The 72,089-nt window shown below is 47.5% G+C and overlaps 1 protein-coding gene across 1 annotated transcript; it reads left to right on the top strand.

Moving 5' to 3' along the window:
• The first annotated feature begins 21,869 nt into the window (after positions 1–21,869).
• LOC142582850 (uncharacterized) lies at positions 21,870–57,263 on the top strand. The gene is made up of 3 exons (XM_075692967.1): positions 21,870–22,015; positions 41,964–42,187; positions 57,046–57,263. Exons 1-3 carry the CDS (start codon positions 21,870–21,872, stop codon positions 57,099–57,101), a joined length of 426 nt encoding a protein of 141 aa, XP_075549082.1. The 3' UTR covers positions 57,102–57,263.
• Positions 57,264–72,089: the final 14,826 nt, after the last annotated feature.

Genomic DNA, 72,089 nt, shown 5'->3' with positions numbered 1-72,089 from the left:
TCGCACGAAATGTTAACGCAATACTGGATTTGGAAATTAAAAATAAAGGAGGCTGAACAGACCGCAAAGTCAAGTCAATCGGCAAAGTGCAAACATGAGGCATGCGGAAGGTGGCAAGAGAAAAACGAGGGGGGAGGCGTGCCGGGCCGCGTATTTACAACTACTAGTAGGTACAGCGGGGCGTGGCACTTGCGGAGACACCGGAAGTTTGCGCGCATGCGCGAGTAAGAGCCGGTGCGAGAGAGGAAATGTGGGGACTTTTCCTCCTTGAATATATGACTCTGCCTAGGCACTACGGAGGAGTTTCTTAGCGCGTGTTGTATGCGCTTGTCCCTATAGGCGTGCCGGCAGAAGTCGCGGAGCGCGGTAGTGCTGAACTTAGCGTCGCAAGTTGGCGGCTGGATGTAATTATATTTATTCAATCGTGTTTTGTACCAATTGAAAGAACGTGCCATTATTTCGCATTATTGGCGGCGCCTCCAGGACACCAAAGTGGCGACGTGGACACCAAAGCTGGAACCCGGATTGGTCTGTGGGTTGGGGCTCGTCGAGACCTGCGCGTTCCAGGAGTGTATAAGATCGGCTGTCTGCTATCGCGGACAGCCTATTTTTTATGCGGACACCCCCTGGCACTCTTCGGCCTCCGCGGCCCCAACCCTAGGGCCGCCCTGCTTCCAGCTTTGATCCCCCTGCTACCTCTTGGGTGCCCTTGAGATCCTGCGCCGCCTGGTTTATTATAACCTCAGGTGCTTTCCTGTGGCCTCCGTTTGACGGTTAAATGTGCCCACATGGAGCAGTGCTAGTAAAAAATGCAATCTATCGTCGCGACGAAAAAAGCGACCCACGACTTATACAACACCAGTCAGAACATTGCCCCTTCAGACACAGCGATCACCAAATGGGGCGTCCGTGTCCACTGCTTCACCACGCGGCAGCCAGCGGCGGAGCGTAAACAAACTCGACCGCACTCTGCAATGCCGGCATGTGTAGGGGACAAACGCATACAACACGCGCTAAGAAACCTCCTCCGTAGTACCTACCCGCCGTGGTTGCTCAGTGGCTATGGTGTTGGGCTGCTGAGCACGAGGTCGCGGGATCGAATCCCGGCCACGGCGGCCGCATTTCGATGGGGGCGAAATGCGAAAACACCCGTGTACTTAGATTTAGGTGCACGTTAAAGATCCCCAGGTGGTCGAAATTTCCGGAGTCCTCCACTACGGCGTGCCTCATAATCAGAAAATGGTTTTGGCACGTAAAACCCCATAATTTCCTCCGTAGTACCTAGGCAGAGTTACATATTCAAGGAGCAAAAGCCCCCAGATTTTCTCTCTCACGCCCGCTTTTACTCGCACCTGCGCAGAAACGTCGAGCGCCGCGAGAGACGCCACGCCGCACTGGACTTACTAGCAATTGTAAAAATGCTGCCGGGCCTCTGAAAAGAAAGCTTCCGACACAAGCGATTTACTCAAAGCCGCGATTTCACTGGCAGGCTGGAAATGGACGTACCACTGTTCAGTGGTTCCCGAAAAGGCTGCGAAGCGAGTGTGTGTCAACGTGTATACGCGCGCAAGAGTGCTCACGTGTTCGTGCGCGCGTGCGTGTTGTTCAAAAGCGATTGGATGTTGTATGGTTTGGAGGGCCGCCGTTCTGGGAGGCACCTATACGAACTCGTAAATCTCCGGCGCCCAACGCTGCTCGTAATCTTCTTCAAGCGTTATGGCCTCGCGCTTAGCGACTTTGACAGACCACGAGCGGTGCAGAGTCGCGCGAACTACGCAAGTGTCTCGTGGAACTATAAATCCGACATTGTGGCGCCCCTTTTGCAAACAAAGTAGACGCAGCACGTTGGGCGACTATGGAAACGACAGTTGGCCCATACAAAGGGCACTTCAAAAGGGGGTCCTCATTTATATGTATGTATGCAGAAGACTCGAACTGCTTGTTGTGACAGCCGACCAAGTAGCAGACAGGCACGGTGCACTTCCTAGGTTCATGGCTTAGCCAGGTGTAAACCTGTAAGTCCTTCCGTTAGTCGTTTTGTTAGCCGGCAGTTACTCGTACGGAGTTGTAACGACAGCCTATATATATATATATATATATATATATATATATATATATATATATATATATATATATATATATATATATATATATATATATATATATATATATATATATATGTTTTGCGGTCAAGTTGCAAGTGACAACTGTCGCAACCGATTGCAAAGGGGGCTTTCAACTAACGGCAAAGGGGGATTCGTCACTTGTAGTTCCTGCTGTTCTCGTTTATAAACGTCCTTCTTTTGCTCTTGAGCTCCTATTTCCTCCTTCCCTTTTCCCTCGCCGCGCTCAGCCGTCCTCCCACTATATATAGGGTTGCGGACGACAGCGCTTTTCCCTCTTTAAAACGACGCGTCCGGTCGACGTCATCGTTGCTCCCTTCTGGTAGCTGGCGCGGTTTTGACGCCGTTAACTGAGAGCGAAACCAAATGAAATTGCGAGGTTTGACGTCCTATATGAGGCAACGCACGGGCTATGAGGGAGGCCGTTGGTAAGGGCTCCGGATTAATTTAGGCCACCTCCATGACTTTTTCTTAACGTTCGTGTATAAATATAAGTATACGCGAGCTTTATCTTCTCTTTCTTTCTTTCCCTGTTTTCTTTTTCTTTGGTTGCATTCTACTTTCATCGGAATGTGGCATCTGCTGTCGGGAGTGGAACCTGCTACCATGATGCTCATGACAGAAGCAGAACGAGGTAACCGTGAGCAACCATGTGGGTTTATTTGAGATAATAATAATAATAATAATAATAATAATAATAATAATAATAATAATAATAATAATAATAATAATAATAATAATAATAATAATAATAATTAACAGGGCCCTGGAACCACCGTAAGGTCTGAGTGCTGGCGCACGCATACATGAAAAAAATATAAAGAAGGAAACGGTAGAGGAATATAAGCAAAAAATTTAAAAAATCTATTTTGAAAAGCAGAGTGTACATATAACAAGGCGCAAGGGGAATGCAAAAGAAAAGGAGGATAATTAACGGCAGTTGAACTATTCGTGAAACTATGAAACAACAACGCAAACCTCGGAAAAGAACAATGAGAGCGAGTTATGAAAAACATCGAGATCATGAAAATAAGCGGTATAAATATTCAGTATTCTGTGGACGGTTAAGTGTTGGTGATGGGAAGGAACGTGTAAAGGTGATCTTGCGCGGAATACGAAACATGATACAACTGAAGAGTTCGGAGCAGATAAGGATACCGTGAAGGAGTGAAACGAAACAGAAGGTTAGCGCGATTACGTCGGCAGCGAAGTAAGGGCAATGACTATACACAACAGTGTTAGAACAAAATCAAGCGTCCGCGTTAGCAAAGCGGTGATGAAATATGCTTAGAAACTTTTTCTGAGCTCTGATCCATAATGTCGCTGTTAGATCTAGAGACGCCATTCCACGCAGGCGACCGACGCATGTCTTCGACGCAGGAAGACAGATTGTCGGGTACAACTTGCGCAACGGTGTAGAAGAATTGAATCCCCTCGATAGTCTGCAAATAGAGCCCAGAGAGCGCATGCGGCGCATTGCAACACGTTTAATGTGAGCAGAAAAGTATAATGTTGTATCAAAAAGTACACCGATATCATTGATGTCACTTACATTACATAATTGTACAGAATCTACAGAATAAGAAAAAGAAACGCTTGCTGTTTTCTGAGTGGATGTCATGACTTTCGTCTTAGCAGTATTCAAGGCAAGGTCTTTGTATCACTTATGAAAACGTGTATTCAGAATTCCGAATAGCGGATAGAACATGGTTAATCAATAAAAATTAAAAAAAAGGAGTGGTCCTCCTCCTCCTCCTCCTCCTCCTCCTCCTCCTACTACTACTACTACTACTACTACTACTACTACTACTACTACTACTACTACTACTAGTAATAATAATAATAATAATAATTGAAAGTCGCAGTTTCGCTCAAGAGGCGAAACATTGATTGCGGTAGCAAACTATTAGACAGCTATACGAAGTAAGGTTAGTCGTTTTGTCAGCTGCGTAAGCTGCTGTGAACATACATCGGGCTCTTCCCTATGTGTATCTTCTGACCCAAGCGCCACAGTTTCTTTGATCGCCGTCGCGACTTGCAAAGCACGCGCGCTCTCCTACTGCATTCGGCGTAAGCTCCTACCTGAAAATGTGAGGCTTCTATTCGGAGGCTTTAACCCCTCAGTCGGTCATGGAAACCGGATTTGCAAAATTCTCAAGTCCGAATGGTCCAGGCAGGCTCCCCTCTACCGAATTCACCTAGAAGCCCAACTGCACAGCTTGATGCGAGAAGATAGAACGAAGCGGGCCTTCAGGGATTTTAATTATCTCGCTAACCACACGACCGAATTCCTTTGGCAGAGTACCCTGTCCCACCTACGTGGCCAGCCTCATCCAAAGAAGAGAAAACAGGGCCCTGGGAGCACAATTTTCACCGAAGGAAACGTCACGCTACCGGAGGACGACAAAAACTGTCTCGCTTTAGGGCCGAAGTTTGCCTTGAAGCCGCAGACCACCTCTCCGGAAAAGCTTTCCCTGGTGCGAAAAGTGTACAGTTTGGCTCCCGTGAGTGAAATGGATCGGTGCGTTTCAAGTGGCGTGGACGTTCTTCTACGGGACCAGTATGACTCCGATCGCACCGCAATTATATTATTTGAAGACGAACGCCTATAGTGCATACTCCCATCGGACAAAGAAGGCGGCTTTGCCGTCTTTCCACGCGTGAGACATACAAGGTGAAGGCGTTGGAAGCCTTAAATTCTGTATTTCATTGTCACCATAATGTATCGCTCAGTAAGTTGAAATGTGAAGCGACGAAGCTGTGCGAAAAAATGAACCTGTCTAAATTAGGTAGGGACATTAGAAATAGCAAAGTGCGCACTCTCGAGGTCTTCTTCAGCGCCAAGACCCACAAAGATAACTGCCCTTTAAAGGGAAGCTGAAAGGTTTTCCAGAAAAAATGAGTTAACATCTGTACATAATGGTTTTCAACCCTCCGAATTCGAATATCGTATCGAAATTGAGCGAAAGAAAGCGCAAATATATTTTATTTCGACGAAAAGTGCAGCAGCGGACACGCCCAGCTCGCGCGTCTCGTTTCCGCCTGTGATTGGTCGGTGCGCCTCGTGACGTCAACTCTGCCGCTGCCGACCGCTGCCGCTACACATGAAGCGCGGTGCCAGGTAGTTTGGTGCTGTTTTTCTGAGACGGTAATGGAAAATTTAGAGAGACTGCGTTTTTCTGAGGAGTTCGACGTTACTCCCTACATGTACAAGCCGATAGCGAAGAGCCGGCCTCTCGAAGAAGCAAACGATGCTGGTGCGAGCAGTGCTTTCGACGCGAACGAAAGCAAAGTCTTGGGGTCTCCTCGTGTTGGAAATGCTCTTTGGTGAGTATGTTTTTTGGAAAGCGATCTAGTGATCTCGCCGATCTTTCGCCGATCTAGTGAGCTCGTTTCCGGTCAAACAACTGTAGTGTTGTGTTCCTGCATGCCTCCTCGTGGAACGTAAGCGGGGATGCGATCGTCGGCATTTGTGCGCTGTCCAAAGCTGTCGGCAATCTACAAAGACGGTTTAAACGCGTGAAAAGCTTCCCGTACGTGTAGTGACCTTCATCTGTTGACTACCACTCACGTTGACTACCACTCACGTTAATTACCACTCACGTTGACTACCACGCACGTTGACTACCACTCTACATACACGCAGACGCACCAACAAAGGAATGCAGGGTCGATCGAAGCAGATTACGATGGCACGCACGCAGAAACAAGCGCGGTCAGGCACGGTCGCGGACGCTGCGAAGGAACGAAGCAGAGTTGACGTCACAACACCGCGGTTTCCGGTCTCCGCTCCGCTCGCTCACTCAAAGGGGGGCGGAGCTACAGCGCAATTTCAACCGACGATTACGTCGCTCCTAATTGAAAAAAAACCCCCAAATTTTACCTACATGGTTTATAAGCGTCTTATTGAATTCGACAGACTCTTCAGCTTCCCTTTAAGTGTAATTGTGTCGGAGCGCAATACGTGGCAGAAGTGTTTAGCTGCGTTTCTGTTAGAAAGGCTGAAGCTTCCAACAGTAGACGACCCTTACCTGGTAAAGGATTCTGCACAAGTAGTTGAATACTTGTAGAGGCAGCCAGTAACAGAATTAAAGGCCTTTTCTGTAGATCTGAAAGATCTATATTATAGCATGCCAAAAGCAGAATTGCTTCAGTGCATCCAGGAAAGCATTGACAGTTTCGGCTCCCTGGCTTTTCAGAACGAAGCTGGTATTCCGGAAGACACATTCTTGGCTATGCTAGAACTTTACCTGGCTTCCACCTATGTTGAATGGGACAGTCGTTTGTACGTGCAAAAGAGCGGCGTTTGCATAGGTTCGTGGTTAGCTCCGATCCTGAATGACTTATTTTTAGCTCGTGCTGGCAGAACCATTTCTAGCAGTCTCAAGGGTAATGGCGTATTCAAAGTTTTTAGATTCGTTGCCGACTTCCTAATTTTCGTAGATAAGAATTACAGTGACGCCAACTTGGTCATTAGTCAAACATTGACAACCTTCAGGAAGATTTTATCTCTCATTGAAGTGACCCACGAACTTTCGGTAGATTCCTCCATCAGGTTTTTAGATCTTAGATTGTTTTTAGCAAGTAACCACGTCGGTTGGCAGTATGAACCTCAGGCTAGTAAACCTCTGCTACCTTTTAGTTCGTTTCACTCTAAGCTAGTTAAACGCAGCATTGCTAAATGTACCTGCTGAATGTTTTAAGAAGTCGTGTCCACATCGAGCAGCGGCGAGTTTTCTTAAGCAGATTGACCGACTGGAAGAGGCAGGCTACCCGCAACCTGTTTTAGTTTCCGTTGCGGAAACAATCCTCAAGAAGTTGCGAACTTGCCAACCAGACCCGGAGTCACCCCGCGAAAAAGAATAGGTAGCTGTCGTACCCTACATACACCGCATGTCGCATAACTTGAAAAAGATTGCAAAGCGAGCCAACGTAAATGTCGTGTTTTTTTCCCCGTGCAAGCTCTCTAAGCTATGCAGAATGACTAACCCTCGTTCCCGCAAGGCACCGGCCTGTGTCACAAAACACGATAACAAATACGTAGAATGTCAGGCAGGAGTCGTTTATGAGATTCCTTTAGATTGTGGTAGAATGTACGTGGGCCAAACAGAGCAGTGCCTGAATGACAGGCTGAGGCAACACGATAACAAAGTCAACAATGGGAAGGAGGGCCACCTGGCAATTCATTGCAGAAATTGCAAATGTAAGCCAAACTTCCACGCCTGCGCTTTGGTTGCCAGAAGCCATTACACATGGGTTCGATTAATAATTGAGGCCATAAAGGATCATTGTAGCAGGTGATAAGTGCGTAAGCGTTGCATCAATATCCCTATCACGCAAAGAACTGCTTTACCTGGACGCGAATGCGCCCTGAGAAACTGTGATTGCGCTCCTAGTATAAATCAGTGGCGTTTTTTTCCTGATTAAATATTGTTGGAAGTGGGGCCCCGCGTGTCTGTCCTTTCTTCGTCTACCGCCGTTTTAGCGCCTTCACTTCAGATCCTGCTGTGAACATTCGCTTACTTACTAAATTAACAAGCACGTTGTCACGCGCACACAGGGAAACGCGAACACGTCTCACTCGATGAGCGCGAACACTCGCCGTCAGAACGCTGGCGCGACGAACAACAGCAGCGGCGAGTGAATTGCTCTTCGTGCTGCCTCTCGCTTCACGGCGCGCAAGAACACAGCGCACACGAAGTCATCGGCTATCTGGGGTCGCCTGGCCTTCGACCCCACCGCAGATTACGGCGAAGTTAGGGCGCACCCAGCCGCGCCGCATCAGGAGTGGAAGCGGACGTGCTCGCTAAACTGCTCCCTCTTTTCGGATGGCCCACAAATGCAAACGACACTCGAATCACAGCGGCGAGCGCAGTCGCCGGTCGTCGAATCTGGCCTCGCGGGTTGCGACTCCGTCCGGTATTCACGCATGCATCGCCGCACATTCCATAGTGATCGCTGGTGCTCGCGCACATACGAGAATGTATAACACTATAATGTATAACGATGTACAAATGAAGAATGTATAACATATAACACTACTAGGCGGTTTTGATATCTTATTCGCTATAGAACTAACGACAACATTTAAGAACTTTCGGACACAGTCTCTTGCGCCGAACGACAGTTTGATAAACCGTTCACAAAACAGTCACTGGCCAGTAAACGAGGCAATGAACAACAACAACAACAACAACAACAACAACAACAACAACAACAACAACAACAACAACAACAACAACAACAACAACAACAACAACAACAACAACAACAACAACAACAACAACAACAACAACAACAACAACAGTTCATCTTGGACCGCATCGCGTCCTTGTGTATGCGTTCGGAACTCTGTGCGCGTGAGGGCCGGGACTGAGTACAATGAAGGGTGCAACCTGTCCTCGTCTTTTGTCTCCGTGTGTTCCAGTGTGTCTAGGAGTATATGTGGACTATTCTATCTATATGTTTACGCTCTTATCTAATACCGCTCTGGATTTCCCGGATCTGGGATGGTGCTTCTGATTTTACAATATTTTTCTTCTGAATATTACTATTGCGTGATAAAGAGAATTCCGTCACCACTATAGGTGACTTATAACAATAGCGCTTGTTGTTTGAACGACTTTCATAACGATGTAGAGTATTTTAGGCGCTGTGTAGTCGGCATCTACTCGATGTGCTTTGTATACCATTTAATTACAACGAAAGGAGGGGGAGATAACTTTATTTGCTTGCCCTGCGAGTTGGTGGGGAGGGCCAAAGGCCCCGCCTAGGTGACGGCCAGGAGTTTGTGGGTCCTGGCGGCATCCTCGGCCCGCTGAACGGCCCATAGCTGATCCTCGAGGGCGGGGCTGAGCAACGCGGCTTCCCAGCGCGTGAGAAGGCTGTTGCTAGAGGCCGCGTTCTCGTTATTGTTATGTATCCCTCGGCATTCCCATAATATATGCTCCAAAGCGGCTCTGAATTCACACGTGTTGCATTTGTCCGTTTTATATATATCCGGATATATGATGTGCGAGAGCGCAGGATTCGGATACGTAGTTTAACTGCCGCCATGCGACAGACTGCTTTTTTGTCAATTTTGGGTGAGGTCGCGGGAATATGCCCCTCGGTAACCTATAGTGTTTCGTAATGTCATTATATGTTGTCATTCTGTCCTCCCACTCCCACTCATTTACTGCACCGTCACGTCCGGAGGGTGTCGGGGCGTCACTTGCGACTGCGGCTCGGTCCGTAAGCCCTCGAACCGCGTCGTGTGCCGCCTCGTTGTTGCCGTCCTCCGCGAGGGTGTGAGCGGGTGTCCAGGTGATGTATATCTTTCTTTTGTAATTTTAGCCTCCTGCAAGAAGAATGCGTAGTGCCTCCGGGGAGACTCGGCCGTTGGCAAAGTTTCTTATTGCCGTCTGAGAGTCGCTGACTATCACGGTTGCGTTAGTCTGAGCTACTGCGAGTGCTACGGCTACTTCTCCCGCTGTCTCGTTACTCGTGGTGCGTATTGTCGCGCACGTCCTACGCTGTTTCTCGCTATCAATTACGGCTGCCGTAAACCCCCGTCTGCGACTGGATCGAGCCCCGTCTACGAAGACCGCGTCCTTATCGCTGCCGAATTTCTTCTGTATCTGCTTCGCTCTGTTCTCTCGTCTGTCCTTATTGTGTTCTGGGTGCATGCATGTTCTTTGGTATAGGGGGGTATTACCATTGTTTCCTTCGTCTCTCTCTGGATGTCCACCTTGACACCGTGCTGTGCGTGGTAACCTATGTTTAGTCTCTCTAGGATGTGTCTGCCTGCTCTAGTCTTAGAGAGGCATTCATATTGTGCCGTACATTGCACTTCAACGAACTGGTCTATCGTGTTGTGCAGGCCTAATTGCAGCAACTTGTCCGTGCTGGTACTGATCGGTAGCCCTATGGCTACTTTGTATATTTTCCGAATGAGGCATTCTAGTTTGATCTTTTCCGTGACCTGCCATTTTAATTACGGCGCTACGTATACTATTCTACTTATTACGAAGGCCTGCATTAACCTGATCGTGTTTTCCTCTCTCATCCCGCTATGTTTGTTTGCTATCCTCCTGATTAGCCTCATGATTTGCGTTACAGTTCCTTCCAGTCTTCTGAGGGTTTTTCCGTTGTTGCCCTTGGCTTCGATGAGGAGCCCAGATTGGTTTCCCATCGGCCGTCTTTAACTGTATCTCATCTCTACGGGTGAGATCTTCCCTGTAGTTGTCTGGTTTGAAACCTCTGCGAAAGCACGAAATGATAGGCAGTGAGATCATTAAACACCGGGATTGACTTATTTCGGAAAAGTAAAGCCTTCGTATTTCTTCTTTTTCTGTGTAGTGTTAAGATGCTTTCTTACTACCGCTACTAACATAAACGGGGTGATCATTCTTAAGCTTCGCGGAATTAAAAAAAGTCATCCATTGGGCCAGGTAGCATAATTTTTGTCCTCGAGCTGGATTATTGGAAGAGTCGGACATTCCATATTGCAATTTACGAATTGACGTACGAAGACGTAGCCACTTGGAATGAATTTCCAGGGTGGCGCCAGTTTCGAGATATTATTCCCCATTGTGTGGGATGAAACACGTGAGCGTTACAGATACTTTTGTGCTTCAATGCATAAAAAAGCGTTTTGTAAAAAAAAGTAAGTGGAAAAACAGTGCATATTTATAGCGAGCTTGAGGGTGCATATCTCCAAACTGGTGTCATTCTGCAAATTCATTCTAAGTGGATAGGCCTTGCAAACTCACCGGCTACAATTCGTTAATTGTCATGCGTGCCGTAAAGTAAATAAGTAAGAAGTCAATTAATGTATTTCTGATAATTAGTTAAAAGGGTGTTTCAATTTCTCGTGCAAGTTACGCCCCCGTCTCTGAATAATCCAGATCAAGGACTAGAATTATGTTATCTGCAACAGGCAATTTTTTGTTAATTCCGTAAAACCCAAAAATGATCATCCCGTGTAGTATTGCCACACCCACGCAACTATACTAAAGCGACTACTTTAAGCAACTTACTGAGTATAACCCATCAAAGCATGTTGTGTAAAAAGATAAAAATAAAATAAAATGTTTTTATTTCTACTATTATTACTACTACAATTACTGCTATTATTAGAATGTGCTATTTAAATGTTCATCATATCTTACTGTATTAACTGCCGTCGGCTCGCAATCAAGGAGCATCTGGCTTTTGCGCGCGGAAAGATCAAGTTACCTCGCTTGTTTAACGCTCGACATGGTCCGTGCCAACGTCTCATGATGGCGATACACCAGCACTTTCTGGAAATTTTCTGTATACACACCAGACAGAGAGCGACAATAAATACATCTTACCGGCGAAAATCCCATAAATATATGTGCAAAAATAGCTAGTGTGATAGAGCGCCGCCACTATGGAGACTGATATTAATGGCAAACCAGTGTCGTCAAACTTGGCAACAAAGCCGCAAGTAAGTCGCATTTGGAAAGCACATTTAGCGCCAGCGAACAAGGACAGAAGGGAGACGACACTATAGCCCACTGTGGTGTCGTCTCAGTTTTTCGCGTCATTTGGCCATGCGCTGATTGCAACACCAGCGCGCCAAGAAAAGTGAGCTCGGGACACTGAACATCGGCTCGTGAGCCGTGTGTTGCGCAGCCCTGCTTTAAACACGTGATATACTTGTCGTTGAAACCACGGTGCTAGTTAGAAGGCCATTATCTTCGTACGTTTTTTGACGAGATACTGTAGGTAGACTAGCGATAACGTAACCGGGACACAGAACTTTAAGTCTTTCTGGTTATTAAAAGTCAAGATTATTGTATTTATATGTTTCAACTTAATGTCTCATCTTTAAGGACAAAGAGAACGGCTATTAAAAAGGAATGGGGAGGGGGCGATTTCTTTAAATAGTCCAAACAATTTACCGAACACAAAAGGGGTGCAACCTGCGATGCCATATTTTTGCTTACAGCAAGGTAGCCTGAGATTTCTGTCATGAATACGCTGAAGCTATTTTTCGCTTTGGCACGCCACGTGCGTTCATACACGAACAGAACATGCTTGAGGAGCACGCAGAAATGGAGGGAAGAATAATCCGCCTTTTTAATTTTCCTGTGCTGCTCTCTGCCGCACGCCGCTGGAAACGTTTTAGAAGGGTGCCGGGGCTTTCGCCGGTTGATTTGTGTACCTGCGCCGACGTTGAGTGCGCGTCAGTTTTGCGTTTCGTGGAACGTTAGTCATTATTAATGGCTTCTCCGGGGAAGAATGTCGTTCCTGGAAGCCATGAAGCATGCAATGACTACTGGGTGAGCAGGCCTGAGTGCGCTTTTGTGCAAACAGTGCGGCCGATAAAGGCATGCCGAGTTCCCTTTGCCGACACGGCTGCCTTGGAGTTTGTTGTCGCTGATTTCTGCACTGGGAGCTCGCGTTTTGTATTCTTTCTTTTTAAACATTATTTTGACATTTCGCGTATTCAAGAAGTCTTCGAGCGCAGCCTTCCACGCCGGCTTTATCAAAGCGGTGTATTTGTTTACATCGACATCTACAGATGCAGGTCGTTGTTAGCGTCAAATATTGTGGAAAAGGTGCATCGCTGATATGAAATAATATAAAAAACGCAGCAATACATACATATCTGCGCTTATGTGCCGTGTTGTTCCACCCCGACATGAGCCGATATGAGTGGCCGAACGACTTAAACAACGGCCAATGTGATCCAGATAACATATTACGGGCTGTTAATTTATTTCTGATTCTCGCTTTTCTTTAACTCCATCATAGTTAGAGTTTGCGCTGCCATAAAGCATTATTAAAGAAAACTGTGCTCGCATAAGTGCTCATTTATAGGCCGTGTTGCTCATTCGGGAAAACGCGGATTCCATCACTGACACCGTTGGTATAACTGAGCGAGACGGTTGTTTACACTGCTGTGTACCGAATGCGCCGTCTCTTATTTCCCGTTTGACGCAGATGTAAACAGGGCATCTCTGGAATTGAGAAATGTGTCGGCATGACCACACCTACAGACCCACCCATCTGCGTATATATATAGCGAATGCGACCGGCAGCCTACGGGTGTGGTATAACGTACAAATGTTGGCACAGCTCTGTGTCGCCACTTGTCGCTTATTGTGTACGCGCCGTGCGAAGTGAAGCGTAGTTGATTACAAATCGCTAAGGCCACAACGGAACTATAAAAGCAGTTTCCTTCGTCCTTACTGTTTACTTTTCAGTTCGGGTCCGCCGGTAGCGGTTGCACGATCTAGAGGGCGCCATGCTTAACCTTAATCGCTGAATAGGATCAACATTGGCTCAAACTTCATGTGCACAGCTTGAGAGAGTTGAAGCTTGTACATTTCAACTTGGTAGGCGTGTTTGACTCATTTTGAGCGCTATTAATTGTATATGCAAGCGAAGACGCTGTCGCTATCGCGTTGTCTGTTCGATTGCCGATCGCGTGGGGTTCGGTAGAACGATGGTCGGCACGCAGATTTTGTCGATGCCGTAGACAAGAAAGCCCGTCGCGGTATGTCCAACTCACGCTAGTCGGTTGCGTCGTTGTCGAACTGGTATGATAAAATGGTTTCAGTGGCGCACAATAGTTGGTCAATCCTTGGCGCGAGCCTTTTGTCGGTCTCGTATCGACCCAGTGTTACCGCGCCTTAAACGAGTGCGTGAGGTGAGGCACGCATGCGCTGCCATCACCAGCAAGTGAGTGCCGACTCTGCAAGAATACTTCGTCAGCAACGTGATGTTTTTAAGTGTCGCCCAAGTGTAATGCACAGGTCTTACAGCGAAGCTGTTTATGACTAGGTTCTGGCGGATCTCGTCTCCGTGGACATAGACCAACAATTTTTCATACGTGGGCCGATCCCGAAGATAGTGCAATGCCATGCTGACCCACGGCGGAGCTGAAGCAAGCGTTAAGCATTACCCATACTTGGCACGTGGACCGATGCCGAATATGGTGAAATGCCGGGCCGACCTGCGGCGGAGGTGAAGCAGGCGTTAAGCACTCCCCCTACGTGGGCCGATCCCGAACGTAGTGCAACACCGAGCCGACCCGTGGCGAAGGTGTAATTCGCCATTAAGGGGCTCACATTCACAGCTTCTCTGGTCATCCTTCTTCACAGAGTGGAATGGCACTAAAGTTTTTCGTTAAGTTCGCTAGCCATCAATGATAGGCGGCAACTACCTGGCTCACGGTGCAGTCCGGACAACTTGGACGAAGCCCTGGCCGCTTTCTGTTTCAAAGTGGAGTTGTAGTCTTACGCTACGCATGTTTTTGGGCACCGCACCGACGTCGAGATAACAGTGGAGGTTCAACGCGCTACCCGGCACGAGTGTTTGCAGCAGCGCGCGTCCGAGCGCTTATTTATTTTTTTTTTCGGGGGACTTTCCAGTGCGCGGCTACGCGCGCGACCCTTCCAAAACGTTTCGCGACTAATCCGCTATGGCAGGGCGCATGCGCCGTCGCACAACGAAAAAGGCGGAATGCTATACCTTCCTTCCGAAGCCACTGTGCGACTACGTTTTGTCCTTTCTTTGGGGTAGCATTTGAGAACAGCGCTATGTTGCGAAAGGCGCGCACCACGCACGCACGCGCCGGACCGCGTGAACTCCTGCGCGCTTCGCAAGTGCTCATCAGCGCCCATCTGTCAGTGCGCAGGTGCTTTCCACGAACAGAGCACTCTCCGCACGGCGTGCTGCGGTGCGTGACTGCGCTGGGGCACACACCTCAAGTCCTACTAATTCTACACGCAGTCTCCCGCTACTGTGCGCCCACATTTGTTCGAAGAGGCGCATATTATTTTGTTTCTTCTCTTGAGCCATGTGCTCAATTTGCTCTACCTCATTCTTGTCTATTCACTGCATCCATTCTTCTACGGTCATTTGAGATAAGAGAAAAGCTCGGGTTTTCTCAGTTGCTTCTACGGCGTCTGTGAAACTTTTACTTTCGCCTCGCCACAATGCTTTTCGAGAAAATTACTACATTGAAGTTTGTCGTGGCTTACAAGAGATTGAGAGAGTGGCGAGGCCTGGTATGTAAGGAAAACAGCTTTCGCGGCATACTTCGATCGCTCCGCGCCGCTGACTCTTTTCGCGTCAGCTTGACCCGCTGTAAACACAAAGAGAAAAGAATGCGGGCACGCTTGCTCACACAGCCGCCCCCTCCCCTTCGCTCCCCTACACACGTCCCCCCTTCTTCACAACGCCCTTTCTTTTCACGGAAACAAAAGCGGCCGCTCATGGTTTTGATGTGACCATTCACTTTGGATGCATTTCTTCTGGTGAAAGGGCAATGTTCATAATGGAGGGAACGAAAAAAACCGGGCTGCGCAGACACAAGTGGGGCTTCGCGTTGAAGTTACTTATAGGCATTTACAATATACGTTTGTTAAATAGCAAGTGCAAGGATACCTTATCCCGCGGTGATGAGATCAGAGTACAACAGCGCGACCGTTGAAGAGTACAAAACGGAACAGACAAGGTCAAGTGGTTGTCCTTGTCTGTTTTTTTGGTATTGTCCATGTCAAAAAGTCGCGCTGTTATACTTTGAATCATGCAGAACCGACTAGCCCAGTCTTTGACGACGAGACCGACATCGTCCAAAGGCATGAAAAGAAAGCATGGAGCGCACGATGTTTATCGGGAACGATGTACAATACGTCGAGTTGCATCGTGATTAGAGTTTTACATTAAGGAACGCAAGAGGCCTGCCGGTTCGCTTGCATACGCAAGCCGCTTGCGTTCTCAAAACGACACGCGTGCCGAACACGTGGCAGTAACGTTTATCTGTTAAATGGCATAATGCATTTAAGCTAACTCTCGCCATCCCTTTCAACAACAACAACAACAACAACAACAACAACAACAACAACAACAACAACAACAACAACAACAACAACAACAACAACAACAACAACAACAACAACAACAACAACAACAACAACAACAACAACGTCAAACTGCATTATTGTGCACTTTATGGTTAGTGAGCTGCTCTCATTAGTGTTTTCGGTACAGCCACATGAAGACACATTGACCGACGCCATTACAGCCAATGTATATACAAGCTTCTTCAGATGGGGCAGTCTTGAGTACCCAGTAGAAAGATGAGTCAGGAAAGTAGGGACACCTTGCTGTGCGCATAGCGTAGGCTTTGCAGACACGACACACCAGCTTGGTAAGCAATCCGCTTCAACCAAGGCAAACCTATGCACTTGTTTTCTTCTGTTTCAGGAGCTGTTCAAACATTTTCTTTAGGGTTTGGGTTTCGCGCCTTGACCAATGCGGGAGCGAGGTAATTGCCTCGACCACAAAACAAACAAACAAACAAAAAGAAGAAAAAAAACGCGGACGTGAGTTGTATTCGGTCGCGAAAAAAGAAACAAAGAAAAAAAGTCAATGATCACTTCGGCTACTGACGGTAAAGCATAGTGTCAAAGAACGTTACTTCGGTTCCTATGTATATGACTAGAAATACAGTCCAGACGAATAACTCACGAAGCTAGCGCGAGCACCGAACCATGCGTTAATCTTGGCTGGCTAACAGTCCGTGCAGATACAGCAGCATTTGTACACGATATGCCGGTAATCGCGATGAACACGGACAACCTAACACAGTGTGATTGGCCTGATTGATGAGATGGATCACGATAGCCACCAAGGACATACCACTCAGTTAGTACACAGTTAGTTAGTACAGTTAGTACGACAGTTAGTACGCAGGGTGTCCCACGTAACTTTAGCCAAACTTAAAAAAATATGCAAATGCCCCGTAGCTGGACACAAACAAGGTAATGTCTTCAGTCGCTTGGAGATGCTCACACTGTCCTTTCCTCCTGCCTAATGACATAATTAGTCTTAATTACTTAATCAACTTCTCGAATATTATAATTAGATTAAAAGTGTCAATGAGAAAATTGTAGAGCAACATGAAAAACTCCCGATACAACTTTCTGTTGCTCAATACGTGCTACATAAACGTGTTTTTCCGAGCATAAAAGAAGCCCGCGAATACACGCAATATTGCCGCGCGACTGGCCGCTCGAGGCACTTTGCGTGTATTTGCGGGCTACTTTCATGCTCGCAAAAGCACTTTTGTGTCGCACGCATTGAGCAACAAAAAGCTCTATCGGGAGTTTTTCATGTTGCTCCTTTCATCTAATTATATTTGAGAAGCTGATTAATTAACGAAGACTAATTATGTAATTAGGCAGAATGGAGAAAAAAAGTCATAGTATCTCCAAGCGACGCAAACAACATTACCTTTGTTCAGTCAAGATACGCGTCATTTGCATATCTTTAAAGCTTGGCCAAAGTTACGTGGGACACCCTGTATACTGAAAGTGTGAAAAGACTGAGTTTGCACTCCGAAGTAATTGGAATATAGAATATTACAATACTTTCTGCGTTAATTGCAATTGTCTTATGTCACATTATGCTCAAAGAAGGTCCCTAATTAGTAACTGCGGGAATGGTAATTGGGAGATCGAGATTTGTTCAAGAAATAAATGTCAACAAGGACGAGGACAGCTCGGTCGCGGTGCAGAGATTTCCATCATGTCTATTATTTTTGTCAGGGCAGCAACGGAGAAGCAAGATCGAGGAAAACAGAGATGTTAGCCATTGCACAGGCCGGCTGGCTACCCTGTGCTTGGGTAGAGGGTGAAGGGAACGAAAGATGTTAAAAGGAGGCGGACATCCTCGGCATGGCTTACATAGGCTCTTTTCCTTCTCGGGAACGGCCGCTTGACCTTCGCAAAAACAACTGCTCTTGTCGCTGCAGCATTTGAAGTTACACAACGTGAAAAATAGTTTCTAGGAAATAAAGAAACTTGTCCCTCATAATTATCGATGACTTTACGTGTGACAGCGCTAACGTCGTTTGCCTCCTGGAGTGTCTAGCATGCAAAATGCAATTATTACTCAACTGAAAACACTCTTTAGATGTTTTAACAACCGTTGTCCACATGCCCACAAGCCTTCTCAGTCTACCATTGTCCAAACGTGTTAGTATGCCTGGTCAGGGTTTCGACAAAACCAGGGACACCATTCTCCAGTTCGGTTTCAAAACGCATCACGACGGAGAAGTCAGATAATTCTTTTTGTTCAAAAATTTGATACTATTTGTCCGAACAGCAGCGAAAGCGCCCGCGAAGGTCACTTGTTTCGCACGGTAATGGCACTGAAGAGCGTTTTGGCGGTTTGGTGATAGTCGTTGCTGCTACATATTGTGAATTTTAATATTCTACTTTTCCATGTTCGTCACTTCATTCTTATTACTTCTCGCCCCCCCCCCCCCCCTTTCTGTTACATGTTGTGTCAGCCATAGCGTGTAATAATGCTCTGTTACTGAAGTTAAAGCGGTGATGTCCGTCGTACCACAAGCTGTCACGTTCGTGCATTCATTTTTGTTCGTTGCTACTGTAATAGACCGCTACTGATCGTCTTTATTGCAGGAAAATGCAGTCGGCCACGGCGGCCGCATTTCGATGGGGGTGAAATGTGAAAAACACCCGTGTATTTAGATTTAGGTGCACGTTAAAGAACCCCAGGTGGTCGAAATTTCCGGAGTCCTCCACTACGGCGTGCCTCATAATCAGAAAGTGGCTTTGGCACGTAAAAACCCATAACTTAACTCTCTTGTTAGCAACATCCATAGGTGAGCCCGTAAAAGCGGCTGAATTGTCATTTGTAGCCACGTTGTGTACTCCGACAAAGGTCATGCTACGGCACGAAATGTTTGTTAAAAAAAGTTTCACACATGGGCCACCTACGTAGCCTTTACTGTATATGACTTATTAACCTAGCCCGACGAAAAGTGTTCCATTCTCGAAACCATTGGCTTAATACCTTTGAAGGGTTTTACATTTCGAGAACGCTTCACTGGAAAATCAGTTCTGTGGAGGCCCGCAACGTGGAGGGTGGTCTATGAAAGGAAAAAGTGTCATCCACCCGACTGCCGCAGGAAGCTATTATAAAGAAACCAACACGGATAAATGAAACCCGTATGGCTTTCTTTAATGAATTTGTAGCCCATTTTAGGCTTCCTTTAAAAAAGCCCTGTATGTTCAGTTTCTTTAGGTTCCTTTGTAACTTCACGCTGCCGTCGACTGGATGACAATTTTCCCTTTCATGAACATTAGTTCCTCCACCTTGCGGGCTTTTGCAGAACAAGTCCCGTTGCTTCGAGTGTTCAGTTAATGCGACCATGCTTCTACGATCTGCTAGCTTCCTGGTTAATTCAGATGGTAGAGCGACTGCCCCGGAAAGGTATTGGTCTCGGGCTATATCCTCGAAACGAGGACGAATTTTTACAGCGAAGCTGTTTATGGCTAGCAGATTCGTCCGTTCGTCTGTCCACCAGTCTGTTGCCTGCACGCCGAAAACTCCTCTGGCGCAACCCCATGCGCACGCGCGAAAAAGAAATCGTCGCGGCGGTCACTCCGAATGTTATCACCTTATCGACCATGTTACGACATGACCTTCATGGCCATATAGAAAACGTGGGATATGGCGGCGCTCCTTCGCTCCCATTGGAAGGTCGAAAAACATAATAAAACGTTATAGTATACCCAGCAATCATTGGCATTACTGTCGGCCTAGCGCTTCCCATATGGCAAGTGGATTGTATCCTTCTTGTTGGAACGGTTTGGAATTGAGTGCTGCACGGACGTCAATGTGCGGACCACGCGTCACCGGTCGTGCATCGATTTAAACTTTGGCAAGAAGAACGTGTCTAGCAGTACAACCGATCGCGGTGTACCACAGCGACCACAAACCTATGGTCACTGTGGTAACGAATGCGACAAAAATAAAGACGATAAAAACCACAAAGTTACGTATATGTGTCTTCATTCAATCAATATAGCAATAACTATATAAATCAACATAGTTGTCAATACAGTCCTCCCAATGCAGCTTCGCTGGTTATCCTTCTTCACAGAGTAAAAGGGCACTAAATTTTCCGTCCACTGCGAAGTTTCTTTCCCCTCAGAAATCCGTATGGTTATCCTTTATAGATTTCATGCTGCAGTCGATTGGATGACAATTTTATCTTTCATCAACTTTCATTCCTCCACCTTGCGGGCTTTAGCAGTACTGATATAGCGATATTCAGTTCCAGATGCTTCGAGTGTTCAATTAATACGAACCTCACTCTACAATCTGCTAGCTTCCTGGTTAACTCAGATGGTAGAGCGACTGCCATGTAAGGTATTGGTTTCGGGCTCTATCCTCGAAACGAGGACGAATTTGCCTTCAACAGCGAAGCTTTTGTTTCCTGAGAAACCTCTATGGTTATCCTTTATAGGCGCGGGAAAAATCATGGACATTAGCCACATCTTCATAGAAGTCATGCTACGCAGCAAGAGGAAGAGCAGCATTTTTTTTGCTGAACGTCTACGGTAGCCCGTCCAAAAAGGGCCTAACACACAATTTCGAAGATTTAATTGACCGAACGATGACCATCGGGGGCGACAACAGGCTCGCCATCGGAGGTGGTTTCAACGCTCCACACATGCAATGGGGATATGGGCACTAGGTCAAAGAAAGGAAAAGACCTGGCCGACCTCATAGAAAAGGCCGGCGTCGTACACCAGAGTCGGTGCGGGCCCCCATAGGGACACCACACCGGACCTAACGCTGTATTGGAGCGCCTAGAGAATCACCTAGCAGGACACCTTCGAGGACCTGGTGAGCGATCACAGGATCCTCAGTATCGCCTTAGGAGAGGCCCGCGCCACGAAGAGAAAAAAACAAGCTCATGCTAGTAGACTGGGACCAATTCGGCAAAATCAGAGACGAAAAAGAACAGGGGCGTATAAGAAACATAGAAGAATGGAGCGTGGATCTGCTACGAGAAGCAGAAAAGGCCACGACTGAGATGGAGAGGGACGACTGGGGGGCTCGACGAGAAGACGAAGAAGACGATGACGACGGTGTCGGTGACCCACCATGGATGGACAGCAGGCTCGCGTACTTCGGACAAGCCAAAAAATTCATCCAGAAACGTCTGTAAGGCCACAGACACAGTAGAAATCTAAGGCGCGAAATCGCGGGACTAAGCAAGAACATCAAAACACACTGCGCCCAGTTATGCAATCAGGATTGGGACGAGGTATGCGACGCCATGGATGGCGACATCAACACGGGCAAGACGCGGAAGATTCTCAAGCACGTGCTCGACCCGTCGGGCACCAAGACAGCGGCGAAAGCGGAAATGACCAAGATCAAACACGTGTACGAAGGAAACGTCCGTGAGCTGGGTAATGAAATCTTCAAGCTGTACCTCGAGAGACCTCCAGCCGTAGAGCACTGGAACTGCTTGGGCTCTTCCAACGAGGACCTCGACAGAGACTTCTCACAGCAAGAAATCAAGGCGGTCCTGCAGACCATCAAGACCAAGTCGGCTCTGGGCCGCGAAAAAGTGACAAACAAGACGCTCTGGAACCTCGACGACCAGGCAACGAGCCGCTTGACATACTACATCAACAAGTGTTAACGGAACGGGGGAATACCCGACGAATGGAAGAGGTCTGACGTGATCCTCATCCCGAAGCCGGGTAAATCCCTAGAAATCCAGAACATGCGGCCGATCTCTCTCACTTCCTGCATCGGTCAAGGGATGGAGCACGCATTCCTGAGCAGAGTTAGCGGCTACCTGGAGTCCAACGACACACACCGCAGCATGACGATTGGCTGTCTCTACCCAAGACGCTGTCTCTACCCAAGAGGCTCTCTAGCCAAGACGCCATGATACAGCTCAAGGAGCAAGTCATAGACACCACGGGGCAAGGCTTGAGGGCAATACTCGGACTCAGTCTAAAGAAGGCCTTCGACAGGATCGAGAACGCGGCCATCCTCGACAGAATCGCGCAACTCGGCCTGGGCGAACGAACGTATAATTATAATAGAAATTTCCTTACGGGAAGAACAGCCAGAATCAGACTGGACGAGAAAGAGAGCATCCAAGAGGACATGAGCAGTGCGGGCACACCGCAATAGTACGTCGTGTCACCGATGATCTTCAAGCTTGTCATGATTGGGCAATCGGAAAAACTGGAGCAAATAGAAGGCATTAATCACACAGTTTACGCCGGCGAGATTACGATTTTGACCACGAAGGACGCAAGCGAGGGCGACATGGAGAACAGACTTCAAGGGACGGTGGAGGCAATCGAGAATCATTTGCAGGGCACCGGACTAGAATGTTCGCAGGAGAAATCGGAACTGCTGCTATACCCCCCCAGGAGGCTAGGCAAACCGTCCAGAGACGTAGCGGATCTACACAAAAGGGGAATGAGAATAACCACGAGAAAAGGCATGGAAATACCCGTGGTCCAAAAAATCAGAATCCTGGGTCTCTGGATCGTAGCCAGGGGAACAAATGCGGAAACCACAACGGACCTGGCAAAGAAAGTCACGGCGACCGTTACGCTAATACAGAGGGTCTCCAACAGCAGGAGGGGCATTAAAGGAAGAAACGTCGTACGGCTCGTTCAGGCCTTTGCGATCAGCCCCGCCACGCACGTGGCGGCATTCGTCCACTGGAACAAAGTTGAGAAAGACCATTTCGACGTGCTCATTAGAAAAGCGTGCAGAACGGCACTGGGTCTCCCACAATATACAAGAAACGAAAGGTTACTACAGCTCGGGGTACATAACACACTGGACCAAATCGCGGAAGCACATAGAATAGCGCAACTTGAAAGTCTCTCCGGAACCAAGGCGGGCGGAGAAATCATGGAAAAGATTGGCATAAACTACCACGGAATGAAGGGCCCCAAGATGCAGATTCACCCGGATGTCCGAGCCGCAATAAACGCGGAAAGCATCCCGAAGAACATGCACCCTGTACCCAATGTCGAGGGAAGAAAATGACCACACGAAAACGATCCTCAAGAACCACGGCGCGCGGGAGGGGGTGCTCTTCGTAGACGCTGCCCGGTACCCCCGAAACCGGGACGACAATGGTGGTGTCGGCGGTGACGAGGGTACTTCCCTCTTCGCAATGGTGGTCGTAGATACGAAAGAAAGACCGTGATGGCGGGCTCCGTATGGACCAGATCGTCGGAGGCAGCAGAAGGAACGGCAATCGCACTGGCTGTAATCAACGGTCGGCAACAAGACAGAACAATAATGAGCGACTCCAAGACGGCCATTAGGAACTTCACAAAGGGCTGGGTCTCCACCGAGGCCGCCAAAATTCTGAACCGGAGAGCAGAAGACCTCAAGAACGGCAAAATCACACCCAAATACCTCAAATGGATCCCGGAACATATGGGGAAAGTAACCACAGAAGACCCGGGTACCCCTCCCAACCTCAACGAGAAGGCCCACCGAGTCGCGCGAGAACTAACTCACCGCGGTTCGGAATGTGACGGCCCAACACCCCGTACCTCCCGCGGAGGGGGGGGGGAGGACTGTGGTGGAGGCACGGTGGGTGGAGGCGATGGAGAACACGGAGGAAGCAACGACGGCGAAGTAGCGATACAAGACAACAGTGACAGACTGGTCACGTACCACGACATACTGACACACTATACGAAACAAAGTGAAGCATACCCACAACCTCCCAAACAACTCGACACGTCACAAGAAACAGATTGGAGAAGGTTACAAACCAGAACCTTCCGAAACCCCGCACTCTTAAACAAAGTAAATTCCAGAAAATACCCAGAAGTGAGCGGCGAGCTCTGCAAGCACGAACAAGCAGACATGGCACACATCTTATGGAAATGCACAGAGATCAGAGCAATATACATAGAAGACAACACATAACCGGACCTTCTCGAGGAGCGATGGCTAAGCGCTATGACTAGCTCGGATCTACACGATTAACTATGGGCAATCCAGCGGGCCCAGGCAGTGGTGGGAAGGCTATGCCTCGCCGCACATAATGCCCGGGTGGCCTGAGCCCGGGCTAGCGTTCTGCGGATATTTCAACAGAAGGCGTCACGTGGTACGTGACACCTGTAGTTGAAAGAATGTGCCACATCCATCGCTATGGCCGTGAGTGGTGCTGAATAACACTCCCAGGGCTAATCGCGTACACATATGCTAACGAAAGGGGATGGGAAGGTAGGCGCTGCGGTAGCTTCATCGGTAAAACACCACGCACTTATTGCGGGGGACGTTGGCTCGGTCCCCGCGTGCGGCAAGTTATCCTGTCGTCCACTTTCATTTCCCTTTACCTTATTGTTTCTACATTTCAGTTAAACATATATAGCAATTGCAGGGTGTGGCAAAAGTTCTCGCACACAAATAAAAACCCATAAATATGGTTGCGATACACTGTAAGAAATCACTTTTATCGTAACCTAATGGGTGATGCAATCTACGTACATGAATACCAAATTTACTTTTTGAAAAGTTTAACCTTTTCGCGAATGCAAGCTTTGAGCTGCTTCTGAAATGCATCGATGGCGGCACGGATGTACACTTCGTCTAATTCACTCCACTTATTCCAATGCATGACGAAGAGAAGTAAAATTGCGGTGAGAAGTAGAGCAGGCTGCGCTTTTTAAGACCGACCCGACTGAATGGTCAGGGCTCAAGAGTGTTTAGATCAATGCTGTTTGCGGGCCATTCTGAAGTGGAAATGAAATCGGGCAAGTTTTCCATGCGCCATTGTTGGCACCCCCTTCGCCTTGTGAGCCGGAGCGGAATCCTACTGATACGTCCACTGACGGTTTCCGAAGTGTAATTCGGCCCAAGGGAGGGCCTCCTTCCTCAGGACAACTCCCATATAATTTGTACTGTTCACTTTCGCTCCTTGCTCCAAGAAAACCAGCGGCATTTTTCCATGAGAAGCGAGTGGCCCCCAAACCACCACTGAATGATGTTGAGAAACGCTTGAGGGAATCCTTCTGCTAACGATGGTTTCTTTCAGGCTTCCTGTCAATACCCTATCGTGTTGGTGGTTTAAAATCCCCTAGATATATAACACTGCCTCGTCTGTGAAGAGAATGTTGCGATGGCGTGGTGGGCTACGGAAGCGCTTGAGCAGGTCCTTTCATCTTCTGATCCTGGTCTCTTTCATGCGCTCTGTGAGTCTATGAGCATTCTGAATCTTGTAGGGGAACTTGTGCAGCTTAGCTTTCACAATTGTTCGGGTGGAACGTTCGAGATTTCCTTCAGTTCCAGCAATTCTCATCAATCTTTGGAGAGTACGGGAACTTTTGTCGCACTCTGTAATTTTCCCCGTGCTTTACATGGCTCCGTTGTTTGTTTTCTTGATACCGTTGTTACTAACGAAAATCGAGCCCCATGGATCGCTCTATTATTTTCACTCATTAGGCGAGAATTCGCTTTTGAGAACGAACGAAATGCCTATAGGCGCGAGACACCTACGTTTCTTCTAATAAATGCATTCACGTAACCCTTTCACAACATACTCATGTCATTTACAACGTAATGACATGCGATAAGCAACTTCGCTAGTAAATCATCCCATGCAGAACACGAGACGCCACAACTGGAAGAAGAAGAAGCAGAACAGAAGAATAAGCAAGAAGATACGTCCATCGAAGAAGGAAATCCAATCCAATCCAATAGGTCTCGTAGTTGTGAACGTGGCGCGTTTTCTCGGCTCCGGTATGTGAGAAGAAAGGGAAGGAATGTAGCATGCGAACTCCAGTCGAGGTGAAAGGAGACAGTGAAGTTCACCTCCTGGTAGCCTGGCGACACAGCATTTAAATTTCTTCCATCTCCTCTAATAATGAATCAATTTGGAAAATTCTTGCGGTAAAACGCTCCCTAGACTGCACTCTACAACTTACAGTGTATAAGTGAAGTTTCCGATGGAGTGAGGATGCATTTAAGGACGAAAAATCTGAACAAACGGTTTTAGTATTAATTAGTGTTATTTCTTACCGTGTACTGTTTGTTAACGGCTGTAATCGTGCGCATGTGTTCTCTCTCTCTCTGTATTTCCTTCTTATCTCTAAACTTCTCTTTCTCCCTTTCCCCCCAGTGTAGCGTAGCAGTCCGGATTTTCTGTTCTGGTACACCACCCTGGCTTTCTCCTTCATTTTGTATCTCTACATTACATGACCCCTACTAATCTCACTGGGGTCAACTTTGTTGCAGTACGCACAACGAGGTTTATGCACACTATACTATGCGACGCAGGCGACGTAATAAACATGCTCTGCTCTCTCAACAGGATGCGCACACAGCGTTAGTTAGAGATGCCGTTTACAGGTTCTGAACATTGAGCTGATCCTCTTCGGTGTGTATTTCTTGGCGACACCGGTGCAGGCAGCAAGCAATAAGGTAATGGGCTGAGTGCAGCAAATCATAACTAATAACCATGATAAGAAATAGCAGACAAGGACGGGCAACGACGAATTGAGCTCTGTCATCCTTGTCTGGTGCGTCCTATCGTGGCTATAAGTTATACTCAGTCGTACTAAGCGCATCACTACAAGCCGTAATAAGAGGAGCTCCCACACTGAGCACAGTCAGCAGTCAGTCAGGATGAGCGACCATGCAAATGGGCACATCCTCGAGCCGCGTGTTTTTCCTTCGTATAGCGTCTGCTGCACACTCTCAGCTTAGTATCGAACGTTAGGGAACGCTTCGTTGCTCGGTGTGTTGAGGTAAGAACAGACTTAGGGGGCCCCGACAACCTTTTTTTTGTTTTCAGCGAAAATTTTTTATGAGGCGGGAAAATGTCGCTGTAGAAAGGAATGAACCTTTGTTTTGTGAGACACGGCGCAGATTCCCCCCCCCCCCCCCCAAAAAAAAAGGCATTTTCACTAAAGGGGGAAAAGAGCCTTTGCACGAACGAAAACAGGATTATAGGATTATCGCTACATCTGTGCAACCATACTATACCCACGCGCCTTACTTTGGCATCGTTGTGTAGAGGAAAGAAGCCATTACTCGCCGATTCATGTATCGCGTGTACAGATGGCGCCTTTATCGCGCCATGCAGGACGCAATCGTAGTTAAATTTATCCTCTCGCTTGACGTTCAAAAAACCATAGCTCGGCAGCACATTTGTCGATCCGAGCGGTAGTGGTCGCGTTTGATAGATCCTACTCGGCAATAATAGATATAATCCATCAAGCTCAAACCAGTGCTCATCAGGAGTTGTAAGGCCTAACGCTGTGCAATTTTTTCCAAGAAATTCAAAGCTTGTTCGGTTATGGCGCCTCACCGTTCGATATGCAAGGTTCAGAAATGGCGGGAAGGAACTCGGGCCGGAAGACAGCCCACCACCTTTGACTACGGCGGACCCATTACGAATAAGGAGCGCGCACGATTGCAACATTACACCGCAGGGTCCTCACTAGCTGTATCGTAAATTAAGCATGTAAGCTAATACGTGATTAAATGTCAGGCCCTTTGCTTTAATATCGTTGTGTAGAGGAAAGAAGCCTATTCTATCATGCATGCGTTGCGTGCTCAGATGGCGCCGTTGTTTGGCCGCTTGTGACCCAATAGGAGCTAAATTTTGCTTCGCGCGCCGGGTTCTGAGGTGCGTAGCTCGGCAGTACGTTTGTCCATCCGAGCAGGAGTTGTCGCATTTCAGAGCGCTCACTATGCCACAGTATTTATAATTTATCAAACTCATATTGGTGCTCATCACGAGTTTAAGGCCTAAAAGTGTGAAATTTGCTGCAAAAATTTTACGCTTGTTCGGCTATGGCCCCCTTGCGTTAGACACGTACAATCCAGAAATAACGTGAATATATTCGCGCAGCAAAGCAAAGGGATAAGTATCCAACCACTTTGACAACAGCGAAACGTGTCCGTCTGCACAGGGAGCGCAAGCACAGCAGATTGAAGCAAATGCAGTTGCTCCAACCATCTATATACGAGTGAGCCGCACTCGAGGGCCATCTCGGGTGCTACCAGTAGGAGGCTCAGTTCTTTAGCCCAGTGCCCAAACACCCTCTGCAAAACAAACGGGCCCACTAAGAATAGGCAGCGAGCACGATTGCAAAATTAGACCGTAAAACGCCTCGTAGCTGCAACACAAGTTAAACATGTTAACTTTCTAACAGTTGAATAAATACAGCCTGTGCATTACGTTGCGTCTTTTCTGTATCTCATTACCCACACCCCATATGCAGCATCTACACGACGCTTCACATACCCAACTACGCCTTCGTAAGTCCCTAATATAGCCTACTCGGTTTTTTGATGTATATTTCCAAGGGAGTGCAGGGGCGGAACGCAATAGCGCATATTTTGGCAGAAGGGTGTTTAACGGGGCTAGTTGGTTCATTCTTTGAGGATTGTTGCAGCAGAACTTAAGGGACACGGATACAGAAGGAACAGACAAGGACGCAGCTGCTGTCAACTGATTTCTGTATTGAAATTCCCGCTCTTATTTATTTCGTCGCCATATCTCCTGTCTTATCTATCTGAGGCGGTCTCAAAAAGGTGACTTCTTTTCTTGTCAAAGCCGCTGACGGAGTGCTTACACATTGCACTCCTCTTGTTTTACTTATCTAAAATGCCTCAAGAATCTCCCTAGTTAGCCTATCGTCGTTCCTTTTCAGGACTTGCACTTCACGAAATGTGGGGGTGCACGCGCTTGCTTGGCTATCTTCTTCCTTCTTGTTCATTTCGCAACGTTTGCAGTGCAAGGCCAGATTGCAGCCAGGCGTCCCTCAAAGTGATGATGCGTGCTCTCTTGTTCGATTATTAAGGCCTCTTCCTGTTTGCCCTATGTATTGCTTTCCGCAGGACCGGGGGATGGTGTACACTACTCATTTGACGCAATCGCAGTATCTGTTCTGGTAGGCGATCTGGCATTGTGGTTTCTTCTTTTCCGGTTTCACTCGTGCGCACGTACTTTTTCCCTTGTTCGGTGCTGAGCACACTACTCGGACGCCGTGTCTTTTACCAATCTTGATGAGATTGTGGGTCAGTCCGTGTACATGCGGAATTTTTGCACAATTATTTTTTTGGTGCATGTTATACAGAACGCTTCATGGTCACATTAAATCCTAGCGTTTCCATGTGGAGTTGGAGTCCAGGTAGAGCTTCTAAATCGAATAAATCGTTAGCCATTATTAGATTACGAACGAGAAGGAGAACCGAGTGGCCAGATTTTTTTTAAACACAACCACGTGAAGCCAATGGACAATGAAAGCAAATAAAGCATAGGAGAAATTACATGTAGCTTTATTGAAATACACAAGTGTTAAGATAAAATGGAATAAAAGTGTACGAACAAACAGCGTACCACCGGTGGGAGCCGAACCTACGCCTTTCGCATAAAGCATGTGATGCTCGATCAATTCAAGCACCGATTAAACTGTATATGTGTACCGGATCTGACTCGTGGGATTGTTCTGGCTATCACTTTCAGGGTTGGATTGATCAGAATCAGATAGACTGATGTCGGGTCGACCAAGCTTATATCGAGAAGAGTCAGTAAGATTGACCAAGGATACAAGATTTGACCCTGGGAATGATACAAATTCACAAATATCCAAGAACGTTCACGGGAGAATAATCGCGCGGTGGCAGAACATCACACACATATCAGGTCCGGCTCCCACTGGTGGCAAATAGTTTTTTCCTCCACGTTCAATTCTCTTTATCTTGTAATTTCTTCGCATCACGCATTCAGCATTACGCGTGTGATGCTCCTCCAATTGAGCTACCACGACGGCTGCTCTCAAGCTCCACTTTGTTGGTATATCTGTGTATGTGTACGGAGAACTGTCTCTGGGAGTGTTTCCAGCGAGACTTACGGCCATGGCGGCGGATGTAGAACACACCTTTAACTGTAGCCGTAGCATACGCAGTGCGTTAACTTGCGCTCTCAGTCAATCATAGTGCAGTGCGATTGACTGGCAGCGACGCGGAATCAAATTTTGACCACATCGCACGCATGATTGCCCCCAAAAAACTTGAACAACCTAGAACACACGCCGGCCATTCTTCAGCCCTGTTACTCAACTCTTACCCACACACTTTACTTATAGACAACCACAACCGTCTGGGCGCGCAGGCCATCTTTAAAGAGTATAAGTCACGACTTCCACGACTGGCTTTTTGGCAATCAGGCCTGCCCTTCATGGCTTCTACAGGTACCCAAAATAAAACGTATTTTGAAGGTATTGAAAGAAAAAGATGATGGTTCGACATTATCGGGGAAACAAATGGCAGTATATCAGCGGCTATGTCAACACAGAAGGTGCGACAGCAGCTTACGTGATACTAGATTTACAAGAGAAGTGCGCATGTCCGCTATGACACGCTACGTCGTCGACAGTCACATATTCATCCACATATACGAGACTCCAAGAAAGTTAAATATCTGTACGGACTCTTCATCGTACTTAGCATGTGGATGGCATGAGTCATCTACATGCACGAATTATGTATGCGATTCTAAAGGGTTTAACTCTGGCTGCTCAACAAAAAGAAGAAATAATGTGTTCCGGGACAAGCTGGCATGAATCAGACAATGAATTAGTGGACTCACTCACAAAATAGGCCTATAAAGATGCGGAGTCTCGCAATATACCAATATCACTAAATCGCACTAAAAAGAAACAATTCCGTAAGTCCATCTGATCATGAAAAATGCTAAGGAATCAGTCCATAACGGAGGGGACCCTCTTTACAAACACCAGTTGGGTCCTTTCGAGAAGCACTGAGACACTAATTCGTCGACTGCGCCTTGAAACAGCGCACGCAAAACATTTCCCCACACTGCATACGATAGACGTAATCTCCAGCTCGCTCCTCTGGCAACGACGGTGAGGACGTTCACAATGCAATTCTCGATTGCCTAAGACGTGTTAGCCATAGACGACAACTATGGAAAAATAACTGCGTGCCACTGATCCTCACCGACCTTTCACACTAGTAAAATTGCTCGGCACCCGCTTTGACTGCTTAGTGACTATGGTGCGGGCTGCTAAGCACGAGCTCGTGAGATCGAATCCCGGCCACGGCGTCCGCATTTCGATTGGGGCGAAATGCGAAAACACCTGTGTACTTAGACTTAGGTGCGCGTTAAAGAACCCCAGGTGGTCCAAATTTCCGGAGTCTCCCACTACGGCGTGCCTCATAATCAGATCGGAGTTCTGGTACGTAAAACCGCATAATTTATTTTTTACAATTGCTCGGCCTTTGGCCATCGAAAACAGCACAGGGAAAATCATTGAACGCCCCTACACATTTCTTTGAAGCAACAGGAATCTTAAATGTGTAATATAGATATAGAGGCCACATTGGGTACAGTTATGTACACGCAACCCACTTCCATCATGTGTATTTATGCGCGCTTGTGGTCGGACATGTATATCATACTGTGCGCCTCGTGTGACGAAGCTCGGCTTTGACTGTTTTATCTCTGTGCGTGCGTAACGTCGTCTGTACTGAGTGCTGTGCTTTATTCCTTGAGATTTGTGATCTTACTCTTTCTTTCCTCTTTCGCTACCTGTTTTCTTCCCTTCTTCCTATATCTAGTATTTCTATGTTTCTGTCGCCTCCTCCTTTCTGAAGAGTAGGCCGGAGATGGGGGCCCTTGCGGTGAGAGTTGCCAGCCTACTCCTCGCTTTCCCTTTTCTCTATGGTACAAATAATAATAATAATAATAATAATAATAATAATAATAATAATAATAATAATAATAATAATAATAATAATAATAATAATAATAATAATAATAATAATAATAATAATAATAATAATAATAATAATTTTCTTTATGTCTATACCTGTATATCTCTGACAGCATCACTGCCTTGTGTACACGTTCGGAGCTCATTATACGCGTATGACGTGTATAAATTGTGTGGTGCACCTTGCCCTAACTTTTTTCCCTGTATGTTGCAGTGTGTCTAGGGCTATATATATGAGGACTTCATTTCTCGTTTTAGCTAACTGTGCTTTAAATTTTCCGTTTGACGTTACTTCTCATTTTACACTATTTTCATCATTATTCACACCTACAAAAATGATCAAAAAGTTAGTTTCCTCATTGGTTTTCCAAAGAACTAAAAACGGCAATAAAACTGGAAGGAGGAGGAGGAGATATAGACGGAAAGACAGGGAGGATAGCCAGTTCTCAGACCTGCTGGCTACCCTGTGCTGGGGAAAGAAGGCAAGGGAAATAAAAGGATAATAGAAAAAGAAATATTACAAAAAAAGGAAATATGGAAGGAAGAGCAAAAATAAAAGAAAAAAGAAAGAAGGATACGGCACTGCTTAAAGTCTCTCTCCAAGACCAGTCCTCCGCAAGAAGAGCAACAACGCTTTCCAAGCCTTCTGTGCTGAGGACGGTCTCGGCCATGTCCCAAGACCTTTTCCTCCGACAAAGGGCGTTTGCAAAGACTATCTAGCACTCTCGAAAATTCTTTCCTGGGCGCAGTGAAGCGGGGACACTCGCAGAGAAGGTGGGCGATTGTTTCCTCAAGGAAGGAAGGAAGGAAAAAGTGGAGAAGGAAGGCAGGGAGGTTAACCAGTTTAGCCTAACCGGTTTGCTACCCTACACATGGGAGCGGGATGGGGGGATGAAAGATGGGAGGAGAGAGAGAGAGAGCACATAACACAGCAAACACATCGTCAGTTACTGTCCGTCACTCTTGCGCGGTACGCGACATCACTGTCACAGCCACCTGTCCTAGCCCGTATCCTTCATAAACCGAAGTAGTCCCTTCGTCGCCTTCAGCTGCGATGTCTTCTGTCGGCGATATGTGAAAATGGTTGCAACTGACAATGGTCTATCGTCCAGGTGCGCTAGAACGGACGCCATGGACTGTCTCTGAACATTATATTCAGGACAGTCGCACAGAATGTGTTCCAGCGTCTCCTCGCAAAGACAGGCATTGCAGATAGCGTTGTCTGCCATTCCAATGCGAAACGAGTAGGATTTCGTGAAGGCCACCCCTAGCCATAAGCAATAAAGCAGGGTGGCCTCACTTCGGCGGAGTCCAGTTGGCATGCAGATATGCATCAATGAGGACAGGTCGTGTTGATTGCTGCGGTTGGTCTGGCTGTTTGGTGTGCACCATAGAGAGAGCGTGATCTCCTGTGCAAGCACTTGAAGTCTGCTGGCTGCGTCGGACCGTGAAAGTGGTATGGCCTCTTCCTGTGTGTCTTCAAGAGCTGTCCGAGCGGCTTTATCGGTGTCTTCATTTCCTATGACGCCGCAGTGACTTGGCAGCCACTGAAACGTCACGTGATGTCCTTTCTCATGTGATGTATGGAGTATGCATTTAATATCGAGCACGAGCTGTTCGAATGGCCCGCGACGCAGAGCTGATAGCACAGATTGTAGGGCTGCCTTTGAGTCACTGAAAATTGACCATTGTCGAGGTGGTTCCCGATTGACGAAACAAAGTGCAGCGCGAAGAGCAGCTAGTTCCGCAGATGTAGATGTAGTTGGGTGGTCAGTCCTAAAGCTGATGGTAATACCTCTTGCTGGGACGACCACAGCACCGGACGAACACTGGATGTTTGTGGAACCATCAGTATAAATATGTGCACTGTCCGCGTACCTCTCGTGCAGAAGAAGCAGAGGCAGTTGTTTCAACACAGGCGACGACAGCTCAGACTTTTTCCCGATTCCTGGTACACTGAGATGGACTGTGGGGCTGACAAGGCACCAAGGGGGTATCGATGGTTTAGATGCAGCGGTGAAGCCCGAGGGAAGTTTGTCGTTGTACTTGACGATAGTTTTAGAGAACGATGCTTGGAGCCTGTCTGAAGGTGTCTGAAGGAGCAGGATGCGAGGCGAGGTGATGTGATGGAATCCGGGCGAAATGCCTGATGTCCATTCAAAGCTACAGTTATCGCACGTAGGACTGTTGACCATTCCGATCCGAAATGAGCGCGTATTCGTGAAGGCCACGCCAAGCCACAAGCGGCACAGAAGCGTCTCCTCAGCTCTAGATAGTCTTGACGGAAGGCGGAGCTGTAGATTCGGATCCAAGTTGTGGAGACGAGCATTGGTAAATTCCGTCGGCTTCCACTGTACAAGCGTCAGTTCACGTGAGAGCGAATGAAGCCCTGTAGCTGCGTCTGTTCTCGGTAACGGTGTAGCTACACAGTGGGGACCATCGTGAGCAGGTCGGGCGGCTTCATCTGCACGGTCGTTTTCGTAGATACCGCCATGGCCCGGTACCCATTGATATGCTGTGTTGTGTTTTTTCTCTATTGCACGGTTGAGAAGAAGTCTTATGTCAGTGACTAATTGCTCATTCGGTCCATGACGAAATGGAGACATAATGCACTGGAGAGCAGCCTTGGAGTCGGAGAAGATTGACCATGCCTGTGACTGTTCTTCAATTACGGACTCTAGAGCAGCACGGAGGGCGGCGAGTTCTGCGGTTATCCATGATGTAAAATGTGATGTCTTGAAATTAATGGTGGCGGACTTCGCAGGAATAGTCACTGCTCCTGCTGAGCTTGCAGAAGAGACTGAATCATCCGTGTATATGTGAAGCCGTCCGCTGTGTTTCTCATGCAGGAGCAGTAGTGCGGCCTGTTGTAGGGCTAAAAATGATGACTGTGTTTTCTTTTGGATTCCAGGAATAGTTAGGAGGGCTTCGAGGTGATGTAGGCACCACTACAGTAATGGTGGTCTTGCTGCAGGCGTGAAGTTCGAGGAAAGCACTGCACGATGCGAAGCAATAATATAACTGAATGCAGAGTGTGGCGTAGGAGCAGGAAGCGAGGCGAGGTGATGTGATGGAATCCGGGAGAAATGCCTGATGTCCATTCCTAAGGCCCCGACGCGAATATATGTTGCGATTGGGTGATCACGCTTGATGACCACAGTGGTTGCTGAAGATGCACATCTCGGAAGGCCAAGGCATATTCTCAGTGCTTGAGCTTGAACCGACTGGAGGATATCTACATTTGTTCTTCGGGTCCTGCCCAGCACAGGTAAGCTGTAGCGCATAAACCCGAAGAAGAGTACAGTATAAAGTTGAAGCATCGTTCGTACAGATTCATCCCACGATTTTCCTGCAAGAAATCTCAGCACATGGGTGATCATGGTGTGTTTCCTTTTCATGTAAGCAATACGAGGGCTCCAGGACAGGTCGCAATCTATTATTACTTGCAGAAAGCGGTGGGTCTTCTCGTAACTAATAGTCTGTCCATTGATTTTAATGACGTATGGGTCCATCACCTTGCGCGTGAAGGCAACCAGGGAGTACTTCTCAGATGTCAGCTCTAGTCCCCGCCCTTGAAGGTAGTTTGACGGGAGTGTAGCCGTTCTCTGAAGCCTGGAACGAATGTGTGGACGCGTAACTACTGATGCCCAGATGCAGATGTCGTGTGCGTATATTGACAGATGCACAGGCAGTGGAAGTACACCAACAAGGCCGATGAACGCAAGGTTAAAGAGAGCGGGGCTCAGGACTCCCCCTTGAGGCACACCGAGACACGCACAGTGGCGCGTTGTTGTACTGGATTCTATCTGTACAAAGAAGGTTCTGCCCTTCAATTAACTGTAAATACATTGGTAGACACGGCCCCCCAATCCAATGTTCCCCAAGGCCATCCAGAATAGCTTCATGCGATACATTGTCGTGTGCGCCTTTCACGTCCAAGAACATCACCGCAGATAATCTCTTTAGGCTTTTTTGTTGCTGTACCGACGAGACACGGTCAATCACATTATCTATAGAAGACCGTCGACGCCGAAGCCGGTCATATCATCAGGGTATATCTCGTTATGCTTCCGGTACCACTCTAGGCAAGTCAGTACCACGCTCTCCATCATCTTTCCAAAACAGTTATCTAGTGCGATGGGACGATAGGAGGCCAGGTCCAGGGGGGATGTGCCTGATTTGAGTAGAGGAACGAGGCGGCTAGAATTCCACGAAGGAGGAACCATCCGTTGCACCACGAGTCCAGTAAAGTGGAAAGTTGGGCTAGTTGGTGAGTAATCATCATACCTTGCTGGTGAAGCAGCGCACTGACACGGACACAGTGAAGACACACAAGACACCCAAGACACACAAGACACACAAACTCCATTGTGTGTCTTGACTGTGTCCGTGTCAGTGCGCTGCTTCACCAGCAAGGTATGATGAGCACCACGAGTAGTTGTACACGGTCAGAAGGACATGCCGAGCTGTTTGACCGAGGTTACACAGGGGCCATATAGGTGACACCGTCAAGTCCACGTGACGAGGGACGCCGGCATGCTGCCAAAGCTGCTTGAAGCTACTCTACAGAGAACAGATTGTCCATTCGGGAATCTAGCGACATCGGTGCGTTTCCTAGATTAGTCGCGGTGAACGCGGACCCCTTACCGGCAACCCTCGCGCAGAAGTCTTCTGCTACTTCATTTTCGTAGCGACCTTGGTGGAGAGCAAGGTACTTGAAGGGGCGATGTTGCTGTGGCAATGTTCGTAGGCCGTGGACAATTCTCCACATGCGAGATAGAGGCTTGTGTGGATCAGGCGACTCGCATAAAGATTTACATCTCAGAGACTGAAGTACGTTGATTCGGCGCTGAATCTTCTGTAGCCGTCTCGCCTCCCTCAAATCGTACATGGATTTTGTGCGCCTATACCGTCGTTCGGCACGACGACGGATTGCCTCGGAGCCGCTCCAATTCCGCTTCATACTCGCAAAACTGTGATAAAGGTGTAAAATTAGAGGCAGCGTTTTGAGTAGCAGCTTTAATTATGCCTTCTAGGTTTTATTTATTAATTTATTTAAAGATACCTTACAAGCCCAAATTATGGAGTTTTACGTGCCAAAATCACTTTCTGATTATGAGGCACGCCGTAGTGGGGGACTCCGGAATAATTTCGACCACCTGGGGATCTTTAACTTGCACCTAAATCTAAGTACACGGTTGTTTTCGCATTTCGCCTCCATCGAAATGCGGCCGCCATGGCCGGGATTCATGGCCTCGTGCTCAGAAGCCCAACACCATAGCCACTGAGCAACTATGGCGGGTCCCTTACAGGCCCGTAGAGGCATTGTGTAAGGGGGGAGAGTACACTCAAAGATTCTAACGTACAATAACTAGAATACATATGTGACTACATATATAAAATACTGTACAAGAAATGCATTAACACACAGTAATGTGGTGTTACAATTGTACAATGGAGAAACCGACTGCTTTTGAACGCGAGAAGTCACTGAACAATAAACTTTCACACAGCAAAATGTAATCAATAAAATTACAGAGCGAGCGGGGCGTATTTGCCTATAGAAAAACAGTATTTAACGGATAGTACCGCGTTAATAACAGGAAAGGCAAGAAAAAGTAAGACGTTATTATGTAGAGTTGGAAAAATGCGTTATTAGAAGACGCCTGAAATTTCCTTGGTCTCTCTCATAAGCGTTGGCGTTATGAAGGTCGTCCCAAAGGCGAATGGCTCTTGGAAGAGCGGAGTAGGTAAATCAATTAGTCTTCCCGTATATGCGCATGAAATTGAACCGATTGTACAACTGTTCTGACCTGTAATGAGGAGTTTCAAGAGGCAGAACTGATGGTGCTGTATTATGGACGTATTTATGAAATAATTATAGCAGGGTTACATCACGACGATCATGCAAGGGCTGTAGTGAGAGGTTGAGTTTAATTTGTATTATGCTATTGTTACAGTCATAACAACGTGAAATAAAACACGCAGCCCTTTCCTGAATAGATTCGAGTTTTTCGATCAAGTATTTCTGATGGGGAGACCAGACGGATGCGGCGTATTCAAGCTGAGGTCGAACAAATGTTAGATAAGCTAGTTTACGAATGTATTTAGTAGAATTATGCAACTTGCGTCTTATATACCCTAATGATCTCGAAGCATTGGCGCATATGTATGCAACGTGCGTTGAACCCGAAAAAGTCGAATTTAGGTTAACATCAAGATATTTATATTGAGTATCATGCAAAATAGTGATGTTATTTATATGATAAAGAAACGTGGAATTAGTATGCTTGCGGCTAAAAGTAATAATTTTGCATTTAGAAACGTTAAGCTTCATTAGCCAAGTCTTACAGAGAAATAAGTTCTAGATCTCTTTGGAGGAATGTATGATATCGGCACACTTGATGGGCCGATAAAGAATGCAGTCGTCCGCAAAAATGCGCACGTGTGAGGAAATGTTAGAGAACCTTCTTCGTTTTCCTGACACCGCAAACAGGCTTAGATAAGGGGGCACTTGAATTGAGGCGTTATCGTTGACTTTGCAAATTTTGTTAAAACACTGTCACTACGACCACATTGAACGTGTTGAAGCGAGCATGACACGTAATCCAAAATATTTTGGGAGCCACGTGTGCTCTCACTCGTTTAAAAAGTGGGCTGAAGATTTATGTCTTGTTGGAGAAAATGGCGACGTTGTCTGGAACACTGCTGATGCCTTTGCAGAACATTTATATTCTGTGTTTGGTGCAAAAGGTGCTTCTACTTCAAGTAACCTTCCTTCTCACTATGGTACGGTGTGTATGCTATCAGTCAATGTCAGTCAATGAAGACCTTCTTTTTAAGTGTATCATCATCAGCCTGGTTACGCCCACTGCAGGGCAAAGGCCTCTCCCATACTTCTCCAACTACCCCGGTCACGTACTAATTGTGGCCATGTTGTCCCTGCAAACTTCTTAATCTCATCCGCCCACCTAACTTTCTGCCGTCCCCTGCTACGCTTCCCTTCCCTTTCTTCTGACGCTGATGTTATCCCTCCCGCACTGCTTAAGGTGTAGGGAAGCATACTTGTGCCTGTTTTTTCACAAGCCTCTTCAACAATTCCCTAAAGTCTAGCACCTTTCCTAGCGCTTGGAAGATATATATATATATATATATATATATATATCCTGCGCGATAAGTGAAACGTGTTTGAATCTGTATTGCATTTCCTTTTTTTCTGTCAGTGCTAAGAACATTTTGATAGATGAACAGCATGACTTTGCATCAGGGCGCTTGACAACAACCAACATGGTCACATTTATGGCCCATGCTTCCAGCGTGGCACATAATATAGGGGTCAATTAGACGTTCTTTTCTTTGACCCAAAATAAAGCATTTTATGTAGTTTGCCGTGAGCGTTCTGTTACAGAGCTCACACCGATGGACATACATTCTTCTATCACTTCCCTGGTATCTAATTACCTGAGCAATAGATCGTGCTTCGTGGACATCAATGGACAAAGCTCTGTTAGTTATGGGGTCAAAAGCGGAGTTCCTCAAGGATTCGTTCTTGGCCCTCTTCTGCTCCGACTGTTCATAAATGATATGTCGTCAGCCATTAAACACCCTTCATTCCTTCTATATGCAGGCAACTTAAAGCTATTTAAGACTGTCAACAGTGTTCACAACTGAATTGACCTCCAAAAAAACATTTTTTCACTCTTAAACTGGTGCGGAGACAAAAAGCTATTCTTAAATGCTTCAAAAACTATGATATTAAATTATACGCGGAAAACACACCATGTGCAGTTTTCATACACCTTCAGGGATGCTCCATTGCCCAGTGTCGATGAAACGGAAGATCTTGGTATGTACTTCGAAAAAGCACTAATCTTCTTTTAACATGATAAATATGCGAAACAACGTGCTCTTCGCGCTTTTGGAATTGTATGTGCCACGACTTCCACTACCCTGTTGCCTTTCTGAAATTATATTCCACAGTGCGCCTTCGACTACTAGAGTAGGCTTCTGTAGTCTCTGGTAGAACGTGCAAATATAAGTCTGACCTCATTGAGTGCGTCAAAAATAAATCGAAATCTATTTTCAAGCACTGCTTTTACCATTCTGGCGACTAATGTCCAACCCTCTCAAATATACTGTAGCAAGGTAGATATTTGGGCGAATTGGTAAAGTTCCATGGTGAAGTAGGGGTGCGCAAATGACATAGGCAAAGCCGAAGAAATATACCTCAAATCACACTTCGAAAACCAAGACGTTTTAAATCAGACCTTCTGTTCTTTTGTAAGGTTATTCATGGCATTACATATTGTGTAAAGCTTCTTGATCATGTACAATTTTCCGTGCCGCAAAAGTATACCACGCAGCGTTCCGCGTTTTCTGCGCGCCCTTGTTGCATTATAGACTATGGATCGACTATGAACCTATGGCTCGACTGCAAAATACATGTACCAAGTATACTGCCTGTAATGACAGACTTAAAAGTTTATTTCTTGTGTTTTGTATATATGCCGATAATCATGTATGATTATCTCTACGTTACCTCCGTCTCCTCCTATTCTGTTTACCTATTTATTTCCCCATCTCACATTGTCTTGCCTACCACATTTGTCTTCTCTGTGCAATTTTTTTCCGCGTATTACTTTTTACGTGCACCAGTACGAAGGCTCCGTAGGTGTTTCTATGCACATTAATAAACATTTGATTGGTTGGTTGGTTAATTGATTGATTGATTGATTGATTGATTGGTTGGGTGAAAAGAAGTAGCCGTCACCGATATAGGTGAGTGAATCTCGCCCTTGCATTTTTATTATAAAGTTGACTTTAACATGGGCTGGCCGAAGATCCGAATACGAATCGAATACTGCCCGCTAATTGTATTCGTATTAGAACAATAACTATTCGGTATTTAAAAAAAACTGCTTAAATATATCGCAACAACGGAATGGTAATGTTATAGTCTGTGCCTGCTAAACAATGTATCGCAAATTAGCAGAAGTGAGTGAACAACAATGTTTTCGAACCAATGCAGAAACAAAAGAGGTAATGCAAGCTTTGTTTTCGGTTTTTCAACGTGAGCCTACATGACAATTCGTGATTTTTGCTTGTAGTTTGTCATTCAGTGTGCCCGTCTGGTCATTGCAATGGGCCGTTTCACAACTGTCAACAGTGTGCAAATTTTTCAGCCGCTTTTTTTCCCCAGAGCTTCCTAGCTTCTTCAGCAACCTGTCATTTAGTGTTTTTTGGAAAGCTAGCCATGCAGCAGCCACTCTTTCTTGGTTATCTTGTTTGCAAGCAAGCTCTAAACTTGCGGAGAGGCTATTCGTGCGTTTTTTACATGGCAATTAGTGATCTCGTGCTTAAAACTGTTCCTTTGTCCCTGATAGTAAGCTTTCTCTTTTACACTACGTCAGTGCAGGCTCAATATAACTAAATATAGCGAAATAAGTGTTACTGCTGTAACAATATGCGTCTGCTGTTTGACTTTTCGATATTTGAAACGTTGGTATTCGCCCACCTCTAAATTTAACGTACTGATTTCATTGCCATGTTTGTCGAACTTATTGGTTGGCGCTTATTGGCATCTGTTATCTTGAGTTGCCCGTTTGGATCCGGTGACGCGTACGAGAGTGGAATAACCCTTGCCATTCTCGATAATATCCAGCTGCAACGGCCGCAGATTGAATCATAGACAGTCGGCCCTGAATGAGCACTAGCGTCCTTCGCAATAATATTGTGATAGAAGATAAAGCCGGATAACAGTAGAAATAAATAAACTAATTGGGAGACTCGTTCAATGTGATAAGTATAAAATACAACAAAACCAGAGGCGACCGTCCGTGATGGTCTGGGAATACCATATATTGTAAATGAAGCAAGTACAATATGCGTGGTGTTGAAATGAACCTAGAAACAATAAGCGTTCGCCCTGTCAACTGTAGGCAAACACGACAAGTGATAACACTCCACGGAGAAGCGCACACATAGCACTATATGAAGCGTGCAAATTCGGCCCCGTCGCTTTTCAACGGCGTAGTCGGACCTAACGTCCCGAAAGTGGGCTATCGAAGCGACGCTTTCAATAGCGAATATATGTTTCGCCTTTTTTCGCTCGGTCAGACCGTTCGTACAAACGGCTAGTGAGCTCACAGGTTTACATATAGGCGTCGCGAGACGGTGCGTTAGTTTTCGGCCGCAAGCAGTATGGCAGCCAGAAACGTCTACACGGTGTGCGGGTTCTGCCCAGAGCTGGACTGGAAACCAACGGCTTTCGTGGGACCCATCCCGCCCTGCAAGGTGTGCGCCTGGTGCAGAGTGGTTCCCATGAGCGGCTGGCTACTTCCATGCGGCGAGCTGGTGTGTCCGCCCTGTCGCGAGAAGAGCGGAAGCTGTCCTGTGCATGGAACCAAGTTTGCGGAAGACGAGCTCGTAATGACGACGTTCTTGCAACGGCACATGATGCAGCGAAAGGTAAGTGCACAGAATCACCTTTAAACTGGAGTTTTTCCCCCACTTTGTCGCTGAAATTTGGGCTGCCTGATCAACGACAAAAGTTACGTTGACCCTTTAAGTCATTGAAGGTCAACCTTGACTTTAAATGGCTGAAAGGCCAAGCTTGGCGCTTTGAAGGCCACGAAGTGGCATTTATGAAGAAACAGCTTTAGCGGCTGTATAAGGCACCAGTACGGGATTCTAACGGTGAAAAAAAATTACAATTGCGCGCCTGAGGTTGGAAATTGTGGACCATGGTAACGGCAGAAAAACAAATTCCTAGAGCACTGTGCATCTATTTGAGATTTTCTGACAGCACTTCGATGTTCGCGCTCTTCAGTGAACGTTGCTCGTAGCTCTTCCATCATCATCATCAGCCTAGTTACGCCCACTGCAGGGCAAAGGCCTCTGCCATACTTCTCCAACTACCCCGGTCATGTACTAATTGTGGCCATGTTGTCCCTGCAAACGTCTTAATGTCATCCGCCCACCTAACTTTCTGCCGCCCCCTGCTGGGGGCGGCAGAATCCAGTCCGTAACCCTTAGTGACCATCGGTTATCTTCCCTCCTCATTACATGTCCGGCCCATGCCCATTTCTTTTTCTTGATTTCAACTAAGATGTCGTTTACCCGCGTTTGTTGCCTCACCCAATCTGCTCTTTTCTTATCCCTTAACGTTACACCCATCATTCTTCTTTCCATAGCTCGTTGCGTCGTCCTCAATTTCAGCAGAACCCTTTTCGTAAGCCTCCAGGTTTCTGCCCCATATGTGAGTACTGGTAACACACAGCTGTTATACACTTTCCTTTTGAGGGATAGTGGCAACCTGCTGTTCATGATTTGAGAATGCCTGCCAAACGCACCCCAGCCCATTCTTATTCTTCTGGTTATTTCAGTCTCATGATCCGGATCCGTGGTCACTACCTGCCCTAAGTAGATGTATTCCCTTACCACTTCCAGTGCTTCGCTACCTATTGTAAACTGCTGTTCTCTTCCGAGACTGTTAAACAATACTTTAGTTTTCTGCAGATTAATTTTCAGACCCACCCTTCTGCTTTGCCTCTCCAGGACAGTGAGCATGCATTGCAATTGGTCTCCTGAGTTACTAAGCAAGGCAATATCATCAGCGAATCGCAAGTTGCTAAGGTATTCTCCATCAACTTTTATCCCCAATTCTTCCCACTCCAGGCCTCTGAATACCTCCTGTAAACATGCTGTGAATAGCATTGGAGATATCGTATCTCCCTGTCTGACGCCTTTCTTTATAGGGATTTTGTTGCTTTCTTTGTGGAGGACTACGGTGGCTGTGGAGCCGCTATAGATATCTTCCAGTATCTTTACATATGGCTCATCTACACCCTGATTCCGTAATGCCTCCATGACTGCTGAGGTTTCGACTGAATCAAACGCTTTCTCGTAATCAATGAAAGCTATATATAAGGGTTGGTTATATTCTGCACATTTCTCTATCACTTGATTGATAGTGTGAATATGGTCTATTGTTGAGTAGCCTTTACGGAATCCTGCCTGGTCCTTTGGTTGACAGTAGTCTAAGGTGTTCCTGATTCTATTTGCGATTACCTTAGTAAATACTTTGTAGGCAACGGACAGTAAGCTGATCGGTCTATAATTTTTCAAGTCTTTGGCGTCCCCTTTCTTATGGATTAGGATTATGTTAGCGTTCTTCCAAGACTCCGGTACGCTCGAGGTTATGAGGCATTGCGTATACAGGGTGGCCAGTTTCTCTAGAACAATCTGACCACCATCCTTGAACAAATCTGCTGTTACCTGATCCTCCCCAGCTGCCTTCCCCCTTTGCATAGCTCCTAAGGCTTTCTTTACTTCTTCTGGCGTTACCTGTGGGATTTCGAATTCCTCTAGGCTATTCTCTCTTCCACTATCGTCGTGGGTGACACTGGTACTGTATAAATCTCTATAGAACTCCTCAGCCACTTGAACTATCTCATCCATATTAGTAACGATATTGCCGGCTTTGTCTCTTAACGCACACATCTGATTCTTGCCTATTCCTAGTTTCTTCTTCACTGTTTTTAGGCTTCCTCCGTTCCTGAGAGCCTGTTCAATTCTATCCATATTATAGTTCCTGATGTCCGCTGTCTTACGTTTGTTGATTAACTTAGAAAGTTCTGCCAGTTCTATTCTAGCTGTAGGGTTAGAGGCTTTCATACATTGGCGTTTCTTGATCAGATCTTTCGTCTCCTGCGATAGCTTACTGGTTTCCTGCCTAACGGCGTTACCACCGACTTCTATTGCGCACTCCTTAATGATGCCCATGAGATAGTCGTTCGTTGCTTCAACACTAAGGTCCTCTTCCTGAGTTAAAGCCGAATACCTGTTCTGTAGCTTGATCCGGAATTCCTCTAGTTTCCCTCTTACCGCTAACTCATTGATTGGCTTCATGTGTACCAGTTTCTTCCGTTCCCTCCTCAAGTCTAGGCTAATTCGAGTTCTTACCATCCTATGGTCACTGCAGCGTACCTTGCCGAGCACGTCTACATCTTGTATGATGCCAGGGTTCGCGCCGAGCATGAAGTCGATTTCATTTCTAGTCTCACCATTCGGGCTCCTCCACGTCCACTTTCGACTAACCCGCTTGCGGAAAAAGGTGTTCATTATCCGCATATTATTCTGTTCTGCAAACTCTACTAATAATTCTCCTCTGCTATTCCTAGAGCCTATGCCATATTCCCCCACTGACTTGTCTCCAGCCTGCTTCTTGCCTACCCTGGCATTGAAGTCGCCCATCAGTATAGTGTATTTTGTTTTGACTTTACCCATCGCCGATTCTACGTCTTCATAAAAGCTTTCGACTTCCTGGTCATCATGACTGCATGTAGGGGCATAGACTTGTACCACCTTCAATTTGTACCTCTTATTAAGTTTCACAACAAGACCAGCCACCCTCTCGTTAATGCTATAGAATTCCTGTATGTTACGAGCTATTTCCTTATTAATCAGGAATCCGACTCCTAGTTCTCGTCTCTCCGCTAAGCCCCGGTAACACAGTACATGCCCGCTTTTTAGCACTGTATATGCTTCTTTTGTCCTCCTAACCTCACTGAGCCCTATTATATCCCATTTACTACCCTCTAATTCCTCCAATAACACTGCTAGACTCGCCTCACTAGATAGCGTTCTAACGTTAAACGTTGCCAGGTTCAGATTCTAATGGCGGCCTGTCCGGAGCCAGGTATTCTTAGCACCCTCTGTAGCGTCACAGATCTGACCGCCGCCGTGGTCAGTTGCTTCGCGGCTGCTGGGGACTGAGGGCCGGGGTTTGATTGTTGTATTCATATAGGAGGTTGTGGCCAAGTACTGCACCAGGGTGGCCAATCCTGCTCTGGTGAGAGAGTGCGTTACCGGTTCTGGTCACCGGGATCAGGCCGCACTCCAGGCCTGTTTGTGCAATTTTCTCAACACACGGTTTTTTTTTGTATTTTCCGTGGAGAATTGCGCGGCACCGGGATTTGAATCACGGTCCTCTTGCACTGGAGACGGATACTCTACCGTCCCCGCAGGAGTTAAATTAAAAATTGAATTATGGGGTTATGCGTGACAAAACCACTTTCTGATTATGCACGCCGTAGTGGAGGACTCCGAAAATTTCGACCACCTGGGGTTCTTTAACGTGCACCTAATTCTAAGTACACGGGTGTTTTCGCATTTCGCCCCCATCGAAATGCGGCCGCCGTGGCCGGGGTCCGATCCCGCGACCTCGTGCTCAGCAGTCTAACACCATAACCATTGAGCAACCACGGCGGGTCCCGCAGGAGTTGTACGCCTAATTTAACCTACAGTGGTGTCCTATTTGATCAGTCAAGGTGGACCAATCTGAGCTCGGTTATACCGCATGGATGGCACTCGGCTAGAGAACCTGGTATTTATGACCTGCACATGTGTGGCCACACATAATTGAGAATATATAATTTTTTTTTAGGAGGGTTTCCGTACAGTGATAAAATGAAGGGAAAAGACATTAAAAAGAAAGAAAAAAAAGGGGGAAAAAAAGGAACATAACATGTGATTTGAACTCGTGATCCTTCAATGTTGCCCGGAAAGGTAGCTCAGTCGGTTGGTTCGTCAAGCCAAACCGTTGCTTTCAAGCGCCATAGCTCCTGCTCCGAGCCTCATACTTATGTGGAAAGGGACTGATGATGTCCGCGACGGTCGATCTGAGTGGTTGGAAGGCATAATTTCTTGGAAAAATGGCCGCCAGAGCAGCAGCGTGAATTCGAGCGGCTTTAGAGACTAGGAAAACTGCCTTAAAATATTTAGACTTGAGGGGAAGCTTCGTTAACAAACTATAACACGGCAATCAGCACTCGAATACTACGAGAGAAATATTGAGACGTGGAAAATTCCCTTGAAATAAATCTGGTTTGCGAGACAAATGCTTGTATGTATTGAATCTCTTAAAAGATGAGGGGGGGGGAAATATGCGCTCACCGAGAGGGCATCGTCAGCACGAGACCACCACCAGGCACCTTACTGAGATGTGGAGAGCTTCGCGGCCGGAACGAAGCCTCCCCTCTCCGCCGGCCAAGAATGGAAAACGCGCTTTCCGATCGCTCAAGGTTGCGCTGACATTGTATAGTTCTAGCGTCTAGGAAAAAGCTTAAACAGGTGCGAGGGTGGCACGCATAGCGTGGGAAGCTAGCCGCCGGAATAGCTATCTCAAGTACTGCTGCTGGCGAGGGCGAAATACCTTCGTGTAATTATAATAACCCTAATAGGACTTCTTTCAAAAAAAAGAAAAGGAAACGGCTCAGAAGGCTATACTACGAGAGCTATGACTGATACTTTTCTATATATATATGTATTCATCTCATCTATGGGATCGCATACGCGCCCTGTTGCCTTGTCTCTGCGTGTAGTAGTTAAGAGAGCCAGTTTAAGGGCGGAGAAGAAGGAAGGAGAGGAAAGCAATATTGCAGCGCCGTGGTTTTAAAGCGCAACCGTGGTAGGGAAACGGAAGGCGATATAAGCATGCGTGTCCATGGTACGCACACGACAAACTGCCTTACAATATTTAGACTTGAGGGGAAGCTTCGTTAACAAACTATAACACGGCAATCAGCACTCGAATATAATTATAACCCTAATAATAATTGTAAATATTCATCTCATCTATAGGATCTAAAGCGCGCGCTGTTTCTTTGTCTCTGCGTGTAGTAGTTAAGAGAGACAGTTTAAGGGCGGAGAAGAGGGAAGGAAAGGAAAGTGGCTGAAGCAAACTTGCAGCGCCGTGGTTTTAAAGCGCAACCGTGGTAGTGAAACGGAAGGCGATATAAGCGTGCGTGGCCATGATACGTACACGACAAACTGCCTTAAAATATTTAGACTTGAGGGGAAGCTTCGTTAACAAACTATAACACGGCAATCAGCACTCGAATACTACGAGAGAAATTATTGAGACGTGGAAAATTCCCTTGAAATAAATCTGGTTTGCGAGATAAATGCTCTTCCAGGCTGCAACAAAAAAGATCAGTTTTGGCCCCCGGCGACATTGTATTTAGTAAATATTAGTATTTAGGAAAAGTGACTATTTCATTCGAGGACTGAATGGAATAGGACAATATTGTGTTCCTTTAGTAGAAGGAAGGGTTCAAGTTGCACAACGAAAGAAATAAACTGGCACAAATTTGACATGCATTTCTGTGGAAAAAAAAAGAAAGAAGAGAGAAAAAAAAAGACGGCGGGTCTTGCCGTCGAGGCAGTCGTGTCTTTCTATAAACGTCTTCCTTTTTGTATGCGTGTTCTGGCAAAAAAAGAAAAGCATCAAGCTTCCTCAGTTGCCTGATAACAGTCGGCACTAATGTTACTATTTGTGGTAAGCGAAATGTTCAATTCAATACGTGGATCAGTTTTAAGTGTTTTACGCGACGACTGTTATTGCTATATTTAGCTGTACATCTGTAATACCACCGTTTTCATTGGACCTGTTTGCACATTTTCTTTGTTATACTTTTCTTATTACGTTTATTTCGGTGCCTTCAAGTGAGTCGTTTCTGATCCCGGCTTTTGCACACGTTCTGCCTTTCTTTCCCTTTTATTATTTACGATACGACTTAGGCACCTTGGCTTGCAATCTCCCTTTTTTGTTTTGACATTTCTTGTGCAATTACCTTGCACGACTACCTACGGTGCTCATTCCCGTGCGCCTGCATTGCATCATATCAGATATATGCGATACATGACTTGGCACGATAATAACTAAGCACGTGTCCGCGGGCCCCCTGTCATACCTGTTTAGCTTATGAAGGGAGATATTTTCGTAAGCCACGCATTCCTGACTAAAGCCAGACCCCAGCCACAACGTCAAAATAAATGACGTTGGCTTTATAGCCTGTTGGCTTTACATACAGGTTCTCCCACATAACATGAGCCAAAGTTTTAAAAATGAAAGGCACTCCGGACGCGAGTTGCACCGAACGCGTAATGTTGGTACTGGCCTAGAGGTACTCAGGCTATTTTTTATTTTCCCCTTAACAAACGGATTAGTTATGTTTAATGAATTAACTTTTTAAGTATTGGCTGCAGACTCCAAGTGTGATACGCAAATATGTAGGGCACCTTGAGAAACCTCTCAATAAATTGTTTACAACACGGTATATCTCACCTGGTCCTTTTTTCCGTGTCCCAATGAAAGCCCGCGAAATATGAAAAAAAAATACCACGTGACGGAGCACTTGCGCACTGTTACTGTGCTGCTCTCAATCGTGCGATGGATAAACAAGGTCGGCTGCAGCGAGACTGGCCCGCGACAGGGCGTTATGCCTGGTGTAGGTATTAGGGGCATGCGGCTCTTAGCGCACGACGGTGCAAATGCGTGCTGCTGACCGAGCGTTGCCGACTTTGTTCATCCATCGCACGCTTGAGAGCAGCACAATAACAGTGCGCAAGCGCCCCGTCACGTGGTATTTTTTCATATTTCGCGGGGCTTTTGAACGCGGAAATAAGAATCACGTGAGATATATCGTGTTGGCAACAATTTATTGAGAAGTTTCTCAAGGCGCTCTACAGCTTAGCGGATCACACTTGGGGTCTACAGCCAATAGTTAAAAAGTTGATTCATCAAACATAACTAATCCGTTAGTTAAGGGGAAAATAAAAAAAAATAGCCTGAGTAACTCTAGGCCAGTGCCAACATTATGCATTCGATTCAACTCGCGTCCGGAGTGCCTTTCAATTTTGAAACTTTGGCTCAAGTTACGTGGGACAACCTGTATATTGTTACGCTGCGCGGCGGAGCCATGGCAGACCGCTCTGCCTCTTCGACGACATCCGTGTGAACGTGTACCCCGGCGTGAGTCTCCAGCTTCCGATAGCAGTCTTCCTCCATCTCCGAACGGCTATCGCCGCTCGCCATCGCCTTACCGTCTCTCACTTTCACCACCATCCCAGCTGGGAAACTAGCTAGTGCGACCGATGGATGTAAGGTCGTGGGAGGGTCACGTAGTTCTCCGCCTGTCGCCATCCTCAAAAACAAAGTGTGTGTTCGTGTTGATGCTTTAAATAGTGATGCCTTAGTGGATACCGGTGCTGCAGTTTCAGTAATTAGTGTTTTGTTTAAAAGTCGCCTTGGACACAAAGTTATGTTCGTGTGGGACCAAAAGAGTACTTTTCGGGGAGTTGAGGGCGAACCCCGGCGGCCCGTTGGTGTTTGCTCTGCTATAATGGGTGCTGGTGGACAAGGTTTTCCAAATTCAATTTGTTGTTTTGGAACACACCACTCACAATATGATCCTTGGGACTGACTTTCTTGGTGAATGTGGTGAGATTTTAGACTGTGGGGCTGGTGAAATTTCTCTTCGAAGTCACCTGATGACCCCCATACTAGCAGTATCTGACGGGGACAAGCAGGGAGTATTTTCTGTGTCCCATGATGTCCTTTTACCTGCCCAGACTTGCCCTCCGTATCGCTGTCGTGGTTTATTGAGCCGTACTCCCTACCATGTTGGAGAAAAATATACTGCTTCATCGATACAATATAGAATGTGTAGATGGTCATGCTTACGTGTGAGCGGTGAACACATCTTTGGAGCAAGTTTTACTGCCGACAGGGCTCAAGCTGGCCACCTTTGACTCAGAAGCGACTGTCAGTATTGATGCCGTTGACGCTTCTACCGACGCGAGGGCAGCAAATCGTGGCTACTTCGTGGAATTCTACCGCATGACGAACAAGTCGCTATCCTCTTCAGAGCGGAATGAACTGCAAAAGGTGCTGGTCTGCTATGCGCCACTATTCGATTTCGCGCAAGACGGGCGTACAATTTCGCTTCCTGACTCGCGCACGCAACACCGCATAAACACGGGTCAAGCAATGCCTTTTCGACAGAAGCCGTACCGCGTGTCTCCTGCAGAACGAAAAGTAATCGACAAGCAAGTTCAAGAGATGCTGCGGAAAGGCATTGTCCAGGAGTCTTGCAGTCCCTGAGCAGCTGCAGTGATGCTAGTTACGAAAAAGGACAATCGTTGGAGATTCTATGTTGATTATCGACGACTTAACGCAGCCACAAATAACGACGTATACCCTCTGCCACGCATCGACGATGCTATCGATTGACTTCATGCAGCCTACTTTTCGTCCGTTGGCTTACGATCGGAATACTGGCAAATACCGATGCTCCCGGCAGATAAAGAGAAAACTGCCTTTATGACCCCAAATTGAGTCTTCGAGTTCAATGTCATGCCTTTCGGTTTATGCAGTGCGCGAGCAACCTTTGAATGGTTTATGGACACCGTGCTACGCGTATTGAAATGGGAGATCCGCATGTGCTATCTCGATGATGTAATCATTTTTGGCAAAACACTTGAATAGAGTCAGCGACTTGGCGTCGTACTGGGTCACATACAAAACGCGGGAACTTCGGTGAACGTCAGACTCTTGTGCTTGGTTTTCTTGTCGACAAAGATGGCATGCGAGCGACCTGGCACTGAAAAGATTGCTGCAGTGCGCGACTTTAGACAACCGCAGACTGCGAAAGACCTCAGAAGTTTTCTTGGCCTGTGTTCGTATTTCTGCCGGTTTATAAAGAACTTCGCCCAACTTGCTCACCCGCTCACTTGCCTCCTTCAGTGAACAAGGACAATCCATACGTATGGACCATAGAGTGCGAGGACGCGTTTCGTCAGCTGATGTATTTGCTAACTTCTGGGCCAGTCTTGCGCCATTTCGATCCAGAGGCCATGACTGAGCTGCACACTGATGCTAGCGGTGTGGGCGTTGGCGCCGTCCTCGTTCAACTTCATCATGGGTGCCAACACGTCGTTGCGTACGCAAGTCGGACACTGACGAGAGCGGAGCGAAATTACACTGTCACCGAATTGGAATGCCTCGCAGTAGTCGTCGCCATCCAGAAGTTTCTGCCATATCTCTAGGGTCGCCATTTCAAGGTACTGACGGATCATCATTCCCTTTGCTGGCTTGTATTGCGGGATACTTCGGGACGACTGGCACGTTGGGCGTTACGCCTTCAAGAACACAACTTTCCTGTCGGTTACAACAGTGGTCGGTGTCATACCGATGCCGACTGCTTGTCTCATATCCCGTCCCCACGCTCCACCGCTCTAACGACGACGACTTCGACGACTACCTTGTCAGCATTACCGAGTTTTCTGACGTCAGTACCTTTAAATGGGAACAACGTCGCGATCCTACGCTGATAGCCCTATTGGAGGCTGCCCGCACTTCAGGTCAGACCACGGCATTTACACTATGTGACGGCCTGCATTACAAAAAGAACTACTATGCTGACGGCGCTTCGTTGTTACAAATCGTTCCCGAACGCCTGCGTACTGAGATCCTTCGCGCCATGCATGATGACATCACATCGGGTCATTTCGGCTTTGCTCGCACGCTTCATCGCACGCTTTTACTGGCCGAAGCTATGGAAGAGCACAAGACAGCATATTGCCAGTTGTCCAGGTTGCCAATGTCATAAGAAGCCGGCGACGCCTCCTGCAGGCTTTTTACAACCAGTGAAACCACCTACTTTGCCATTTGAAAAAAGTTGGTATAAACTTGCTCGGCCCCTTTCCCAAGAGCTCTACCAGCCATCGCTGGATTATTGTGTGCGTCGACTACTTGACGCGCTATACTAAGACTGCGGCCCCTACCTGTGCTACCGCCGCTGATGTGTCGCCAATTTCTGCTTCGTTCGGTCATCCTGCGCCACAGTGCTCCACCTGTTGTTATAAGTGACCGTGGACGGCAATTCACCGCCGACGTCGTTGAAGATCTGCTGCGCCTTTGTGGCTCTACTTATCGCCATTCAACGCCATACTACACACCAAGATATGGCCTCACCGAACGCACGAACCGTACGCTTACCAACATGTTACTGTGCGTCTCAGCTGATCACAAGAATTGGGATGATGTGCCTACCCTTCATCACGTACGCATGCAATACAGCCAAGCATGAAGTAACTGGGTATGCGCCTTTCTATCTGTTGAATGCTCGCAGTCCCCAAACATTCTTGGACACAATTTTGCAGTCAACACTGAACGAAGACACATCCATTACACAGATATTGTGTCATGCCGAAGAAGCGCATCGGCTTGCTCGCCTAAGAACACTCACTTCGGAAGTTTCAACCAAGGCACGCTGTGACTCCTCACATATACCTGTCAGTTTTCTTCCAGCTAAGCGATCACGTTCTACTGTGGACACCTTTACGGAAGAAAGGCCTGTATCGCAAGTTTATCTCAACCTATAGCGGACCATTTGTGATAATCAACCGATTAAGTGACGTCAACTACGTCATAGCAAAACTAACCTCCAATAATCGCCGGTCGCTGAAGACACAAGTGGTTCATGCTGCCCGCCTGAAGCGCTACCATGATAGGGTTCCCGAATCAAGCGCTACCAATCGTGGTTTCCTAACAGGGCTCGGCGAGCTTCGTCTGCGCGGGAGGAGGATGTTACGCTGCGCGGCGGAGCCATGAAGAAGAAGAAGAAGAAGTAGAAGAAGAAGAAGAAGAAGAAGAAGAAGAAGAAGAAGAAGAAGAAGAAGAAGAAGAAGAAGAAGAAGAAGAAATGCCTGACTGCCTGCGATCTCGTCTCTACGCCCCCTCCACCAAGTTCATCATAGCAAAAGTAGAGAAGTAAACTAAGGAAATTGAGTTGAGCACGCAAATCCCAGCAGTGGACTCCAACCTGCTCCAGCTGTGGGAAGCTCGTAGAAGCCTTATCCGTAGATGGAAAAAACAGAAACGGAAAAAAAAATCATGGGGTTTTACGTGCCAAAACCACTTTCTAGTTATGAGGCACGCTGTAGTGGAGGACTTCGGAAATTTCGACCACCTGGGGTTCTTTAACGTGCACCTAAATATAAGTACACGGGTGTTTTCGCATTTCGCCTCCATCGAAATGCGGCCGCCGTGGCCGGGATTCGATCCCGCGACCTCGTGCTCAGCAGCCCAACACCATAGCCACTGAGCAACTATACGGCGGGTAAAACAGAAACGGAATAGGGTCCTGAAAAAACGCATTGCGCAGCTGACCAAGCAAGCCGAAGAATACGCCGACCTATTAGGAAGGCAAACCAGATATGCGAAAGACTTCAGGCAAGTCTAAGCAACCGCAAGACATGGGACATCCTCAAGTCGCTGTTAAACACTATGGAATCAAAAAACAAGTCAAGAAAGAGCCTGACGAAGCTCCTCCATAATTATGGAGGCTCAGAAGACGAAATGTCTGAAGAACTAAAGAAGAAGCTGACAGGAGGCACACAAGCCACATCAACTCCTGAAACGCATCTAGATTACACAGTGAACATAAATAAGGAACTCGATCGCCCATTCACACAGGCAGAAATGGAAGCGGCACTGGGAAAGCTCACTCGAAACACATTCCCAGGTAGAGACCGCAGAAACTACAAAATACTTCGAAACCTAAGCAAGAACGTGGCATAACACCTCCTCCATAACACAATCAACGAAAGGTGGGAAAGTGGAACGATTCCAGCAATCTGGAAACACGCGGAGATTATCATGGTCCCGAAGCCAAACAAGCCACTGGGCATAGGAAACATGCGACCTATATCCTTAACATCATGCGCAAGCAAGCTGTACGAGTATATGGTCCTTAACAACTAACTCCATACATGGAAGTAAACGGGTACATGCCCGACACCATGTATGGATTTAGCCCCCACTTATCCACGGAAAACATCTTGATGCAACTGAAGGAGGACGTCATTTATGATCTAGGTAAGCACAGCAAGAGCGCAATCCTGGCCATGGACGTGAAAGGAGCCTTTGACAATGTCTCTCACGAAGCAGTGTTGAAGAATCTCCAGGACACGCACTGTGGCGAAAGAACATACCGCTACATACAAAACTTCCTCACCAGCAGAAAAACGACAGTTGCCCTGGGCAGCCTGAAATCGGACAAGATTGAAATGGCGAGAAAAGGAACTTCGCAAGGCTCTGTCATCTCTCATCTCCTTTTTAATATAGGCATGCTGAAATTACCGAATACATTGAAAGGAATACAGGCGATAAGACACGCCCTCTATGCAGGTGCCATTACCATCTGGACGGCAGGCGGATCCCCAGGAACTCAACAGGATGCACTTCAAGAAGCGGTGGATCGTACAGAAACCTACCTCAAGGCTTGTGGGCCTGCCTGCGCGCCAGAAAAATCGGAGCTTCTCATACTAAAAGTGAGAACCAGAGGAAGGTCGCCAGAAGGTGAAATCCCAGGACAAGAACTGTGCCTGAATAGGATGCAAATCCATAAAGTGGAGCCGCTCAGAATCCCCGGCCTACATATACACAAGGACGGATCTGGTGCTGCCACCCTACCCAAACTGAAGGAAACTGTCACGCGAGTAGCACACTTGGTACGACGGGTAGCAAACAGAAGACACGGTTTGAAAGAACAGGACGCAGTCAGAATCATCCAAGGCCTCATCATCAGCAGAATCACCTACGGCACCCCTTATTTAGACCTCAAGAATTAGGAAATCGCAAAAGTGAACGCCCTCATCCGGAAGACCATCAAGATTGCCATAGAAATCTCCGAACGCGCCTCCACAGGACGACTGCTCCGCTTAGGTCTCAGAACACTTGGGAGGAGTTAGTCGAACCACACAAAGTCAACCAACTTGAACGTCTCACACTCACTGAAACAGATATATAGGGCAACACTCAGAAGGTTAGGGTATACTGAAGGTATGCAATGGCGCGGCGAGAAAAGGATGATTCCAGAGACAATTCGAGAGTGCATTTCTGTAGCCCCTTTTCCAAGAAATATGCATCCAACCCACTATGAAGGGACAAGAAAAGCTAGAATAGAGACTCTGTGAAAACCTACGGCCCAAATCCGGACACACGATATACCGATGCAGCGAAATATTCGGAAGCTCCAGCGCATGCTGTCAGCGTTGTTGACAGCAAGGGCAAGGAGAGAGCGGCAGCTAGCATATTAACAAGAGCAATAGATACGGCTGAAGAAACAGCAATAGCCCTGGCCATCTCAACCTGCGGGGATGGAGCAACACTACTCACTGATGCACAAGTGGATTGCAGAAATTTTCAGAAAGGAAGAATCGCCAGGAAAGCCCTACAAATCCTCACAACCACAGCAAACAATGAAGCACCTACCATATATATATATATATATATATATATATATATATATATATATATATATATATATATATATATATATATAGGGGTTTTCTTCAAAGTTCAGCACGCTGGACCCGACGTAAAATACGCAGGAAAGAGACGACGAACTTTTTGGGAGATTTCTTTTTCTTACTTAACGTTTTCGGCTGGTGGACCAGCCTTCGACGAAGGCTGGTCCACCAGCCGAAAACGTTAAGTAAGAAAAAGAAATCTCCCAAAAAGTTCGTCGTCTCTTTCCTGCGTATATATATATATATATATATATATATATATATATATATATATATATATATATATATATATATATATATTGTTTAGACTCCTGGCCACGAGTCTCTGCTGGGGAATGAGGCAGCCGACACCTCCGCCCTAGTTCACGTTCCCCGAGCTTTCTCACAGGAAAGCGCTAAGGAGGAAAAATTAAGTCCGAAAAAAATACACCGATATTTTGCAATACTACATGCTAGACAGAAGAACTTACCCGCCCTCCTCAACCCAGCCTAACTAGGGAAGAAGCAGTAACACTTACGAAATTGCAAAGCAATACCTTCATCCACGGTATCTTATTGCACCGAATTTCACCCTCTGAGCACTCATACATCAGCAAGTACTGTGATGTCTCAGACACCCTATGTCGTACGATATGGGGATGTGTAGGAAAACATGGCACAGTAGACATCCAAACACTAACTGAGGAGCAGTGGGAGGCCAAGCTAACAGACCGGGACCCGAAGAAACAGCACAGCCTGATCGAACAGGCACGGCAGATGCCCATAGCCGGCGGCTACCTGGAATAAGAAGGCCGCCCACTTAGGGCGCACACTGCGCTTTCTAAGAGTAAAAGTTTCCTCTCTCTCTCTCTCTCAAAAAGGGTAATCGCAGCAGGTATTAAAACGTTACCCGATCCCCTAAGGCTGAATTTGCTTGTATAATTGTGCAATACAATTAAACATGAACAGTCATTTTATTCCGATAAGTATGGGCGCTTCATTTAACGCATGATTTTCTATTTTTAATGGATGTGTGCGCATATCAATTTGTAAATACATAAGGCAACATCTCTTCTAGGAGTAAGTCCGGCAATTATCAAGACTAGAATTTTCACTTTTCGTTTGCCTCTTCCTTTTTACTGAAATATTTGCAGAATGGATACTGAGTTTTCGTAAATTATTTGCAGGTCTACTGCTGGAGTGCGTGCTGCAACAAAACGGGGCCGGTGTCTGCTATGCTTGAGCATTATGAAAAAGACTGCCCTTATCGCAGTGGACCACCACGCTACCAGAAAGAGAATGTAGAGTGTGTTCGACGCCACACGGAACTGCAACACGCTTCAGAGGCAGTTCATGAACAAAACGACCAGAATGCGCTAGAACTGAGCGGTAACTCCGCGCGTGCTATGGCAAAAAAGGGCGATCCTTTAAAAGACGGCGATGCGGAGCACGCTGATGACCCTGTCGAAGACAACAGCGCTGTTGGCAGCATCAAGGTATCTCATTCGATCGAACTTTCCACAACTCACAGTGAACCACGGGAAGAGATGCGCACTTCAATCCATATCAGCGTGAATACAAGCGCCCTTCATGAGCCCGCCACTTTGGGATTCGTGGATAACGATTCCAGTAGCACGCAATCGAGAAAGGCGGCGGAAGAAGGAGCACACGTACGTACGCGGATAATTTTCAAAAGTGAGCATGCTCATGACGACGTCCAAGGTATTCAGCAGTCGAACACCAAGCGAGGAACTAACGGTAAAGCCAATGAAGGAGAGTGCACTGACGCCGACAACGGTGGCCACGTAGACGAAACTGCCACTTTTCGGGCCCGTCCGCGAGTACAGAGTAGCGCTGGTTGCACGAGCACCGAAAGCTGCAAACAAGACACGCACGTGAAAGGAAAGGAAGCGTCGGGCGAGCATTCAAAGAACGCAGTGCCACTGCTTTTGCGCGATATGCCCGAAACAAAGACCGGCCACATAGGTACCTTGCATTCTTTGAAACTTGACTTAGAGACCGCTCTAGCAGCTACGAAAGAATGTATTGAGAAACACCCAGAAGATGTTGCTTCTCTGCGTAAACACGAGGAAAAAATCAGAGAGTGCATCTGTGAAGTCGTTAACGCTTGCAAAGTATTATTGCAAGCCTCTCTTAAAGCGTCCGAGTCGTGCGAATGGTACGTGAGGAACTACGATCAAGTCAAGAAGAAGACATTGCAGCACGAGTGTTGTTCAGTGGGAAGTTCCTCACCGTTTTATCTCCGTGGATACAACATCAAGCCAAGCGTCCTTCTCCTTAAGAGGAAGGGCATCATTGAGTTTCACGCCGAATTGACTTTGTATAAGGGACTGTACGATGACTTTGTAAGATGGCCTTTCCAAGAGAGCTGCAAGCTTACCCTACTGCACCCTTCTGACGTCACTAAAGACATCGTCTTCTGTATGACTGGTGTCAATGAGCCGGGGTATATAGCGTACTTGAAACCAAGAGGCATGAAGAATGTGAGCGTTCATGCCAACGAGCACCGCTCACTCAAGGAAATAGAAGAGGAAGGCTTTGCGTCCGATAACACGCTCCACTTTAGGTTCGAGGTTTCGAGGGTGTGACACGACAGAGCGTTTCCACTAGCCAACACCTTATGTCACTCCCTGCTCAAAGTGTATATGAAGTGAAACTCAAGTTTCGGCGCGGCCTGATTCAAGTGCTTAGCGCGAGAGCTCATGCAAGAATCGAAGAAAAATGTTTGTTAACCGAGAAATAAAGTTGCTGGGCATTTTTACGCTGGATTGACGCGTGACCAAAATAGGGCCGCTTAATAAAAAAAAGTATTTTTAGGCTTACATTATTTTTCATTGTTTTGCATTTATACGGCGTTTGTCTCTGAGCACGATGCCGTGGCTTTAATCTCCAGCTGCGGTGACCAGCATTCCGATAGGGGCGGAATAAGAAGTGAACTGATTTGTCACTGATGTATCAGGTGTATTCGTTTGGGCTGAGCGCATTTTTTTCAATTGTGGCAGATAACACAATTATATTCATTGAGTTGGATTACTCGGAGAGGCGGATATAATTTGCACTAGAAATGCAAATGCATAATAGAATAATTAATAAAAGTTAACTTATTAAGTTTAGGACTAATTACTTTATGACAGATTGCAATTGGTATGTCCACCCAAAGTGGGCGACGAAGGGTATTGGTGTTCCACTTATTTTTGTCCTGCAATGCATTCAATATAATTTTGTTCAAACGTAAGCGGTACTCCAACAGCGCATTTAGCGCAGTTTGTCGGTGCGTATCTAGAACTTTGGTGTCACCCTTAGAACTGATTCCAACTGGGCAAGGCTTGCAAATTCACCGGCTACGATTAGTAAAATGCAAAATGTCCCGTAAGATAATTAGTTAAAAATTTTACCAGCGAAATTTTGTTAATTAGTCAATTATGCATTACAATTTATACTACAAGTAATGTCCGCTTCTTCGAGCAATCCAGCTCTAAGATTACAATTAGGCCGTCTTCCACAATCAACTTTTAAAAATTCTGTTCAGCTAAAAACATAAATATAAGAAAACACCTGATAAATAATGTGTTCGACAAAAGTCGTTAGCAAGTGCACTTACTTTGGTCCAGTGTGATCCAGACTTCTGAACTTGCTATCAGCAGAAATTTTACAGTAATTAGCGTACAAATAGTGTCAGACCAAAAGTTCCGAATCTTATAAAGACAATCTGCAGATTTCAGTCAAAAACAACAGCAAAATGGTATAGAATGCAATAATTAATTTTTGTGAGAACAATACCACCAGCGACACGAGCAAGTCATTTGCGAACTACATCTGCATCCGGTGTGGCTGTAATCGTTTTGTTATCCGGAAAACGGTGTCTTCACCACAGAGGTAGTTGCACGTACTGTCATCAGCATGAAAGGGAACGCCGGATTTTTTAGAAACACAGGGCTAAACACAGATATCCTTCTGTAAAAGTGCTAAATGAGACTAAAGGCTCAACAATTAATATTGTTGTATATGTGTTGTGGGAGATATAGAGAGATATATATAGAGAGAGTGAAAGTGATAGAGAGAGCTCTTTATTGAAAATGCAGATTGTTTAGTGAGCGTATTTTCGCCTACATGCTACTTTGCAGGGAATGGGACGAAGGAGAGGAAAGGCCCTAAAAGGAGGTGGGCAGAAGAAAAAAGGGGGAGAAATGCAGGTTGTGTGATGTTATCAGCAGCAGGGTAAATGTCCGATGCGACGAATATAGACGGTAGAAGCAAAATAAAATAAAATGAGTCTTCATGAGACGACGTGCGTGAGTCATAGTTTAGGCCGGAAACCAATTGAGTCAATATATAGAAACAACAAGTCCAAAGCTTTGCGCTGGACTCTTGGATTATTGTTATGTATCAAGTTCCTAGATTAGAACCCCTGCATAACGACGTATGGCGGTTACAAACAACCACAAGAACAACAACATCGCTGTTCCATTTCGTATTGGCGACGACTGTACCTGCTGGATATTAGCGAAAACGCTCTCCAAAAGTGGTCAAGCCCAAATGTGCTTCGTGATACACAAATTAATTGTCCTCATATTTTCGTGGGTGCTCTTAACAAGAAGGGTCTAGCATTGAATGAATCATTTGGTATTTCTTTTTTCTTTTGGTACCAATAGTGCCTTTACATTTCCTGGACATACTACCTGACGCAATATCTCTTGAAACCTGTGAGATAGAATAAATAAATAAATAAATAAATAAATAAATAAATAACTATGTTCACCTTCGGGAGACTTGGATCTTGACGTGAATTGAACTTTCGCGAGTCGATCGACTTCGTCATCAGCGACAGCAAGCAGGCCATCGGCAATTTCGTCCGTGGTAGAATTTCCAAACAGGCGTACCATGTCCTCACATGATGCCCCCTAAGTGGCTTGAAAACCCTCGTGTGGACCCCCGCTCACGCGGCTGTGCCCGGCAACGCGTCGGCTCACAGTTTGGCTCGAGATCTCGCGTGCCGAGCCTCGTCCGCGGATGCGGAAGGCGTGAATGAGGAGGAGAGACACGAGGAACCCTGCGAGACTTATTATGAAATAGCCCATCGGTATCGCTTGAGGCGTCGCGCGCTCCCACCACCGGCCAAGATGATGATGATAGCAACTTTATTGTACCGCCGGATAAGGAGGCCCCTACTCCCCGTCCCCGGCACACAGGCCTTAGGGAAGGGGGCCGGAACCTCCGCGATTAGAAGCAAGCAAAGAGGTCTTGACTCTTCGCGGCTTCTTCCGCCAGGCGGATGGCGTGTTGCTGTGGAGTAGGGTCCTCGCTCCGCAGCAGGGCTTCCCAGGCCTCTCTACAATTTATGTTTGCTTTAGCCCCTGGTGAGCTAGCGCATTCCCAGATTATGTGATCGAGGGTCCCTCTCGCCCCACAGTGTTTGCACTCATCGGTTTCTCTATCATGCCTAACATGGTATGCCCAGACCGGGTTTACGAAGTTCCCAGCTTGCAGGCGCCGCCATGCGACTGCCTCTCTATTGTTTAGACTTTTATCCGGTGGTGGCACCAGTCTCCTGCGTAGCCGATAATTTTCGACAATCTCCGTATAATTTTGCAGACGCTCGTCCATGTTCCGGCAGTCGGGCGGTTCCACAGCCACCCGGAAGTAGAGAGCTCGGGCTAACTCGTGGGCCGCCTCGTTGCCAGGAACGGACGTGTGTGCAGGGGTCCAAATTAGGCTAATTTTTCTGTTCAGCCGTCTACTGGCCAGAACCCTTGCCGCTTCCGGCGAGATCCTGCCCTTTCCAAAATTCCAGATGGCCGTTTTGCTATCGCTAATTATGAAATTTGCTTCCGTTCCCACGCAAGCAAGCGCTATCGCAACTTCTTCAGCCGTTTCCGAGTTGCGGCTTCTAATGGTGGCGGCCGATACGGGGGCACCTCGGCCGTCGACCACCGAGGCGACCGCCGCACCCGACTTGCCACTTGCCGCGTCCACGTACGCAACCGACTTGCTGTTCATTGAATCAAAGCGTTTGATTAGTGCTTCTGCTCTTTTTTCCCTCCTCTCCGTGTTGAATATGGGATGCATGTTACGAGGAAGGGGGGGAATGATTATATTTTCTCGGCAGTCCAGCGGGTTAGTTTAAGCAAGCTTCTTTCCTTCAGGCTTGGGTTAGCTTAAGCAAGCTTCTTTCCTTCAGGCCTCGTCCTTTCAGCGCGACCCTTCTAAATATGCCAAGTGCTTGCGTGGCAAAGCCCTCTAGATTTTTGATTGTCCCATCATTATATCCGTTTTCCTGTATGAAAAGTCCTAGGATTCTGATTTCGTTAACCTTTGGGACTGGTTTCCCCTCTATTTTAATGTCAAATTCCCAGCTACGCTTGCACCGGAGCGACTTTGGGTTGTAGACGAATAACTCCGATTTTTGCGGTGAGCACGACAGACCCCTACCGGCAGCATAGTGCACGACAGTATCCGCCGCCGCCTGCAGGCGCTCCTCGATGCTCGCATCGCTCCCCTGGTTGGTCCAGAGGGTGATGTCATCCGCATAAATACTGAAATTTAGCCCCTGTATGTTTCTCAGAGCTTCGGGGAGGCCCCTCATCGCCACGTTGAAGAGGAACGGGGAAAGAACCGAGCCCTGCGGCGTGCCCCTGCTTCCTAATTTCAGTGTTGGAGATTCAATATCTTGGAACTTCATGCAGGCAGTTCTGTCTGACAGAAAGTCCTTGACATAGTCGAATGTTCGCGCGCCTACCCCGATTTCTTGGAGACCGTGGAGTATCGCTTCGTGTTTAACATTATCAAAAGCCTTTGTCAAGTCCAGGCCGAGGATTACCTTGGCGTCTCTAGAACGTGAGTCGATTATGTCATGTTTTAGTCGGAGCATCACGTCCTGCGTACACATGCCCGGTCGGAAGCCGATGATCTCGTGCGGCCACAGGTCGTTCTGCTCCATAAAGTGCGTCAGTCTGGTCTGGACTACGCACTCCATCAATTTTCCCATGCATGAGGTTAGGGAAATGGGTCTTAGATTTTCTAGTTTAGGGGGTTTGCCCGGCTTTGGAATTAGGATCACGTTTGCCATCTTCCACTGGCGTGGCAGGTGGCCTTTAGTCCAAATTTCTTGCATGTACTCCGTCAGAGCGCTGATGGAGGCATCGTCCAGATTTCTTAGAATTTTGTTTGTTATCGCGTCAGGGCCTGGGGCTGATTTGGTTTTTAGTCCCAATATTACTGCCCTGACCTCCGCCTCTGTGATGGGTGCGTCGAGCTCTTCATTGGGAGCTCCGTCGTATTCCGGGAGGGGGGGTGCTATGCGTATCGCCAATGTACATGGTGATCAGTTTGTCCATAAATTCCGCGTCTGTACCCTCATACGCGTGCCTGGCTTTTGATAATCTAATTCCCGATAGGGTTTTCGAATTGGTCGGATCTAATAGGTGTCTCAGCAGACCCCACGTTTTGGAAAGGCTCATGCCCCTCTCCATCTCGTCGCCTCTGCTGCACCAATTCTGTTCGCATAATTTGATCGCGTAATTTTCAATTTCTTTGTTATGTCTAGCAATCCGCCTTCTAAGATTACGGTTCCATTTTTGCTTCTTTAGTCTGCGCTCCATGCCACGTTTTGCCTCCCACATGTGAAGCAGTTTGCTATCGATTATTTCCGGGGCATCGTCCCCTTCAATTGTCTTGGTTGCCTCTTCAACGTGACGCGCGATGACCTCCGTCCATTTCTCTATGCTTGTGATTTTCCCTATGGCAGCTTTCTCTCGTTTCTCCCTAAATAATCCCCATTCGGTGATCCTCGGTTGACGCACACGACGCGTCTCCACCCCTTTTTTAAGCATCGAGGCCAGAATGAAATGATCACTTCCGAAATTGAGCTCCGAGTTTTTCCAATTCAGATCGGTCATATTCTTTTAGAAGGTCAGGTCAGGGGAGGTGTCTGCGCACACGCTGTTACCCACCCTGGTCGGACAGCTAGGGTCCGTGTGTAGGGTGAGTCCTAGCTCGTGCGCGTCCTCCCATAGCTGCCTACCTTTTGGATCTTGTTTAGCGTAACCCCATTCCGGATGCGCTGCATTAAAGTCACCTACTATTAGTAAGGGATTAATCCCGGCTGCCTGAATAGCTTTGCGAAAGAGGGCCCTGAATCGTACCTTTCTCTGCTGTGGAGTGCTGTACAAGTTTAATAGGAACACGCTCGGTTCCTCTTTTCGTCCCGTAATAATTTCCAGAAGCACTGCCTCAATGTCTCTCGAGTTGATTTCGTGCACGATTGCCGCAATATTCCTCTTAATGAACGTAGTGACGCGAGATTTCTCACCCCTGTCACTTGAAAAAGCTTGGTATCCCGAGAGTTGTGCTGCTTTGCCCGTCTCCTGCAGGGCTATAGCTAGCGGTTTCTCATCTAATAGCGTCAAGTACTGTTGCACTAACGCTCGCTTGCGTTGGAAGCCGCGAAAGTTCCACTGCCAGATTAAAGACTCACTTTGCGCGCCTCTGGCCATGTTGGAGGTGGTCGAGTTGTTCCTCTGCTTTTAGTTGCCATTCTCCGATGGCTACTAATTCTGCCCTTTGCTTTTGTACTTCACCCGTAAGGGCTTGGATCTGGCTTTGAGTCTGCTGTATTGCTCCCATAATTTGGGCCATGAAAGAATCAAATTTAGCTTCGATTTTGGCTTCTAATCTTTTCTCTAGTGCCACCAACGGATCAACGTCTTCCCCTTTGCGTTTCATTGGGGGTGGTCTAGCCGATTCGATAATCATATTTTCCTCCTCCGGTGCCGCAGGCTGCATGGGAGTCACAGCCATAGGGACCGGGCGGGTTGGTTTCGATACCAATTTTGGTTGCGTGTTGTGGGTGGAGGGGGACCCCGTACACGCCTGTGATTTTGGTCTATGAAACTCTTGAGTGAGCTTATTAATGACCTCTTTAAGCTCCCCAACCTCTTTCCGTAATTTATCGATCTCCTCATCTTTCTTATATTTTGCCTGGGAAACCCCACTGCCAAAGCTTACATTGTTTCGGTCCCTGCTCTGCTTCCGCTTCGTAGTCCATGGGTTCGCCGGGTCCCTGGAGCTTGATCTCCCCCTTTGTCTGGATCCGGAGCGGCCCCTGGTGCGGGACCGCGAACGGCCACGCTGCTGGTGCCCTCCGGTGGTCTCCTCCAGCCTCGGAAAGGAGTCGGTTCTGAAGCGAAAGTCCTCGTTTCCGCGCCTGACCTTGGAACGACCCCTGGGATTCACCTCGGCAGTCGCTCCGGCTTGCTGCTGCTTCTGAAGTTGCTGCTGCTGTAGCATGTTGGTCTTTCGTTCCCACTGCCTCTTCTTCACCTCGTAAGGAACACGGTAGAGTTCTCTACATTTTCTGTCACCGAGCGGGTGTCCTTTCCCGCACAGTTGGCACTTGGGTTCACATAAATGGTCTTGTGGTGGTTGCTCCATGCCACAGCCACGACACTTCACATTCGCGGGGTCCGGGCAGACGTCCTCGCGGTGTCCGAGCCGCCCACAGGCGTTACAAACTTCGTACTTCTTGCGGTAGATTACGCAGCGTTGCGCCACGGGCGTAAGTCTCACCCACCGCGGCACCTCTTTGTCTTCGAACAGTATTAGAACTGTCCTCGACGTTCTTCCGAGTCGTCGTACTCCCAGGACCGGGGGATTCCCGTAGATTTGCAGCCTTTTCAAGATCTCTGCGTCGGAGAAGGACAAAGGGACTTCATGCACGACGCCTTTTCCGCAGTCCTCCGGCATAGCGACGTACGTAGTCATTTCAATTTTTTCCCCTTCGAAGACGAGGAGCTTCAAGTCCGCGTATTTTCGCTTCCTTTCCGCGCTGACGGTGGCGACGAGAATGGAATGTTGCTTCACATTCATCGAGATGACGTCCTCTCCGGCGGTGTCTGGACTGACGCCAGCCGCCTTAAGTATTACATCTGCCAAATACGCACTTCCGTATTTCATTAGACGTACGAGACCGCCGTGCGGCCTCATGACTACTTTCTCGGCGCCGTCCGGAAGTCGGGCAAATTGCCTCTCAACCGACTTAGCCGCCATCTTCCTCCCTGCGAGCTTCTCGGCGGCTCGCTGCCGTTCCATATGGCGTGCCTCGTTGTTCACTAGGGGGGCCGCTTTTCCTTTCTCCTTTCTAATGTACCATTGCCCCGGCACGTTCAATTCTTCCGGATCGATCTCCGTACCTTCTACGGTCTCCATCATAGTCTTTGAGCTGCGCCTCCACCGCCGCCGCCGCCGGTGGCTCCTCGTCGCTATCTCGAGCCTTAGGCTTAGCTCACCATGCAGCGCGTAGAACGCTTCAAAGTCTCGATATCGTGGGAAAACGAGGGCCCACCTTGGAAAAATTGATATCCTCGGTGTCCGTTCGTCGAGTGCTGTTGATTCCAGCTAGAAACCAAGACCGTCGAATCCAACTTGTGCTCGAGCGGCCGTTGTCGACGGAGCCCATCGTACGCACGTGCTCGAGCGATCGTCGTCGTCTTCAGCCCCACCGGCCAAGCAACTGGACAAAACGCAAGCGGTCGCGTTTCGGCGACTTCAGACAAACACATACCCACACCCAAAATACATTAACAAAATCACAGGGGGCAAGGAAAGCGACAAATGTAGGCTCTGTTCAGAAACAGGAACACTCACACACATAATGTGGGAATGCACCTCGCTCCCGTTCTCTCATACCCCCGTCAGCAGCGAGACTGACTGGACAGCCTGGCTCAGTTCCGGGGACGTCGACCGACAACTTGAACTGGTGGACTGGGCGGAAAAGGCCAAGCAGGCCCAGGGCCTTACTTGAGCCCAAACCCTCAGCCACGTCCCTCTTTACCCTTCCCCCTTTCAATAAAGTTTATCACCACCACCACCACCATCGACTTGCATTTGTGATTCATCAGCGCTAGAGCGACCGCAATGTACGCATTTCTGAACTAAAGGGGGGACTTAAATGTAATGTGTCTGTCCAAGCGAAGTGCTCAACAATGTGCTAGATACAACGAAGCGCTTCTTGCTCTCTGAGTGCTGTCTTCCTCATTTAGCCGCAGGTGGTCACATAGGCCGATATATTTCAGTACACGCACCATCGATGGCTTTGTGCTTCGTAGTCGCGTGAAGTCATGATAACAGGATGTTTTTTTCTGAAAGTCCTGTCATCTAACTACTTCAAGGCGGTGCGAGTGGCGAGTCTTTGACCACCTAAAGAAGTGTTGTTACACAACAGGTGCTTCGATATTGCTCTGGAATCACAGATATTGCAGTTAGCATAAGAACTGAATAAGAATTCGTGAAAGCAACGCCTTCTCCCATGTGACAGCTAAAAGTTGTCATTGCATGTATGTGTACATAGCCTGCAGCTGCCCGTTCGCGAAATCCGGTGAATCACACTAACTTAATGTGACGGTATACTGGTAAGAACACTAAGAGAGAGAGAGAGAAAGAGAGAGAGAGACAAAGAGTGAGGAGAGAACCATGTAATGAAAGGCAGAGATTTTAGCCGCCGTATAGACATCACTGACATGCTCTTCTGCGTGGGGAAGGGAATTGGGAAGAGAAAAAGAGAAGGAGAGAGGCGCAAAAAAATGGATAAGTTAAAAAAAATTGGGAACTAAGCTTGGGCAATGGGCAATTGGGCAGTGGCGTGCAATGGTAAAGTCCTTCAGTGTATGCACCGTCCTACAATGAGGTGACAGAGTACCCGCCGTGGTTGCTCAGTGGCTATGGTGTTGGGCTGCTGAGCACGAGGTCGCGGGATCGAATCCCGGCCACGGCGGCCGCATTTCGATGGGGGCGAAATGCGAAAACACCCGTGTGCTTAGATTTAGGTGCACGTTAAAGAACCCCAGGTGGTCAAAATTTCCCGAGTCCTCCACTACGGCGTGCCTCATAATCAGGAAGTGGTTTTGGCACGTAAAACCCCAAATATTATTAATGAGGTGACAGAATTCGCTTCGTGAAAGGTACATGGGGGTGACAGAGCAGAACTAAAGTTGATGCCTCGCTGCGACGGAATCAAAGTGCATCTGGCTTGCCCATGTGCTGCACGGGGTCGTCAGCCCTTTCGTTGGTGATGCTATCGCAATTCCCCATGTTGTGGCCTTTGCCACCAGACCCATGGGTGGGTGCAGTGGCGTAGCCAGAAATTTTGTTCGGGGGGGGGGGGGGGCTCACGTTAGAGCTCGGCCTCCTCCTTACAGAATTTGTCGAGGGATCAAATACATGAATAATAACTGCATCGCAATTGCCAAAGATGCTGCAAACGAATTGTTGGACGCTACACAACGTCAAGACAAGTATGTATTTATTCATAAAAGAATGTATTCGTACGTCCCAAAAATGGTGCCAGAAACAGTTGATATCAAGGCGTCCATATTTTTTGTCTATTTAATAAGTACAGAGAATATCACACGAACTTTACAACTATATCATTTGGAAACCAGCAAATCGGTGCATGCCGCTGATAGGATAAGTGTAAAGGCCATGACAGGCAATGGTAGCGTGCAAGCGTAGCGTGCCCCACCGCTGCCGAGTTGTTGCGACGCCAGTTTATCGAAGTTCGACCGGCGTTACCATTGGGTAGCGTGGCGTTGTCGGTGGGCTGCAGGCATCCGGTAGACCATAGCGACCAGGCAAGGACAAGAAGATTTCTTGTGCGAAACTTGCACGTTTTATTCAAAAATTGGTGAAAGATGATAAGAAGAGAATGAAGTGTAAAAGTACATTTCGGAGCCCCTTTAAATAAGCTCTCTAAAATCGTGGGCGGGATCTTGCTCACGTCTACGTCACGTGACAGGCACTGAGTCTGGTTTGTGGATGGGCGTCTCCCACTTTCAGTGAGCCGGTACGGGCCCGCCTCCGCAGGTACCAAGCCCCCAAGTCCGGGATTGGAGGCGCTCATCCTTTCTTTAGGCGACGCTGGTTCGCGGAAAGGGCGCCTGGTCCATTCTCCCAGTTGACGTGGTAAGCCCTCGTCGTGGCTTTGCAGCTGCTCTCACTTTCAGTGAGCCTGTAGGTCCGGGAGGGGTAGCTTGATCCTTTCTTCTAGGCGACGTTGGTTCGCGGAAGATCTCCTGCAGAGCTTGATAGTTCGTGGAAAGGGCGCCTGGTTGTGGATAGGCGGCTGATCCATTGTCCCAGTTGACGTCTTCACGAGCGTGTCTCCGCTGGCGGCAGTCCGGGGGTCCTGTCTAGTTCGCGGAAAGGGTGCACAAACACAAAGGGGCCTGTGAACACTTCGGGGCGTCCGCCAGACCGGCATCCACTCGAGATAACCATAGCGAATTAGGAATTCACCCTTCGTTTCCATGAGGCATGGTGGTCGAGCATCCCTTTTGCACGGGGTGCTACACGCCAGTCGTAACACCGGTCGCGAGTATCGCCAGCAGCGGCCTTCAAAATCTCAACAAACCGATGCACAGTGTCACGCGAATCAATTCGCGCAGGTCGTGCACCTGCCGTGGTTGCTCAGTGGCTATGGTGTTGGGCTGCTGAACACGAGGTCGTGGGATCGCATCCTGGTTACGGCGGCCGCATTTCGATGGGGGCGAAATGCGAAAACACCCGTGTACTTATATTTAGGTGCACGTTAAAGAACCCCAGGTGGTCGAAATTTTCGGAGTGCCCCACTACGGCGTGCCTCATAATCAGGAAGTGGTTCTGGCACGTAAAACCAAATAATTTTTTTTAACCCCTGGCGCAAATTGCATTTTCTTTACTCTCTTTAAAGGGAAGCTGAAGCGGTTTTCAAATTCCATGAATTGCTGGGGTTGGAAAGAACAGACCTATTAATTTACGGTTCTAAATTGTTTTCCTTCGTTTTGTTAATATAAGGGGCGGAAATCGCTTTCTAGCCCCCGTCGCTTACCGGAGTGCTGGGTGAGGAGGATGCTGGAGGAGAGAACCAGCGAGAGTGACGTCATTCCCGGGGAGCGTGCCGGCGTTTTTCTTTCCGTCCTGCGCTTTACTAAACGACGCTTCGAGAGATCTGCCGCCGCTGACGTTTGTTTTCTTTTGCGATTTTCGTGAACTGTGCTTCCTTTCTGTGCTGCGTGAGTGTCTAAAGCCAAGGGCGCCCAACACGCCCTCGTTCTGTGCAGCATTCGGCTGTGCGAACACAGGCGGGCGAGACGATGTGGTGTTTCACATGTTCCCGGAGGACAAGAAGCTTGCAGCCCAGTGGGTCAGTGCGGTGAGGAGAGAGAATTTCGTGCCGACGAAATCAACTGTGCTGTGCTTGGACCATTTCCGCGACAGGGATTATCATCAGAGCTTGACAACGATGCGGGCAATCGGTATTCCAATTGCGGTACCCACATTGATGCACTCGAGAGGAGGAGGAAATAACTTTATATAGTCCTGAGGAACCCCTCCCCACCCACTCTTGGCTTAGTGGTTGGTAGGGGTCGCGGGCCGCACCCACATTGGGGCGGGAAGCCCGTGAGCCTCCGCCCTTTCGTGAGCCCTCTGGACGGCCCGGAGCTGGGTCTGCTGGTCGTCGCTTCGCAGGGCGTCCACCCAGTCTTCTTTGCTGAACACGGTGCCGATTAACGCGGAGCATTGCCAGAGCATGTGCGATAGCGAGCAGTACGATTCGCCGCAATCCGGACATTGCGGCTCTACGTCGGGTGAATAAAGGCTCTCGAGGGGAACGACCTTGTTTGAAGCATTCTGAATATAGATGACTGTGGTCTAGTGAGTTTAGCGTGGGGGAGCGGGAAGGTCCTCCTCGACAGCTGATAGTGCGTTGTTATTTCGTTCAAGGTGAACAGCGGGTCTCGGTGCTCCCCTCCCTCCCCGGCACTTCGCTCGCCACGATCGCCGCGGTGCGTGAGTCCTCGCGCGCGTCCGTGCGCCAGCTCGTTGGCGTTGGGAAAGCCAGGGTGCACGTCGGCCCCCATGTGGGCTGGAAACCATTTGAGGATGTGACTACCCGCGGCTCCCTCGCTGCCGAGGACGGCGGCCGCTTCCCGCGATATCGAGCCCGAGGCGAATGCTCTGGCCGCCGATCGCGAATCTGTGTATACGTAAGGACGTTCGGGGTCCCTCATTGCCATGGCTATTGCCACCTGTTCGGCCACCTCGGACGTTACCCCCTTGACCGATGCTGCGTTAATAATCGTACCATGCCAGCGTATCGAGACGGCCGCGTACCGGTCGCTGCGCCCATACTGGGCCGCGTCTACAAATGCCTCCAGTCCCGAGCAGTTGGCGGTCGATTTCAGCAGTGCTCGGGCCCTCGCCTTTCGGCGCTCCTCGTTGAATTGCGGGTGGACGTTTCTCGGAAGCGGTTCTGCCTTGAAATTGCCTTGCCAAAATGCCGTTCAACCTTGCCTAGCGACATTAGACGTACGGTTGCAGTTACCGTAACGTTACCGTGTTTACCAAACGGCGGTGCTAAAACTGCCTAATATCTGTGTGTCAACACTAGCATGCAGCACGCATACCGATCCTTGATCGAGCCACAATCGCAAAGTCTCCGAACCATAGTCTGAATATTGCACATATAATCCCACTGGCCATACCGATCTGGATGTGTATGATAAGCAACTTCCATGACTGTACCTCGCAGCAGTGTATGTGTGCGCTTTGAAACGCGGTACTTATGTTCGCGATCGTGTATCAACACGCAAAAAACAACCGAACTTTAGACAAGAAGCGGCAAGGTGCTTGAAATCGCGGAATTGCACCCGTGTTTACAATCTAACGAGAAGTTAGTGCTTCGGCATTCTTCCAGCAGCAAGTTCCCAGTGACAGTTTAACGAGTTTTTTCTCCTGTCATTGCAACGTGCAGCTACATGAAAAAACATACGTACCAGCTAATATTTCGAATGCGCGAGGAGGTGCACACATCGTTCGCGCTATTGGCACGCTCAACATCGTCGTTGCCGCCATCGTTTTCTGTATTGGCTGTCGGTTCAAACATGTAAGGCGAAAATACAAGCTGTCCGAGACAGCGAGAACGTTCCATAATGCCTACAACTCATATGTGAAGCCAGACCAGAACAGCGTGCTACGCTCTGAAACGGCGGTGCCGACCGGTGATCCCCGTGAATGACGTCACAGCGGTCCCGACCAATCACGGGCAACAGCGGCGTTCGCGCGTCCCTGAGGCGCTGGTGCGCGTTTTCTTGCAAAAAACAGCCGCTTGCGTTTGTTTCCGCCCGTTTTACAATAGATATTCGTGTTCAATGGACTACAAACTGTAGAATGCCGAAGT

This window comes from Dermacentor variabilis, chromosome 1 (genome assembly GCF_050947875.1).
Source record: "Dermacentor variabilis isolate Ectoservices chromosome 1, ASM5094787v1, whole genome shotgun sequence".
Taxonomy (NCBI): Eukaryota; Metazoa; Arthropoda; class Arachnida; order Ixodida; family Ixodidae; genus Dermacentor; species Dermacentor variabilis.
The sequence above is the reverse complement of the archived record's forward strand: the minus strand, read 5'-3'. Positions and strand labels throughout refer to the sequence as shown.

Bases quoted from the DNA above. Each gene is read 5' to 3' on its own strand.
- LOC142582850 (XM_075692967.1), top strand. From the start codon at position 21,870: ATGATACAGCTCAAGGAGCAAGTCATAGACACCACGGGGCAAGGCTTG. The intron at 22,016-41,963 runs GTATAATTATAA...GGTTCTGCCCAG, and splicing joins CTCGGCCTGGGCGAACGAAC to AGCTGGACTGGAAACCAACG. The intron at 42,188-57,045 runs GTAAGTGCACAG...AATTATTTGCAG, and splicing joins GGCACATGATGCAGCGAAAG to GTCTACTGCTGGAGTGCGTG.